Source organism: Euphorbia lathyris, chromosome 5 (genome assembly GCF_963576675.1).
Source record: "Euphorbia lathyris chromosome 5, ddEupLath1.1, whole genome shotgun sequence".
Lineage (NCBI taxonomy): Eukaryota > Viridiplantae > Streptophyta > Magnoliopsida > Malpighiales > Euphorbiaceae > Euphorbia > Euphorbia lathyris.
In genome coordinates, this window is record NC_088914.1 from 25,187,277 (window position 1) to 25,259,365 (window position 72,089).

The following is a 72,089-nucleotide window of genomic DNA, read 5'->3' on the forward strand; positions in this document are numbered from 1 at the left end:
ATCGTGGAGCACGAGGGAGGGTTGTGATGCCGACGGCGTAGGGATGTTGTCCTGGAACGAGGGGAGCAGAACAGAACAGGGGTCCTGCCTCCATGGCTTTTCCGTAAATATATATCAATCTTTTTTGGAAACATAGAAAAGTAAAAACAGAAACCCCAAAAGTCCATTTTTAGCCCCTATGACTATCTTTCTTTTCTTAAAAAAAATGATAAATTTTTATTTTTGATTTGAATTGAGCCAGTTCTTATAGGATTTTGCCCCACTTTGGGGCTTATAACTAAATTTTTATTCTATTAGGAGCCCAGTTAAACATTTTACCCACTGTAGGATTGGTTTAACTGGGTTCGAAATCGGAAGGCTGGCTTTCAGTTTCATTTTGTAAAGAAACCGGAAGCCAGCCTTCCGGTTTCCCAATTTTATTTTTTTTAAATACAAAAAAGTAGAAAACTGAAGGCTAGCTTACGGTTTGTATTAATATATATATATATATTTTTTAAACTTTCAAATCCATCTCCGCTGTTTAAAATTTTTTAAAGTTAAATTTCAAAAAAGTCCTCTATTCTTTTTAAACTTTTAATTTAAATTCAATTTTTAATTATTTATTTTTAAATTTATTAATTAAACATTTCCTTACCAAATTAGTTAGTAGTAAACATCTAATTCGGTTAAAAATGTTTTATTCTTTTAAATATGAGTTTGAAATTATAAATTTGACAGTTTAAATTACGCTTTTTACAATTTCTTTATAGTTACATTACAGTTTGAAATATGGTTTTTCACTTTGAACATTTAACTATCACTTCGAACATTTAACTGTCACTTTGAACAGTTTAAATTACAGTTTGAAATGACAGTTACGGTTCGAAGTGACAGTTAAATAACAGTTAAACCATTTCAAACTGTAATTTAAACTGTTCAAAGTGATAGTTAAATGTTCGAAGTCATAGTTAAATATTCAAAGTGAAAACCCATATTTCAAACTGTAATGTGACTATAAAGAAACTGTAAAAACCGTAATTTAAATCAAAATTATAATTTCAAACTCATATTTAAAAGAATAAAACATTTTTAACCGAATTAGATGTTTATTAGTAACTAATTTGGTAAGGAAATGTTTAATTAATGAATTTAAAATAAATAGTTAAAATTTGAAGTTAAATTAAAAAGTTAAAAAATATATAGAGACTTTTTTAAAATTTTACGTTAAAAAATTTTAAAAAGCAGAAACCACCGCTTTAAAGGTAAAAAAATATATTAAATAGAAACCGGAAGATGCACTTCCGATTTCTATTTTTATAATAAAAAAAATAAAAATTGGGAAACCTCCGGTTTCCTTGCAAATTGAAACCGGAAGCTAGCCTTCCGGTTTCGAGCCTAGTTAAACAAGCCCCACAGTGGACAAAATGTTTAACCAGGCTCCTAATCAAGAATAATCTTTAATATGAGCTCCATTTTGAAGCAAAATCCGTTCTTATATGTAAGTTTTGATAATTTAATTTCTAGTAAACAAATTTATTACATGTACCTTTTTTTTATTAATTAGCTTGATATTATTCGAGTAAGATACAGTTTTATTAGTTGTAAAAAAAAAGATATAGTTTTATTAGTTTCTGTTGATTTATTAATTAAAGGATAAGATTCTAACATGTCTCAAGTATAAATATATCTCTAATGTAGATATACTAATATTTTATCTATAATGTTTTTAATTTAAAGCTTTTTCTTAATAAATATTTGCATTTTTTTCTTAGCCCATACAAAATAGAATTATTTTTTGTATTATTTTTATGTATTCAAAGGTGAGGATCGAAATCCGACCTTTGGTTAAGGGAGGAGGAGCCTTTACCACTCTATCACAAACCCGTGGATTTATTTTTTGTATTCTAAACCATCGAAAATAAATTTTGCTAATTTTCATATTAGAGGTGTATCTACATTTTTTTTTTTTGAATATTAGGAGTAAATTTGGATGTTAAATATTAAAAGTGATAAATATAGGAAGTAATTAATGAAAAAGAAAAAGGAAAAGTTTACTGGAGTAATAAAAATTGGACAAATACACAAACTTTGGGGAAAAGGAAGAAGAGGTTATGATTAAATAGGAGCGAATCATTGTAAGAGGGTAGTGATAGTCCGTTGATATGGCGACACGTGGGAGACAGTTGATGATGTTTTCATTTTTCTACGCCTTTCTTTCTTTCTTCAACTGTCCCCTTTCCCTTTGCATTTGGTGCTAATATTTTTGCGTGAAAACGACCCATACTCATACCCTTTTCTTTTTCTTTCTATTTTCTTATTGGCCTAATACACAAATAACCCCTGAACTTGTCCAAATATTACAACCGTCTCCCTTAATTTTCAATTGTAACAACTTATCCCTTAAACTTATCCAATTATAAGACATAACCCTAAATGGAGAATTTTTTTTTACCCCATACTTGAAGCAACCGTAAAAACGTTTCCGCAGCTTCGTATCACGTCAAAGATCTGATTATCACACTCCACGAGCGTTACAGATTTTGTATTTCACGTGTTTCTTCAATTGCAGTCTATGTCAGCAATTTGGGGTTATGTTTTACAATTGGACAAATTTAAGGGGTTATGTTTTATAATTGGACAAGTTTGAGGGATAAGTTGTTATAATTGAAAGTTGAAGAGGGCAGTTGCAACATTTGAACAAATTCAAGGGGTTATTTGTGTATTAGACCTTTCTTATTTAACTAGTAACATACAATATATAATATATTCCACTTCACCGATCTACCATGATTATATATATTCTTTTGAAATGTCAAAGAAATTACCATGCTATACATAAAATAAAATAGGTTATATTTAACCAAATGTAATATTCATCCGAAATATTTGATATAGCTCAAAAATAATCTAGGGCAAAATACAAAACAAATGCTCGTGGTTTGTCTTGTTTGCGAATAAAAGTCCGTGGTTTAAAAGTTTGCAAATAAAGGTATGTGGTATGTTTTCTTTTACAAAACAAAGTATTTAAAATTAAATTTGTAAGTAATTGATGATAATAAGAGCATTTTTTTAATTTTTTTCAGTTACATTTATATATATTGACAAAATACAGATACCAATATCAAATTGCAACTGTAAAATGAACTTAAATATCATTTTAGTTAATAAATTGTCAGTTTAGTAAAAAACGTAAAATTCCAACATATTATTGATTTTTTCGATTTAGAAAGTTGTTTTTTTCGGGGGTTGTGTTATGCTGATATGTAAGAATACCTTTTTTAAGATAAAAATGTCTTTGATTGTAATCAGAACTTAACTGTGTAATTGTAATACTTTGTTTTGTAAATAAAACATATCACAGACCTTTATTTATAAACTTCTAAACCACATGCCTCAGTTTGTAAAATGAGCAAACCACAAGCATTTTTTTCGTACTTTCCCCAATAATCTATATATACAGGGAAATGAGTCGGATATAGATTAAATGGGCAACTAGGGTTTAGGTCTAGATAAGGGAAAATTATAAAACTTGGTCAAATGGGAGGCCCATTTACATATTTAACCCATTTACTAATTCTACTACATATCTAGACTGATTTTGTGTGACTTTCCAAAAATATCCTCAATATTTACGCGGAGCTCGCCCCATCCCGTCTGACTTCGCATATTCACCCATATGCGAATCCTGCGAAGTTAATGTTTTGATTTACTTAATGAATTTAGTTCGCATATGCGAAGCCTGCGAAGTTGAAGTTTGTTTTGCTTGATGAATTTAGTTCGCATATGCGAATGCTGGATATGTTTTGAAGCTAATACGCGAAGTGGTATATAACAAAAAATGGCAAACAACAACGGATTCGAACATTAAAATCATAACATTATCAAAATTTACAACAAGATTGCCACAATAACAACATTCAAATCATAACATTATCAAAATTTACAACAAGATTGCCACAATGAACTCTACTAACTAATCATTTCAAAGTGAACGTAACTAATCTGGTACCAATTTTGAATCGGATGAGTAATCTTGGTGTGCACCATGGGACACATCCATCCCAAAAGGTCTGGACTTCCAGACCTTTTGGGATGGACGTGTCGCACGGTGCACACCAAGATTACTCATCCGATTCAAGATTGGCACCAGATTAAGTTAGGTCCACTTTGAAGATTGGCACCATGGGATGGACGTGTCCCATGGTGCACCCCGAGATTGACACAACCTCTCCTAACGAATCATTTCAGGAGTGAATGTGTCAATCTTGGGGAAGTTCATCCCTATACAGGAAGGAAAATCATCTTCCATGCAGTCTAGTACGCCGCCTTCCAGAAAGGGATGTTGCGTATTCAACCATCTACAGAAAAAATTAATCGTGTTAGCAGGGAAAAAAACGTTTTTTGCTTCGCGAAATGAAAATTAGCGAAGCATGCGAATGTAAATGTGCAGGGGAAGAGGTGATTTTACTTCGCATATCGATTTTTTCGCGAAGTCTGCGAGGTCTGAAATGTGACTATCTACATCGTATATCGATGCTTTCGCGAAGTCTGCGAGGTCTGAAACGTGAGGATCTATTCACAGACTTCGCGAACTAATCGATTCGTGAGGTAGATCCATACGTTTCAGACTCTCTCTTCGCAGATCTTCGCGAAATCATCAATTCACGAAGTAGATCATCACTTTCCAGGCTCGTTCTCTTTGCAAAGCTTAGCGAAACCATCGATTGCGAAGTGAATTCATGAAAAAACGCAGGAAAAAAAACAGATACTTACATTTTTCGCCCCTTTCACCCCCAAAAGCGAAAATAACAATATGATAACATGGGAAGAACAAAGGAAATAACGTAGAAAAACCATTTCTTTGATGGTAATAAGAAGAAAGAAACCAAGCAACGAACAGGAAGTTGAAAAACCATGGCTTCGTTTTCTAGGGTTGGGAAGTTGCAGAATCAAGAGATAAAGAGATGAAAAAAAGAAATTCATTGTGATTTTGACTAAATGGTGCAGATTTCGTGCAATTTAAAGGAAGAAAGGAAGATCATGTTGAAACACCTTTCCACATAATTTTGATTTGACAAAATTGTTTAAGTATAATTGAAATACATATTCTAAACACACTAAGTTTAAATGCTTTGATTTATTCTACTAATGTGTTTGTTCAATGTTGAGTTAAAATTGTTTATAAGACACAAGAATTAAAAGGCCCAAGCCCAATACGGAGGTCAAGGCCCAAGTCTAACAACTCAGTACAACTCGGCCCGCGTTTGTTAAAACGTTGTCGCTTTGGACAAAACGCAACTCAGCAAGAGAAGGATCTAGAAGACCTTCGGGAACAACTTCAAGATGAAGTTGCTGAGTAGTCTCGACAAAGCGTACAAGACAGCAGCTGGCTAATAAAAACTTCCAGACAAAGTATTTCTACTTTGGGTAAAGTTCAGACGACACAGTATGCTGTCTAGTTGACTTTACCATAAAAGGAGAGACAGTCTGCTGAGCTGACCGAGGACAGAAGATACACAAATCTGATTGGCCGAGAGCTCTGAGCAAGTCAGGATGACAACGACAGGAAGCCGTTTCCCTCCAACGGTTATTTCGAAATTCGAAATGACCGATGCCCAGACGTCTATATAAATAGGGCCATCAGAAGCTTCATTCCATACAGAACTTGATCAAGCCATTACGCTGACCAAATTTCTACACAAGTTCTGCAAGCAAGAAGCAAAGCAAATCTTACACTACAATTCATACATTTGTGTAAAAGTCTAGAGTGATTATTTCAATCGTCTAAAGTGTCTTAGCAAATCATTGTATAGGACAAAACACTTATCATTTCTAGAGATAGAAAGGAGAGGCTGAGTACTCGGTTATAGTACTCAGCGAGAGATTAGGATTGAGTAGAGGTATAGAGGAAGGTACTCTTGTCATACTCAGTTGCTAAGATTGTAAAAGGTTTGAGGCTCTACCTTTAAAGAGCTCAGTAGAGGATTCGAAATCTCGAAACGTGTTCCGGGGACAGGACGTAGGCTTAGAAGAAGCCGAACCTGGATAAATTTGCTGAGTAAAGTATTTCTTACCTTTAACTCCTTATATATATTGCTTGCTTAAAATAACCAAAAACTGACCAAGTAAAGAGGTCAAGTTGAGTTGTGCGTGTTGAACATCTGAGCTCAGGAATAGACTCTAAGTGCTATCTCCTGACTCAAGCTAAGAAACTGACCTAGTCACCAGTTGACTAAGCCAGTATCTTGCTGTTTACTCAGCGCCGCTGTTAAAACCTTTTTCCTTAGAAAAAGAAGTCTGCCCTAATTGCGAAAAAGTTTAAATAGTTCCTAACCCCCCCATGGAACTATACTTGCAACCCTACAAGGGACCAACAAGTGGTATCAGAGCTTAAAAGCTCACTGTAAAAGGTCTAACAACCTTGAGCTGATCCCTACCATGGGCGAAAACAGCACTCGGTTTCTCCCTGGAAACCAAACAACTCAGATACTGCATGAGGGGCTGTCCATTACTAGGCCTCCCCTATTCTTCGGGTCAAACTATACCTTCTGGAAGAATAGGATGAAAAATTTCATTCAAGCTACAAACATGAGTGCCTGGCTATCTACAGTCCAAGGCCCATTTGTACCTGTCGAAGTTGTGGCTGGCCAAACAGTTGTAAAAGCTGAGGCCAAATGGACAGAGGATGATCTTAAGAAGCTCTAAAATCATGCTTCGACTATCAATATGCTTCACTGTGCGCTCGATGCTGCAGAATATAATAAAATCTCAGGTTGTGAGTCGGTGCAAGAGATCTGGAAAAAGCTGGAAGTCACCTACGAGGGAACCAATAAAGTAAAGGAGTCCAAGGTGAATCAACAAATGAGACTGTACGAGCTGTTCGAGATGAACAATGATGAGGGCATCTCAGACATGAATGCAAGGTTTACCAACATCATTAATGAGCTCAAGAGACTTGGGAAAATCTTCACTGAGGAAGAACAAGTCAAAAAGATACTCAGGAGTCTTCCTAAAGACTGGTAAGCAAAGAAGACAGCTGTTGAGGAAGCTCAGGATTTAACCACCTACAAATATGACGAACTCATCGGCTCGTTGCTGACCTATGAGATATCTATGAAGAACTTCGAAGTGAAGGAAAAATCTGAAGACAAGAAGCAGAAATCCCTTGTCATGAAAGCTGACTCCACTGACGGGAGCTCAACTGATGATGAGGAGATGGCTATGTTCACAAGGAAGATGAAAAGGCTATTCAGGAAAAATGACAAATATTCTAAGAAGCCTTACAGAAAGTTTGATAAGTATAAAGCTGACTCAAGCGACAGCAAATACAAAAAGGACAGCTCAAAGCCCATTACATGCTTTGAGTGCCATCAAACCGGCCATATTAAGTCAAGCTACCCCACACTGAGGAAAGACAAGAAGAACGGCAAAAAGGCAATGGTGGCTATATGGAGCGACAGTGATGAGTCTTCATCTATAGAAACTGAGGCCACCAAGTCAGCGAAGATATGCTTCATGGATGACGAACTTGCTGAGCCGTGCGTCTCTGAGCATGCTGACCTATCCGTTGCATCAGATGACGAAGAGCTATCAAATGAGGTAATTACTCTTCCCCAGCTCAGAAACGATATGGTTAATGCCCTGAGTGATCTCTACACACTTGTCAAGAAGTGTAATAAGAAAGTTAGAGCACTCAGCAGGCGCTGTGACGAAGTGGAAGAGGTCAAACTGAGTGACCTCAGATTCCTTCTTCAGGACAATTCAACTCTGCATGATAACATGAAGATCATACATGAGTCTGTCTCTGAAGTCCATTCAGTTTCAAAGAAACTGAGAAAGGATGTCACAACTATCCAGAACCAACTAAAGGTTCCAAATAAAATAAACTTTCCTCTGAGAACTCAGTACCAAGGTACTCAGCAGAGATGGAATCCCCAGCGAAAAGTCCAGTGTGACTTTTGTGGGAAGAAAGGACACACCACTAAGGTGTGCTAGCACGCTCAGCACTGGGGTGCTGACAAGTCAGTGAAACATCCTAAACAGAAGATCAGTTGTAACTTCTGTGGAAAGAATGGCCATACTGTCCATGTATGACGCCATAAAATAAAATATGATGCTTTACCTGTTGCACCTAACAAGCAAGGACCCAAAAAGAATTGGGTACCTAAAAGTAACTAGTTACAATGCAGGTAAGCCTGAGATGTGCTGAGAAGTCAAAGATGTGGTATGTTGACAGCGCATGCTCAAGGCATATGATGGGTGATGAAACTCAGTTCATCACGTTTGAGCATAAACGAGGAGGGAGCGTAAGTTTTGGAGACAACAAGAAGGGTAAGATAGTAGGGTCAGGAACCATCGGAGATAATCCTACTATTGAATCTGTCTCCCTAGTCAGCGGACTCAAATATAACTTACTCAGCGTAGCTCAGCTATGTGACAATGGGAGAAAAGTTATATTTGATGCTACTGGATGTAAAATATACGAGGGTAAAACAAATGAGTTAATCTTAACTGCCCCTCGCATAGATAATGTCTTTATGCTAGACTTAGAGAAAAAGTTTTCAAAAATTGTGTGCTTAGTATCAAAGGAAGAGAATTCCTGGCTATGGCACAGGAGACTTGGTCATGTAAGCATGGACCTCCTGGCCAAACTAGCAAGAAAGCAATTGGTTGAGGGACTTCCTGAACTTAAATTTGAAAAAGATCAATTATGCCACGCTTGCCAAGCTGGAAAACAAACCAAACAATCTTTTCACAGCAAAAATATTGTCTCAACTAAGCGTCCGTTAGAGTTACTACACTTGGATCTCTTCGGTCCAGTCCAGCCGCTGAGTCTGGGTGGAAGAAGATTTTCCTTGGTCATTGTAGATGACTTCTCTCGGTACACGTGGGTCATCTTGCTGACCAGCAAGGATGAGACCTTTGAGACATTTTCAAATTTGGTTAGAAAAATTGAAAATGATAAAGACCTAAAATTAGCTCACATCCGTAGCGATAATGGTGGAGAATTCAAAAACCAAAAGTTTGTTGAATTCTGTGAAGCCAGCGGCATTGACCACAATTTTTCTGCTCCTAGAACACCTCAACAAAATGGGGTTGTTGAAAGGAAGAACAGAACTCTGGTTGAAATAGCCAGGACAATGCTGGATGAGCATAGGCTTCCAAAGTATTTTTAGGGAGAGGCTGTTAACACAGCGTGCTATATTCTTAATAGGGCTCTAGTTAGACCTATACTCAAGAAAACCCCTATGAACTTTGGAAAGGACGAAAGCCCAATATTGGATACTTTCGTGCCTTTGGCTGTAAATGTTTTATTTTAAATACCAAAGATAGCTTAGCAAAGTTTGACTCAAAAGCTGATGAGGCTATCTTTTTGGGCTACTCAACAAACAGCAAAGCATACAGAGTTTTTAATAAGCGAACTCAAGTTTTAGAAGAGTGAGTACATGTAGAGTTCGACGAAACTAACCCTGCAGGTAGATATCAGCCTCTGACCGAAGATGATCCACACTCAGTAACCACCGCTGACCAAGAACCAGCTACTGAGTCATTCACTAAAAGGCTGACCAAGAGTAAGAGTGAACCTAAGATTACTTTTACTGACCCATCTACTTATGCAGAGATTGTTGAAACACAGACAGCACAAGACATGAATCTACCTAAAGAGATAAGGATCCCAAGAGGGCACTCAGAAAGTGCGATCCTTGATTCTGCTGGGAATCCGCTGATGACGAGGAATCAACTCAGGAAGTACCTCAGCAATGTTGCTTTCGTCTCAGTTCAAGAACCGAAGAATTTCGCTGAAGCTGAGTACGATGAATTCTGGATGAACGCAATGCAAGAGGAGCTCGATCAATTCAGAAGAAACGATGTATGGGAGCTAGTGCCTCATCCAAAGAGTCAAAAGACCATTGGAACAAGATGGGTCTTCAGGAACAAGATGGATGAACAAGGGAATGTAGTCAGGAACAAAGCAAGGCTTGTAGCTCAGGGCTACAGTCAGCAAGAAGGTATTGACTACGGTGAGACCTTTGCCCCAGTGGCAAGGCTAGAGGCAATTAGAATTCTATGTGCATATGCATCTTACATGAACTTTAAATTATTCCAAATGGATGTCAAAAGTGCATTTCTTAATGGAGTTATAAACGAGGAGGTTTATGTTAATCAACCTCCAGGTTTTGAGGACCATAAATCCCTAACCACGTTTATAAACTCAAAAAGGCTCTGTACGGCCTCAAGCAAGCACCACGTGCTTGGTATGAGAGGCTGACCAGTTTCCTGCTGACTAGAAATTACGTCAGGGGTAAAGCTGATACAACCTTATTCATTAAGAGAAAGGGTAAAGATACCCTGTTGGCCCAAATTTATGTTGATGATATAATATTTGGTGCAACTAACGAATCAATGTGCAAGGAGTTTAGCAAACAAATGCAGACTGAGTTTGAAATGTCCATGATGAGAGAACTCAACTTCTTCCTCGGTCTTCAAATTAAACAAGAAAAGAATGGCATCTTCATCAGTCAAGCCAAATATGCCAAGGAGATATTAAAGAAATATGACTTGGAGAATTGCAAGCCAATATCCACTCCTATGGGCACTGACACTGTCCTCTGCACTAACGAGAATGGTAAGTCAGTAGACAGCAAATTATATCGAGGTATGATAGGCTCTCTACTTTACTTAACAGCTAGTAGACCGGACATTCAGTTTTCAGTATGCTACTGTGCTAGATATCAATCTAACCCTAAGGAATCTCATTACATTGCTGTAAAAAGAATCCTTAGATATTTGCAAAGCTCAGTGAACGCATGTTTATGGTATCCCAATACTCATGATTTCACACTCATTGGATACACTAACGCTGACTATGTACGGGATAAGGTGGAACGTAAAAGCACCTCTGGAGGATATCACTTCTTAGGAAGCTGTCTTGTATCCTGGTTCAGCAAAAAGCAGGCGTCAGTAGCCTTGTCTACCACTGAAGCTGAGTACATTACTGCTGGTCATTGTGTTGCTCAAGTCCTATGGATTAAGCAACAGCTTGAAGACTATGGTGTTCAAACGAAGACAATTGAAGTCAAATGTGACAACAAAAGTGCAATTGATCTTTCAAAGAACCCAATTCAACACAGCAGAATGAAGCATGTCAGCATCAGACATCACTTCATTAGAGACCATGTACTCAAAGGTGAGATCAAGCTGACCTTTGTCCCAACGGACGAACAGCTTGCGGATATCTTCACGAAGCCACTGGCTCGTGAGCAGTTCAGCATACTGAGAGAAGCTATTGGTATGTTTAATCCTCTTCAGTAAATTCCTAAACTAAATGAATATGCATGCTGAGTGAATTACCATGCTGAATGATTGTTTTTGCTGTGTACTCATTGAAATTAATTAAACAGCAAATACTGAGTAAACTTGCACACTGAGTAAGTTAGTTTAAACTTAAACTTAGAAATCATCCCATTATGCAATACTGACCACTCAGAATATCAAACGATTAGTATTCTAAACGCTGAGTGTTATATCCGTTAGAATAATTGCAAAAGCATGCGTATAGCCACCTAGGATGACGTACGCGCCGAATGTGTCATAAATGCCAGGATTATTGTCGGTTCACAATCCCAAGGCAAAATTGACACATGGATTCGATAAGATCCATTTCTCACCTCTATAAATAATGGGTAATTCCCTATTTTTATTCTTTACGCTTATCGAACTCTCTGGCAAAGAAATTCTTTCTCTCTAAAAACCCCTCTAAGCTCTCAAATCTTCAACAATGACTAGGATTTCTCTCAACATCTCCAGCGCTGGTCACTCTAAACCTAGCTCCGATGAACCTACAAAAAATCCTCCAACACCCAGCAAAGGAAAAGCTGGTCAGGGAAAGCCTGAAAAAGTTAGGACCTATACCAAGGTTTTCAAAAACGTCCGCGAATGGAAAGTTGAGCCCTCAAGATGGGTATCTGAAACCTTCGTACAAAACGAACAACCCTTCTGCGAGTGGATTTCACAAAATGGCTGGACGGAGCTGTTTTCGATTAGGGATGACACCTATCATGACCTGGTAAGGGAGTTTTACCACAACCTCCGCGTTGCAAATGACAACACTGACTATCTGTGTACAATGGTGAAAGAGAAAACCATCTTCATCAACCCTCTCTACTTAGGAAAGCTGCTCAAATTAAAAACTGAGGGAGCAAGGCTGAGAAGATCTAGAGATCAGGATGGTACTGGGTACGAGGTCAACTTCTGCAAACCTGAGGGTCATTCACGAGAAGTCTCAGCTTCATCTATGGGTCAGCACCAGAAGATGGCTCATTATCTGCTGACCTATTTCATCTACCCAAAGATCAACTGTACTACCTCAGCAACGAACTTCGAACAATGCTTCATCTGGCATATGCTGACGTATAAACCAATCAATATGCCAGTTTTTCTTATCGATGGCTTCCTACGTAGCTCTGGTACGCTGAGGCTAGGATCGATCATCACCAGAATCCTAATTGACCACAAAGTTGATCTTGAAGGTGAGGAGAAGACTCGAGGATCTGAGATCACAACGGCTTCGCTGAGAGCATTAAAATTCGGACAGCCTTTGAAGAAAGGTAAAGCTGCTGCTGCTGAACAGCAAGCTGAGGGAACTGCTGTGCCAAAGAAAGGGAAAAGGATTAAGGCCCCAGCTTCCCGAAAATGAAAAACTGCTGAGAATCCTTCCAAAAATGTTGAGTCTCCAGCTAAAAGGCAGAAGTCAGCTGGTAAGTCAGCTAAGAAACGAAGCAGGCAAGGTGAGCCTGGAACTGAGGAAACTACTGAGCAACCTCAGAAGAAGCAGAAGCCTTCTACACTGACTCCCCTCAACGCCATACCTACAGACTTTGTTGTACTTGGTGACTCTCACTTCACCCAGTGTCAAGGTACAGTAGCTGAGCATGACGAACATGAGGTACAACTGGATGATCATTTCATCTCACAAGTTGAGGAAGAACTTGATGGTGACAGTACAGAAGAAGAAGAAGAAGAGGCCAGCGGTCAGGATGACGCTGAGGACTCTGAGGAGACAGCCAACGAACATGAGACTGAGCATGCTGCTGAAGAAGAGCAAGTACTTGACCAACACAATGTTGATCAAGTCCAAGTGCAAGCTGACCAGCCTAATGATGAGCAACACGAATCTTCTCCTTCCCACTCAGGAGATGCTATTCATGGTAACACTCCACCACGAAGAAGAAGAAGAAAATTGGTTAAGGCCAGTGAGAAGACTGTCAGTGAACCTCCTGTGCCACCACCAACTCTTCCTGAATTTGTTATTTCAAAGCCAACTAAGGACCCCTCTACTGTTAAGCTAAAATTTTTCAAACGACAACAAACCTCTACTGCTTCAGCGTCCTTAGAAAAGCAAGCCTCTGTTTCTTCTCAATAGGAACATGCCGACCAAAATGCTTCTGCCACCTCAACCAGTCAGGTTGAGCCGATTACTGTGAATGCTATTTCTTCAAGCATGGTGCTGACTCCACACACTTCTGCCCCCGTCAGCACAGACAGTATTCGTATTACTACTTCTCCAACTCATCTATCTGCCGATCAATCAACTATACCTGAAACTCAAGTGCAGATTGAAAACACTATTCCAATCACTGACCAGGTCACTCCTTTCACTCCTCTTCCTTCCGGTCACACTGATGTCCCTGAAGGATCTCAAAGCTATCTGAATGCCACTGAGTCCAGCAAAAAGCTCATTGACTCAGTACAAACGTTGATCAGAGACCTTTAACATTCCACTCCTCCTGCTGCTGGGTCCTTATCTATTGAGACTACTCAGCTCTCCCTGGTCACTCAGCTTCTCAACGAAGTTAAGGGACTCAAGGACTTGCTGAACGTCATCATTTCTTTTCAAGCATAGCAAGCTAAGCAGGATTCAATCGCCAAGCTGGCTGAGATCCAGCTGACAACTGTGCAACACTTGAACTCTTTACAACAACAAGTTCAGAAATTGTCAGCTGTAAACACCGACTATGCCACTTCATCTGAAATCAAAATGCTCTTTGCTCAACTTCACACCGAGCAACTCAAGATAAATGAGCAAATGGTTTCTTACAATCAGTGCTCAGTGGAGCAAATTGGTGAGGCTATTCGCTTGCTAAATCTGAATAAGCAAGAGATGGATACTGACGCAATGAAACAGAATGAGATGCTGTCTATCACACGCCAAACCTTCAACCACATTCGTCATACCAATATTCAACGTCAGTATTACGACACCGCCCTTTTAAAGACCTTTCACCAAGTCTTTGCTGGTCTTACTGAAGCACTCATCTGGCAAGGCAAAGCTCAGGCGTTTAACGTCAACATGATCAGTGCTGCTGAACTCAACATACCCGAAGAGGTATCCACTGATGGAGTTGCAATTTTTGACGGCGTCAATGAAAGCGCTGAGAAACTCAAGGCGCTGTCTCAAGAACTGACTCGAGCTGTCTTAACTGATGCCTTCAGACTTCCTCCTCCTGATGCTGACAAAACGGGGGAGAAAGAACAAGCAGCTAGAGCTCAGCATGAGCGAAGTCAGTCTCAACACAAGAAAAAGAAATAGATAGGCTAGCTCAGTATAGACTAAGTCAGATGTAATCTATATGCTTATCTATAAGTTTTGCTGTGTAAAGACTGACTACTATCAATATATCATATCTGCATCTTTAATTCTATTCTTGAGTTATGATATATGTTATACTGTGTACTGAGTCATTATGTATCTTCAATTAAATCAGCTATGTTTAATACTTTATTGACTGAATCAAATGCTGATAACATGTTTGACATTGACCTATATGTTTATAAAACATTGTCTTATAAAACTCATTGAACCAACAAATTACTCAGCGCACTCTAAATGATTAAACCTTCCGCTTAATACTGAGTAAATAGAATATGTTGAATAAGCTGACCTATATCTGAAAACTGACCTTAGACTTACTCGATCAAACCGTTAAATGTTTAGAGTAAAACTAAGTCAGTAGCTCAACCCTTACGGGGGAGTTTGCTAAGTTATACTAGGTCAACTATCATGGGGGAGCTCAATACTGAGTTCCTCGCTGAATAGTTTTGCAACATCAAAATGGGGGAGTTTGTTGAAACACCTTTCCACATAATTTTGATTTGACAAAATTGTTTAAGTATAATTGAAATACATATTCTAAACACACTAAGTTTAAATGCTTTGATTTATTCTACTAATATGTTTGTTCAATGTTGAGTTAAAATTGTTTATAAGACACAAGAATTAAAAGGCCCAAGCCCAATACGGAAGTCAAGGCCCAAGTCAAACAACTCAGTACAACTCGGCCCACGTTTGTTAAAACGTTGTCGCTTTGGACAAAACGCAACTCAGCAAGAGAAGGATCTAGAAGACCTTCGGGAACAACTTCAAGATGAAGCTGCTGAGTAGTCTCGACAAAGCGTACAAGACAGCAGCTGGCTAATGAAAACTTCCAGACAAAGTATTTCTACTTTGGGTAAAGTTCAGACGACACAGTATGCTGTCTAGTTGACTTTACCATAAAAGGAGAGACAGTCTGCTGAGCTGACCGAGGACAGAAGATACACAAATCTGATTAGCCGAGAGCTCTGAGCAAGTCAGGATGACAACGACAGGAAGCCGTTTCCCTCCAACGGTTATTTCGAAATTCGAAATGACCGATGCCCAGACGTCTCTATAAATAGGGCCATCAGAAGCTTCATTCCATACAGAACTTGATCAAGCCATTACGCTGACCAAATTTCTACACAAGTTCTGCAAGCAAGAAGCAAAGCAAATCTTACACTACAATTCATACATTTGTGTAAAAGTCTAGAGTGATTATTTCAATCATCTAAAGTGTCTTAGCAAATCATTGTATAGGACAAAACACTTATCATTTCTAGAGATAGAAAGGAGAGGCTGAGTACTCGGTTATAGTACTCAGCGAGAGATTAGGATTGAGTAGAGGTATAGAGGAAGGTACTCTTGTCATACTCAGTTGCTAAGATTGTAAAAGGTTTGAGGCTCTACCTTTAAAGAGCTCAGTAGAGGATTCGAAATCTCGGAACGTGTTCCGGGGACAGGACGTATGCTTAGAAGAAGCCGAACCTGGATAAATCTGCTGAGTAAAGTATTTCTTACCTTTAACTCCTTATATATATTGCTTGCTTAAAATAACCAAAAACCGACCAAGTAAAGAGGTCAAGTTGAGTTGTGCGTGTTGAACATCTGAGCTCAGGAATAGACTCTAAGTGCTATCTCCTGACTCAAGCTAAGAAACTGACCTAGTCACCAGTTGACTAAGCCAGTATCTTGCTGTTTACTCAGCGCCGCTGTTAAAACCTTTTTCCTTAGAAAAAGAAGTCTGCCCTAATTGCGAAAAAGTTTAAATAGTTCCTAACCCCCCCTTGGAACTATACTTGCAACCCTACAAGGGACCAACAGATCAAAAGTCTTGAAATCATTAATGCAGGAGCAACTTTTCGCATAACCAAGGAGATGGGGGGAGCGGCGATTCGCGAGAGGTGGAAGTGGGAAGGTTAGGGGTATTTTTGGAAAGTCACACAAAATCAGTCTAGATATGTAGTAGAATTAGTAAATGGGTTAAATATGTAAATGGGCCTCCCATTTGACCCAGTTTTGTAATTTTCCCAATAGATAATCATACCTCATTAACCTAACCCTATGTATAAGTTAAGAGAGAGCTAGGTGGCCTCCATTTCCCCTCACATCTTGAAGTTCTATGTTTCGCGAATCCGGATAATTGTGCGTCTGTGCACGTTTGTGAAAAAAGATAAAATGTTGAGATGATAATGGTTATAGTGGATGTGATATAAAGTTTAGGATAAAGCATAATTTTTTTCTTAATTACACATTTAATCCGAGAGATTGTATATCTCAGTGAGTATACAATGTTTAAGTTCTCGATTGTATATCGGTCGCACAAACTATTTGAGAGTATGAACGAGACGAAGTAATTAAGTATGCTTCTGTTACATGCGAGTGGGGATATAGGAATTAATGGAGTAAATGGGCCTTTGCCCATTTATTGATTCATTTAGGTCTGCCCGTATCCTTATGAGTTAGGGTTTAGGTTTAGCTTTGCTATAAATAAGGATTAATCTAATACAAAGAATACACTATACTGCAAAAGACAATTCTTCTCTTCCTACTATCCTTAGTCCCCTCCCCCTCATCTTGTTGTGCGTTCTTAGTTTGTGGAACAACGGTGATTGCTCCTTTGGTGTAACTTTCATCTAGATCAGACACGATTTGTTTCTTCCGCTGCTTATTGACGGATCTGCGTGACAAAAAGTAAACTTAAATCTGGTGTTTGTTAATTGATAGATCCGAGTTCATTTCCCGTCCCTTTGAGGTTAGAGATAAAATCCATCAGTTTTCATTCTGTTTTCAACAATATTTTAAAAACCGGACCGAAAATCGAACCAAATTGACAGTTGGATTATGGGTCAATGAGTTCAACTGCTATATATATCCTACTACTGCAGAGGCAATAGCAATTAAAAAGGCTCTATCCTGGACCAAAGATAATGGCTATAAGGATATTGAGATTCGATCCGATTGTCTTTCAGTAGCCCAAGCTGTTAACGGTCGCCATCAAGCTCTCTCATACCTTTTCGATGTCATTAGTGACTGCATTCTTTTATTTCAAGAGTTAGATAATTCTTCGATCTCTTTTGTCAAGCGGTCAGTGAATTGTGCAGCTCATAACTTAGCTAGAGCAGTCAGTTCCTTGTCTGTCCGTCAAGAGTGGCACTATGCCCCTCCTTTTTTGTCTTCTATTCTTTTAGCTAATAACAACCAATAAAGTATTCTTTGATTTCAAATATATATATATATATATATATATATATATATATATATATATAAAAGTTCCATCAATTAAACATAAAAAAATATATATGTAAATATATATAATACAATGCATATTTTTTAATTTAGTTTAAATTATAAAATCTAATAATCCTTTAAATTTTATTGTGTATTAAATTTAAATATTAAGTAATTTTTTAATTATATTGGTAAATACAACAAAAACAACAACAACAAAGCCTTAGTCCCGAAATGATTCGGGGTCGGCTAACATGAACCATCATATAAAACCGTGAAAATCAAGTCGTGTCAGCGACACAGATTCGCTCCCTCCACTCCGTCCTATCCACTACCATATTTTCCTCAATTCCCAATAAACTTATATCACTCTCGATCACCCTCCTCCAAGTTTGCTTAGGTCTTCCCCTACCCCTCACCACTATATCCCTTTGCCACTCTTCGGTTCTCCTAACCGGCGCATCAAGCGCTCTACGTCTCACATGGCCAAACCACCTTAGTCGGTTTTCTCTCATTTTATTCTCAATAGATGTGACCCCTACTTTTGTCCTAATTATTTCATTACGCACCCGGTCCTTTCTCGTGTGACCACACATCCATCTCAACATACGCATCTCCGCCACCGACATCTTATGGATGTGGCAGTGTTTCACTGCCCAACACTCCGTACCATATAACAATGCTGGTCTAATTGCCGTCCGGTAGAATTTTCCCTTCAATCTATTAGGCATGTCGGGATCACAAAGGAAACCCGTAGCACTCTTCCACTTCGACCAACCAGCTTTAATCCTATGAGCAACATCTCCATCTACTTCTCCATCCGTTTGGATAATAGATCCTAAATACCGGAAGCAATCCGAGGCCTGAACAACTCTCTCATCTAGGGTGATTGTCCCTGCCTCCCTACTCCTACGACCGCTAAACTTACACTCCAAATATTCTGTCTTACTTCGACTCAACTTAAAGCCTCTAGATTCTAGAGTTTGCCTCCATAGTTCCAACTTCATCTCCACTCCTTCTTTCGTCTCATCAACCAACACAATATCATCTGCAAACAGCATGCACCATGGTATACCATCTTGAAGTGAACTTGTTAGTTCATCCATAACGATGGCAAAAAGAAATGGGCTTAGTGCGGAAACTTGATGCACTCCAATCGTAATAGGAAACTCTTCAGTCTTCCCAACACTAGTACGTACACTCGTGCATACTCCCTCATACATGTCCTTTATGATGTCAATATATTTCCGCGAAATGCCTTTCCTTATCAAGGCCCACCAAAGTACTTCCCTTGGTACCTTATCATATGCTTTCTCCAAGTCAATGAAAACCATATGCAAGTCTTTCTTCTTATTTCGATAGTGCTCCATTAATTGTCTCATTAGATGGATGGCTTTCATAGTTAATCTTCCCGGCATAAAGCCAAACTGGTTTTCCGAGATCTTCACCGTCCTCCTTAGCCTTTGTTCAATCACTCGCTCCCAAAGTTTCATAGTGTGACTCATTAATTTGATTCCCCGATAGTTGGCACAATCTTGGACATCGCCTTTGTTCTTATACAAAGGGATTAAGGTACTTTTCCTCCATTCTGATGGCATCTTATTGTTTCTCCAAATTTTGTTGAAGAACGTCGTCAACCATTCGATTCCTCTTTCTCCCAAACATCTCCAAATCTCAATAGGGATGCCATCAGGTCCTACTGCTTTCTTCAACTTCATCTTACTTAATGCCATTTTGACTTCACCCTTTTGAATTCTCCGCAGGCATTCATGATTTATCATATCGTGATGGATACTTATATCTCCAACATCTTGTTGGTGATCTCCATTAAATAAGTCATCAAAATAGGACCTCCATCGTTCCTTGATATCCTTATTTCCAACTAGGACTTTCTGGTCCACATCCTTCACACATTTAACTTTTTCGAGATCTCGCGTCTTCCTATCTCTCATCCGAGCAATTCTATATATGTCTCTTTCCCCTTCTTTCGTATCCAATCTTGTATACAGATCCCGATTCACCTTTGCTCTAGCATCTCGTATGACCTTCTTTACTTCCCTTTTAGCCTCTTTGTATTTTTCGTAGTTCTCGTCACTCCTACATTTCCCCAATAGTTTATAGGATTCTCTCTTACTCTTTACTGCTTGTCGTACTTCTTCTGTCCACCAAGATGTGTCATTACCCGGTGGCATGCTACCTTTAGATTCCTCTAGAACTTCCTTTGCTACTTCCCTTATACTATGCTCCATCTTATTCCATATCGAATCTATATCTGAATCCATATTGCAAGTCCAAATATCTTTTTTGGTCATCTCATCCACAAATTTTTGTTGATTCTCCCCTTGCAATTTCCACCACTTAATCTTAGTCTCTACTTGAGGTGTTTGTTTTCTTATACATTTCCTACTTCGAAAATCTAGCACCACTACTCTATGTTGGGTTGTCGTACTCTCACCAGGGATCACCTTACAATCAATATAACTCTTTCTCCAAGCACTCCTTACTAAGAAGAAGTCAATTTGGCTCGCATTACCGCCACTCCGATAAGTCACTAAGTGGGATGTTCTCTTCATAAACCATGTGTTCATGATACTCAAGTCATAGACTGATGCGAATTCCAAAATATCATTTCCTGCTTCATTCTTATCTCCAAAACCATACCCTCCATGAACACTCTCAAACCCATCTCGCCTAGAACCCACGTGTCCATTGAGATCACCCCCTAGTACCATTTTTTCATCCCTAGGAACCTGTTGCACCACTTCCTCTAAGTCATCCCAAAAAGCTTGTCTTATAGACACATCTAATCCTATTTGTGGCGCATATGCACTAATGACATTCACAACCTCATCCCCTATCACTAGCTTAACACTCATAATTCTATCGCTCTTCCTAGACACCGCTACTACCTCATCAATATACTCCCTATCAATATACTCCCTATCAATAAGAATACCTACTCCATTTCTACCCTTATCCTTTCCTGAGTACCAAAGCTTATAACCCCAAGGAGCTATCTCTCTAGCCTTGGCTCCAACCCACTTGGTTTCTTGTAGGCATAATATATTTATTCTCCTCCTCTTCATAACATCTACAATTTCAGCTAATCTTCCTGTCAAAGAACCTATGTTCCATGTCCCAAAGCGTAACCTACTACCCTTACCCCTACCCCTACCATTACCGTGGACTAGCTTATTTACCCGCAACCCTTGCATATTTGACACCACCCCCGGGTCCTGGGGTGGCGCGCCGCTTCGGGGCGACGACCTAGCAACCCTTGCACATTTATCACTACACCCGGGTCTAGGAAGTGCAGCGCGTCGCTGAGTAGGGAACGCCCCAACGGTATTTATATTATGGTTCATTACATAAAATGTGGCTAAGTTTTACGCTGGCCGCCACAAACCTACCGCAACCCTCCTCCTTTGTCCGGGCTTGGGACTGGCTGTAAAGGCCACCAAGTGACCCTCACAGGCGGAGTTATATTGGTAAATACTTTTAAATAATATTTATCGAAATATATATAAAAAATAATAAATAATATTTTAAATTTTTAATGTTTAAGTATTATATAATATATAAATGTGGAGACGGTCAACCCTTTGTTTGATTCCAAAGATGATCATCAGGTTTATTCTCAGGTTCACCGATCACCAATTTCTGAAAAGAATAAAGAGGTTAGTCCTTCTAAACTTAACATTGAGAATAGAAATCGAAAACCCATGGGGTTAATAAGATGAAAATGAAAAAACTAAAGGGTAGTCAAAAGAATTCCCAAAATTCCTTTAATACCTTGGAGAAAAGGGGGGCGGCAGGAACATCCACTAGGCTCATAGGAGCCCCGAATAAATACCTGGCTTAGGTAGGCGGGGCTGGGTCGTTTGTCCTCTCCTGATGGATCTGTTTGTTTGGAATATGAGAGGAGCGGCTAACAAGGCGACCCGCATCCATGTTAAGGATTTAATTAAACAGTTTAACCTTACTTGTTTTGCGTTATCAGAAACCAAAGTTAGTGGAGATAAAGCTGATGAGGTAGTTAGGTTATTTAAAAGTTGGAAGTGTGTCAGGTCTGAGGCCACAGGTCGGGCTGGTGGGATTTGGCTTTTCTGGAAGGCGGATCTCGTTCAGTTTGATATCGTGTTGGCGGATAAGTAATTTATTCACAGTAAAGTTACTTATCCTGGTAATAAACCCTTATTTATCACCGTGGTGTATGCTGATCCTATCCTTGCTAATCGTAATCGTCTGTGGGAGGCTTTGCACTCTTTAAGCACGGGTATGACCGATGCCTGGTTTATTGCTGGAGATTTTAATGATATTGCCCTTATGAGTGATCAAAGAGGGGGAGAGAATCATTATATTAATCGCTGCCTCAATCATAAACAGAATATGGATCTTTGTGGTCTGTCGGATCTCGGTGCGGCTGATCACAAGTTTACTTGGAAACGTAATAGTACCTTTGTTCGCTTGGACAAAGTTTATGCTAACATTGTGGCCTAGAGTAGGTTTCCTGAGGCTTTTGTGTTGAATCTTCCTTTCCGTCATTCTGACCATTGTCCTATTTTAGTCAAGCTGATAAAAGCTCCTCGTTCTAAAGGGATAAGACCCTTTAGGTATCTGGTGGCTTGGGAATCTCATCCCGAGTTCAAGAATTTCATTCATAATAATTGGAAACCCCAGTCCAATGTGTTTATGGCTATGGAGGGTTTTAGAAGGAATGTGGTGGATTGGAATAGAAACATTTTTGGCCACATTATTAGAAGGATACAGAAAATTCTGAGCAGGATGGAAGGCATTCAGCGTATCTTGGAGAACAGATTTGATCATAGTTTGAGTTGTCTCCTTAGGTCTCTCCAGAATGAGTTGGAAGCGGTGCTGAGGCAAAAGGAGTTGCTTTGGTTTCAGAAATCGAGGAAAGCTTGGATCAAGGATGGTGATCGGAATACGAGGTATTTCCACCTTTCCACTGTTATTAGGAGACAGAGGAATCAGATTGAGGCTATCAAGGACCCTAATGGGAATTGGGTTTATGAGGAGGATGAAATCCGCCTTTTGGCGATCAATTTCTATAAAGCTTTATTTAAAGAGGAGCCGGTGGAGTTGGATAAAGCTCGTACGAGGTCTACGTTTCCGATGGTTGATGAGGATAAGATGATTGATGTTTTTCACCCTATTGATCAAAAAGACATTAGTCAGGCGGTGTTCAACATTGGAGCTACTAAAGCTCCGGGGATTGATGGGTTTCCAGCCGGCTTTTACCATAGACACTGGGATACTGTTAAAGATGGTGTTTATGAGTTCGTCAAAGCTGTTTTTGATGGATCGAAAGATGTTGGGATGGTTAATAATACACTTTTGGTCCTGATTCCTAAAGTGGATAAACTGTATTCCTTCCTACAAATGAGGCCTATTAGTCTGTGTAATGTTCTTTACAAGGTAATTACCAAAATTGTGGCTAATAGGATCCATGGTATCCTTCCTGTTATAATTAGCCAAAATTAAGGAAGCTTCGTCCTAGAGAGACAAATGATGGACAATATTGTTATAGCTCAAGAGTTGGTCCATTCAATGAAGATCAAAAAGGGAAGCATAGCATTGTGGCCCTTAAACTGAATCTAGAGAAAGCTTATGATCGGCTCAACTTGAGATTTCTTCTGGATAGTTTGGAGAAAGCTGGGATCCCGGAGTCCTGGAGGAGGTTGATTGAGGTTTGCATTTCTTCCCCTGTCTTCCAAGTTTTAATTAATGGGAATTTGTCTGAGGAGTTTTCTCCTTCATGGGGCATCCATCAAGGAGACCCTATGAGCCCGTTCTTATTTGTTATCGCTATGGAGAGGTTATCTCATCTCATCCAAGATGCTGTGAACACTAGAAGGCTCCGTCCGGTTACTATTAATAGATTATGTCCCCTGATCACCCATTTATTCTTTGCCGATGATGTTATGATCTTTGTTGAAGGGAATGAGGATCAAATTGGTGTGATAATGGACATCCTGACCAACTTTTGTTCTACCTCAGGCCAGAAGATTAATATCCAAAAATCTAGAATGTTATGCTCTAAGAATATGAACCCAAGGGTTGGCAGGAAGTTGAGTGAGATTTCAGGTATTCCTCTAACCAATTCTCTCGGTAACTACTTGGGGGTCCCTCTCCATAGTGATAGAGTTTCAAAAGCCTCCTTTAAGGATATCCTCGATAGGACGAATAAAAACTATGGTAATTGGAAAGCTAAGACCCTCTCCCTTGCGGGTCGTCTTACTTTGATCCAGTCTGTGAATGGTGCTGCCCCGAATCATTTAATGCAAGCTTGCAGGTTGCCTGAGCCGGTTCTGAATGGCCTTGATAAGATCAATCGTCGGTTCCTTTAGGGGGATTCGGAAGAAGGGAAAAATATTCATTTGGTTCCATGGAAAGAGGTTTGCCAACCTAAGAATAAGGGTGGGTTAGGAATCAGACAAGCCAAAGATAATAATAAAGTGCTTTTAATGAAGCTTCTTTGGAGGATGTGGTAGAATCCGGACGCTCTTTGGGTTCGGTTATTGTGCGGTAAGTACAGGAAGGATAAAATTTTCGGGGGCCCGAAAGAGAGAGCTCATAATTGTTCCTTCTTATGGAAAGAGGTTAACGCTGTTTTTACTGAATTCTGCTCTGGGATTGGTTGGTCGGTGGGTAATGGCAGATATATTAATTTCTGGAATGATGCTTGGCTTGATAAGACTCCCTTATCGAAAGTGTGTATTTCTCCTTTGCCTCTGGAAATCCGAAATTCGAAAATCGCTGATGTAGTGAACTCGGAGGGCGATTGGGTTTGGTCGAGATTTGATTCTTACCTTAATCTCGAAATGCTCCTAAAAATTCATGGAGTTAAAGTTAGTTGTAAAGAGGAGGATGGGGATTTGGTCCCTTGACTAACAGTGGTACTTATTCCTACAAATCGGCTTTTGAAGCTTTCAGTCCTAACTTGGATATCCCTCTTTCTGTTTCCTGGGAAAATATTTGGGCCTTAAAAGTTCCTTATCGCATTAGGAGCTTCTTGTGGCTTAGCGCCAAGAATAGGTTGCTAACTAATGTGGAAAGGAAGAGGCGCCATCTTGTTGAGGCTGATACTTGTTGTAGGTGCAAAGTGCAGGCAGAGACCATCTGTCATGTTCTAAGGGATTGTGCGAGGAGTAAACTTGTGTGGGAGAAAGTGATTCCGAGGGAGTTGCTTCTTAACTTCTTTACCCACTCTGACAACAATTGGTTTGTTAATGGTATAAATGGCTTGTTATTGCCTTATTTGGAGCATGGGGCTATCCTCTTTGCCGTTGTCTGCCACCATCTATGGAAGTGGAGGAATACTGAGGTGTTTGATGGTAAAGCTATTGTGATTCCTAATCTGGCCGGTTTTTTCTCCAAAAGAGTTAACACTATTATCAATAGCTACAAAGAGGACTATTTAGCCAGCACTAGCCAGAGATCTGTGGAGCATCTTTTAGGCTGGTCTAAACCGGGGGAAGGGTTGGTGAAATTAAATATCGATGGCTCGTGCCTTGTGGACGGCAGAATTGCTGCTGGAGGGGTTTTGAGAGATGCTGGGGGCAATTGGGTGGCTGGTTTTTCTCAGAATCTGGGGATGCGCTCTTCCTTTTCTGCTGAGCTTTGGGGTATCTTCTCTGATCTCAAATTGGCTATTGACTTGGGGCTTAAAAGACTGCTTGTGGACTCTGATAACCTTGAAGCAGTTAACATGATTGCTAATAACAAAGCTAAGTGCTGGAGTAGCCGTAACCTTATTAAGGAGATCAGAAGTTTGTGTTCTTCTTTCGAGTCCATCTCCTTTTGTCATGTATATAGGGAACATAATAGGGTGGCTGACCACCTTGCGGCTGAAGGCCATGGAAGGATGCCGGGAATTTCAACCTTCTCTTCTCCTCCGAACTTCCTTTGTGCGATTCTGTTGGATGATCGGGTGGGGGTTAGCTTCCCCAAGCTAATCACGGGTTAGGTTTTGGTTTTTTGTTGTTTTTCTTTCCCTTTCCTACCAAAAAAAATATAATATATAAATTTGTATAATTCGTTAGAGTATCTCCAAGAGACTATTAGCATATTCTCTAAAAATAATATAAACAATTGACTCTTGATGATTTGAGGAGTGACTAATACATATAGTCTCCAATAATGCTCCTCATATTCACTCATTATTTATTATTTTATCATTACAATTATTAAGTATTGTTATATTTACCAATAGTGAGAAGAGAGAGACTCATCAATAATAGAAAGAATATGGAGATTGTAGTTGATTCTGGACTCGCGATTTTATGGTGCCTTGGACCCTCCGTGTTGATTGGATGAATTGTCTTGCAATTATGGAATCAATTACCATGGTTTGCACACACATTTACAGAGAAGGGAGTCAGGTTGCCGATTCTCTTGCATCTTATGGCAGGACCTGTTCTGATCTTCAATGGTGGGATCTGCCTCCAAGCTTCTGCGGTCTTCTTATTAAGGATAACGCCATAGGGCGTGATTTGTATAGATTCTCATAATTCATTGGTTTATTCTGTATTCTCATTTTTATTTTTATTTTTTAAATACTCGGACCCGGGGTTGTTTTCAGGGGTGCCAGCATAGCTGGGATGTCTGACAAACCTCCCCCATTCCCAACCTTTCAATAAAAAAAACTCTCTCTCAAATTTTAACTTAAGAGCTCAACTAAAAAGTTTTTGGAGATGCTCTATAGTTGTAAGTTGAAAGTTAGCTTAATGCTAATAGTCACTTGGTAGCACAAATTTGAACTTTTACCCCCTCTCTCCATATATATGTATGAGTGAAACATTAACTGAATTGGTTCATAATCGGTCCAGTCCGATTTTCACAACAGTGGTTTTCAACTAATTTAAAGTATTAATTAAGATTAGATTAGTAATTTAACTTTAAATTAATTGTGTTTTTTTAATTTGTGTAATGACTTATAAAAAGAACTTATGTAGTTTTTATTAGCATTTTGTGTGGATTATATTTGTATTTTGTGTGAAATTATAGCCATGGTAAATAGTAGTTAGTTATTAGCTAATTAACTTTTTAATTAGCTGATTTGACTAATTGATTGTGTAAACTTATTTGGTAAAACTTAGCTGATTACTAATAGTAGTTGTTTGTGTAAAATGACAAATAAGGACATGGTAAAACTTTTATTTGGAGATTAAATGGTAGTAATTAAAGGTAAAAATGTTATTCAAAAGAGATGAAACAATAGACTAATTGAAAAAAGCTTATAAAACTAGTTTTTTCAAAATTAGTTTTGTTGAACTCAATAAGCTCTTTCAAATATCTTTCCAACAAACACCACTATACTAGTTAAAATTCCTAAATTGATTTAAACTTCTAATTTTATCCCAATAAACTCTTTACCAAATAAGCTGTTTACCAAATAAGACCTATATTTGTATTAGTAAAATGAAGAGAGTAGTTAGGGTAAAAATTTATGTTGAAATCCTACTACCTATCCATCATGATAAAAAAAAAGGAAAAGTAAAAAAAAAAAAAAAGAAAAAAGAACAAGTAGATGAGTAACATATGTAGCCAAAATGGTATACAAATAATAAATGCTATATTTAATTTCATAACAACTGTCCCTCAACATGACTTAGAAAGTTGAAAACAAGCACTTAAATTCCTATAAGAAATAATTAAACATAATAAAATGGGGACTTGGCTTTGCCTACCTTTATTCTGTATGGAAGATGTTGACATTACATCCATATTCTGCATTCCAAATGCCAATACCACAAATAAACACACACATTGCACTGCCAAAAAGGAATTGTCCCACAACACCCTTCCTTTTTCTTCTAATGTTTTTGAGCCACCTCTGGAACTCTTGCTTGTACAATTTGGGGATTATGTCTATATTTGACGCTGACGTTTCTTGACAAGTGTAATCAGTACCCTGTGAATGATAAGTGAATAAAAATGTAAATTTCCCACAAATGCATGGACACCCCTGTACTAGGCAAATTATTAGAAACACTCGGTTCTCCATGTCAAATGGAAGACCTTCCATACATATTTTGACACCTGTAATATAGACTCACGCATATTATAAGAGGACCCACTATTTTCATTTTATAAGTTTTATTACTTGACCGAAAATTGTTTACTTTGTTATTTGTACCCAAAATTGTTGGATAAATTATACCATATGGTCATACAATTTTGCTTCTAGTATTATTAAAGTAGTAAAAAACGTTAGATGCTAGTCGGACGGACAAAGCTTTTGAGAATTAATCGGGAATTAATCGGATTTGTATTTGTATTTTTTTATTTATTAATCAACAAATTGTTATATAAATTCAATTAAAATATGTATTATATACTATCTAAAAATAATAATATAAAATTATTTAATATAGAAAAATACGTGTATTTGTGATATATATCTTTAAAAATTAGCAAATATCAACATTTCAACAACAATGTCATTGAAACAACTCAAAAGTGAATTATAATAAAGAAAAAAATATATTCATAATAAAAAATACTTTTGTTGATCATCACTTAGACGGTGCTTGGACGGCGTTGAAGCGGCCTAGACAGAGCCCAAGCGGTTAAAAATCGCTTAGGGACCACTAAAACACTTAGAGAAACTAATCGGAGAAAACCACGACGGATTCTCGATTTTGAACGTCTAAGCGGGACCTAGATGGTCTAGGCAGCATTGGTTTTGAACGGTGAACAACTATGATCACACCACTTCAAAACTAACATAAAAATCTTTGTCGTATTATGGTCCCTCATGAAAGTAAACAGTCTCAAAATGACGATTCACCATATGAATTAAAATTCTTTAGAAAACTTTCTCTAAACGATCATTTTGTTTCTCCTAACTAAACACCTAAATAATCTCAAAGCCTAAAAATTTGTGAATTAAAATTGTTTAGGATGTCATTTTCACCACTTCTACAGTGGAGAGTTAAAATTGAATGATTTTTATGTCAATAAAAAGCAAAATTGAACGACTTCTACATTAAATTTTAAAATTGAGTAATCATGATGTTAATAAGATCAAAATTGAGTGATCACAAGTATAATTCACCACAAAATGCTCTAAGTTGATAACGTTAGAAATAATATTTTTTTACTATCTTTTTTACTTATATTTAAACTTGCTCAAAAATATTAAGGTAGATTTGAACCTTATCCTTACAATTTATGGGGTGCACCAAATGGCAAACCCTTATCGTTTACTTCCAAAAAACAAGTGTTTTCTTGTGGAACCAAATGGTCACAGTAAACACTCTCCCAAGTGTTTTCTTATTCATTAATTCATGGGGGAAACCCAAACTGGAATGGGCCGAAATATGTATACAACTATATGCCTAAAAGAACCTCTTGATAAAGTTTAACAATTATCAAGAGAACATAAAATCTAATTTGACTTCATCCTAAAGCAAGAAGAAAAACCTTGCATGAAACAGATAAAAACTCAATAAGCAGTTCCATATGTTATACAGTATGCAGATTATTGTTTGCTCTCTGGATTCTGGCGTTCCCGTGGGCATGTGGTGCAGGACTTACAATCTGGAGGTGAGATGTTGTCGGAAAGACTAATGCGTAGAGTTTGTTGCTTCTCTTCCTTACCCGGAACATGAAGGAGAGCTTCCATAATTAGTATTTCCCAATCACGAGGAAGAAAAAATGAAAACCAGTTGTCCTCTGTCCGGAAAAACGACATTCAACAATTAGTCTTGAGAGCATTAGCATCAGGTATATCATCAAACTAAAAAACATAACTGGAAGACATTTATGGTGCAAGCTTATGGGTAGAGGTGGCAAGAAGATAGCAAAACATGTTGAGATCAGATTGTTTTGCCAGGTTTACAGAAGGATGTACCTTGAGGATTTAAAGTATTTTTGGATTTCTTGTAGTTCTCATTTATGTTATTGTTGAAAAGTATTTAATTTGAAATTACATTATGTAAACTTTGACCAAACTGAAGTCAGAATCCAACAAGCCCCAAAATTATTTTGGTAATGTTAGTCTAGATCAGATTAAGGTTGGATTTCTGACCTCATATTTATGGTCATTTAGGGGTTGAAGAAACGGAATTTTCTTCATGTATGTGTGTGTGCACAAAGGAGGAGGGTTGCGGTAGGTTTGTGGCGGTCAGCGTAAAACTTAGCCACATCTTATGACATGAACCAAAATATATGGTTCATGTTAGCTGACCCCGAATCATTTCGGGACTAAGGCTTTGTTGTTGTTGTTGTTTTTATGTGTGTGTGCACAAGAGAGAGAGGATTCTAAGAAAGGCTAACAATTTGTTCATCTAGCATATATTTCAATCTCAAACAAGAATTGAGCACAACCATACGCAAGGACAGTAAAACACAAACCTCCGTTACGAACTGCCTTCAATTGTACGACTCCATTGCCATTTGGACCCAACACAGGAAATGTGCAAGATACAGAATGCCTTTTGCGAGCTACTGCAAGAGATGCATTGTACCATGGACCTTTAACAATTGGTTCGCCTATAGCATCTTTGATGGCTTGATTATTACTAGCTTTCTCCATGGCCATGCTGAAAATATTTAGGGTAGGAATACTCAGACCATATGAAAGAAAAAGTGACATAAGACATGAATTAACCAAGCATTCTTCTGCTATTCATTTAATTTCACAAAACCATGGATCTGCCATACACCCAAACAACTATCTACAGAAATTCCAGCCTCTTTTTGCTTTCTTTTCATTAAAAAAAATCGACAGTATTAGTACAAAATGTGCCATGCCCAACAAATCTCACTTTCTAAACGTAAACAGTTGATAGATGCACAACCCATCAGGTAAACAGCTCAAGGACGACAAAATTATGGTTATAACTTGTTCAGTCAACCACAAGATACTAGTCTCAGTATCAACAACACAGTGCATGGGACTAAGAAATAAGACTGACTTTATTCCCCGAGTAATAAAAGGGCTTAAGTTGAGGTTGACCTTGAGTTAGTATAAAACTTTGTTGGTTCTCAGTGATAAACAACAACAACAAAGCCTTAGTCCCGAAATGATTTGGGGTTGGCTAACATGAACCATCATACAAAACCGTGAAATCAAGTCGTGTTAGCGACATAAATTCTCTCCCTCCACTCCGTCCTATCCACTACATATTTCCTCAATCCCCAATAAACTCATATCACTCTCGATCACCCTCTTCCAAGTTTGCTTAGGTCTTCCCCTACGCCTCACCATTACATCCCTTGGTTCTCACAGTGACATTAATAAAATAACAGGAAGAAGAAAGACTAGTTGCAGTCAGCATGTCACATTGTTTTTCTCTTTTTGCCACTCTCTACAATGTTACCTAGAACCCTAGGACAAACACCTCTAATCAAGGAACTAAAGAATTGTAAATAGTAATCTAAATCGTTATAAATATATTACATGAACAGTAAAGTAATCGGGAAAAGCCCACCCCCGTATTTTTCTTGAACCTCGTATTTTGAGTAAATATATTTGGGGGTTTTATTGTTCTTTGAGTAAATATATTTTGGGGTTTTAGATAATTTAATGTTAAAAAAAGAATGTTTTGACTTTATCCTGAGTATTTCAGCATTTCTAGTTCTAGTATTTCTATGATTTTCCATTTATTATAATTAAACAAGTTATTTACAAATTTTAAACAAAATTAGCATATCAGTCCCTGCTGTAGTATAATGCGTTGAACTTTTGTTGTTTGGCAGGAAACAGAATCCAGGATATGAATATTAAATCTACAATCTTCAATTATTTCAAACTTGGAATTCTCAAATTAACTTCTGGTTTCTCTCTCATTTTCTAAGCGACTAAACAAAACTTCTGTGCTTTTTTGCTTTCAACTGCTCTTTTTATTAGGAAATTTGAGTTGTTACAGTGATGTGATCTGGTTATTGCGTTATACAGTTTCATATTCTTATTTCTAGAGAAATATGGTGTGAGGAAATTGGAAGCGGTTTTCACTGTTTTGATTGCAGTAATGGCATTATCATTTGCATGGATGTTTGGTGATACAAAACCTGATGGCATGGAACTTCTTCTAGGGTAAACATATTTTGCCTCAAGGGAAATATCAATTTAATTTCCTCTGCCTATGTGTATATTTATGTGGGGAAAACGTTTTCTGCTTTGCAGGTATTGTAGTTCTGAAGCTTAGCTCAAGAACGATAAAACAGGCAGTTGGAGTTGTAGGTTGCATCATCATGCCTCACAATGTATACTTGCACTCTGCTCTTGTGCAGTCAAGGGAAATTGATCACAACAAGAAAGGCCAAGTTAAAGAAACTTTCCGATACTATTCCACAGAATCTATGGTTGCGCTTGTAGTTTCATTCATCATCAATTTATTTGTGCCTACTGTGTTCGCAAAAGGTTTTTACGGCACAGAACTAGCTAAAGGTGTTGATCTTGTTAATGCTGTGCACTACCTTCAAGACAAATACGGGGGTGGGCTTTTCCTGATTTTATACATAAGGGCAATCTAAAGCTTAAGCTGATAGGTTCCAAGATATTTATATTACCTCTGACATGAACTACATGTTATGTATTCAATTAATTAGACATGCAAATGCATGTACAGAACTAGCGAGACAATTCTACAATTTTGATTCCCCAGTTTCATATTAGGGAAGTTTTTTAACAAAAAGAGAAAAACCCTAGGGACTGAAGAAGAAGAAACGCATATTTTAGCATAGGGGCGGTAGTTGCCAGAATCATCACTTGGTAGTCCTATTCAGACATGCTTATAACTGAATCATCACAATAAGCATGTTGTTTACCCAAAACTTTCATCCATTTAGAATATTACTTGCCTCATTTTCATATATCCATGCAGGCCAGGGCTAATGCTAAAACATCCAACATAAACACTCATGTGTACCAGTTCATTTCAGCATGATTGGCACCAAAAAGAATAGGAAAAATTCTTCAATCTATCGAAACTACAAAAGCAACCTTTTCAGTACAGTTTCAGGTAAAATTATAATTTCTTAGACTTAATAACAGCACTCGCACAGAAGGATCAGACACCATACCTGCTGCAACCTCGATAAATGGCGAGGTCATCGAGAGCACTCAAAGCAACACCACCAGTAAAAGTGATCAGTAAAAAAGAAACAGCTTTACGGCCAAAGGCTTTACTCTTTTCTTCATCCACAGGCTTCAAGTTACTGAGCAAAATCATTTACAAGATAAAAGTAAAGAACTAGAACTCGCATTGCCAGAAACTTATACGAATTGTTTGAATCCATGATTTTCCTAACAAAAACCTCCTCTTACTAAATTAAAAAGATTACCTGGAAAGCTGTGATGCCGGAGAGCTCCTGAAAAGGGAAACTAACCTTTTCCCTAACATCTCTCCGATTGGTTGCGCCGCTTTGTTAAAATTTGGAGCGGAATGGAGCTCCGGAGGAAATCGCGCGTCTATCTCCGCTCCGTCGTCGAATTTTCCTGCAGCCGACTTTGATTGGGTCTGGGTTTCTATAAAGGCTACGGCCCTTAAATTAACACAAGCTAAAACACTTTTGCAATTAATTAAGCTAAAATGTACTTATATTTTCATTTCTCGTAAAAAAAAAAAAATCATAAAATCATCTTTTGCATTTAAAAATATCTTCCATATTACTTCTTCATTTCAAAATAATGTTCACATTTGATTAAATATTTTTTTATTTGATATTTGATAATTTTATATTATTTTTCATGTTTAGTTTTCAAGTTTTTCCTATTTTACCCTTACTAATGAGATTGATATTAGCTGCACTTTTTGTCATTTTAAGTTTTTAATATACGGAAGCTCTTAGCCTATTAGTTGAGAGCTTACCTATAACTGTGGAGGTCGTGAGTTTGAATCATATGAAGTGGAGTGAGTTAAAAGTTTTTCTTTGTCTTTAATATAATATAAGTGCATACGCACAACTTTTTTTTTTTTAAAAAAGCTTTTAATATATAGAAAATGATTCAATTTAATGAGTAACAAAAAAAAAAATAAGAATTATTAATAGAGAGAGATAAGTTGTATTTTAGTCTATGTTCTATAAATTTATACAAATCAATACTTTCTTTAATACATGTGATTTGGATTTGGTTAAATGTGATAATTATTTTGAAATAGTAGTATTAAATTTAATGCTTTATTTTTATCATTTATTAAACAATTCTATTATTAAACAATTTCAACATTTATTTTAGTAAATATTTTTCAGTTAGAGCATCTCCATTATATGGTGTTTGAAAGAGTGTTTGCTGATGTGTCAATGACTTTTACAACACAACTTTTTAAGTTGCTTACCATTGAAGTGTTTTTTAACAAAAGTTGTCAAAAGTGATATGGATGAGTTAGAAAATAAAATATTACTCTTTTTTCTATAATATTTGTCTTTCAAGGTTAAGACACAAAAATTAAGAAATATAATTAATATTAACTAAAAGACTTTGTTACCCTTGTATTAATTGCATCAATTAATAATTTGATGGACATTCATTTAATACGATAGACACCTATTAATAATTATTAACCTAAAGTTAATTATTTCTAACAGAATTATATATAAATTGGAACTTCCAATTTCCCTCCAAGCATCCAATGTATCCAACGTAGGATCTGTATGAAGTCAGCAGATACAAGACACCAATATACGAAGTAACCTTGGGCTGTTTTCACAAATAAAGTTCCTTCTTCCTTTCGTTTCACTCTAGTTCCTTCTTGTTCCTCTCGTTTCACTCAAGCATCTTAAAACCTTTCGGTGAACTCAAGCTACAAAGCTAGTTCAAACCTTCCCAGGCTCAAAGCTTTCAAGCTATGTATGCTTACCGGATAGTCCTTTTTTAAAAGAAGAATTGGATTCTGTTATGATCTTCCCCTGCTACGCGGTCGGGTCATGGATCTTGCACTTCACTTGAATAATGCTTTAGAATTCGTAATTACTTATTCCCTAACGCCTAGGCCGTTTCATGAATTCATTACCGGTCAACGGGAGCATATACTAGATAGCTAGTTACTTATTTCAAACTGTAGGCATCTCTTGCGTGTCCGTAGGGGGATAGTTGGCAAGAAGTCACTTTTACGACCTGCCATTAGATACTTACCGTCGTAAACATATTTATAGAAGTGCCCGATAGAACTAGAGAAAACAAGGCTCATTTCTGAGAAAGCAGAAGTCTTACTCCACGTGACGGATAGCTGTCAATCTTTATTATTTAAACTTATATTTACACTGAAGGAATCTGTATGAAGTCAAAAAATACACAGAGAATTTGTAAGAAGTGAGAATAGCAGAGAAAGGCCAACAGCACAGAGAACGGCACAGCAGCGAATGGCGAACAGCATGGCCGGTGGATGGCTCCGCAGTCGGTGAAGAGAATAGGGTGGGAGAAGTGAAGAAGAAAGTGTCTTTAGCCAGTGGAAAATGTAGAACGTTGATTTAACTAAAATTTTCAATTAACTTATTTTCTTAAGCATCGGAACCGAAAATGAGAAAAATATTTTCCTATACAATATTTTCCTGCAAAAAAAAAAAAAAACGAGGCCTAAGTATCTCAGGCTAAAGAAGCTAAGAAATAAATTATCTTATGCTTTATTTTATTTCTTTTTAGAATAAAGATGAATCATCACAATAAGCATGTTCTTTACCCAAAACTTTCATCAAATCATCCAATATTACTCGCCTCATTTTCTTATATCCATGAAAGCCAGGGCTAATGCTAAAATATCCAACATAAACCCTCATGTATATGTACCAGTTCATTTCAGCATGATTGGCACCAAATAGAGCAAGAAAAAATCTTCAATCTATCAAAACTACAAAAGCAACATTTTCAGTAGTTTCAGGTAAAATTTTAAGTTCTTAGGCTCAATAACAGCACTCCCACAGAAGGATCAGACAACATACCTGCTGCAGCCTTGATAAACGGCGAGGTCATGGAGAGCACTCAAAGCAACACCATCAGTAACAGTGATCAGCAAAAAAGAAACAGCTTTACTGTCAAATGCTTTACTCTTTTCTTCATCCACAGGCTTCAAGTTACTAAGCAAAATCATTTACAAAATAAAAGGAACTAGAACTCGCATTGCCAAAAACTCATACAATTTGTTTGAATCCATGATTTTACCAATAAAAACCTCCTCTTACTGCGTTATAACTTAAACGTCTTACAATCGAAAATTTCTAAAATGATAGGGAACCACGCTGGTTATAGACCATTCAGATGGTGACACATCAGCACCATTACTGATGTGTCCTCTTCCGATTGATGCATCCCTTTTTCTCTTCTTTCTATACAAGAATGAAGCATATACATAGATATAGTACAAATAATTTGATTGAATCTCTAGCCTTTAACAGAAGAATAAAATATATCCTTGAGCCGAGTTTGCGAGGAGATCTCAGGTTCGATTCTCTGGAGCGAGAACTCTTAAGTGTGACTCAACCTCGATCAGATAAAAATACGTGTGGTTTAGAACAAAAGCCTACCCTCTTTCATCTCCCACCCAATTATTCTTCTCCTTTGGTCCAGTAGGACCTTCTTCCCCATAAAGCTCAATAGGAAGTTTATAAACTATGTTCTCCACTGAATTCCTAGCTCTCAATGGCAATCTATTTACTATCTTATCCACCTCATTCCTTGAATTGTACACAATTTTTGGACCCCATACTCTCATAAACTGCAACCAATTTGGCTCTATAATATCAATGTTCCCTCCTAAATACTCTGCTGCAACTATTTCATACTGCCTGCTTGAATCAACCAACAACTTGCTACGACACGCATCGTTCCTTATCCCGATCCCAACTTTTGCAGACCCCTGAAGGTACATCCCTGCATGAGGATAGCTAGCATGTCCGCTTTTCGATGAATACACTATCGGTTTGTTTCCCTCTATGTACTCCAAATCATAAGCATCAACCCACTTCCCACCACTATGCTGAGAGAAATACAAACTCCATAGCTCACCGGTGAAGTTGCATATCCGAAGAGTGAAATGCTCCCAGTCACCTATATGCTGCCCTATCTTGCCAAGGGCGAGATTTACAGGTCCTAGTTTAATCCTTGCAGGCCCGTTGAATGGACAGAACACCCACATTACAATATCAGTGAAACTTCCACCTTCTGCGGGCTTCACATGAATGTAAAGCTTTGCACTTTCCAAGTTTCCGCCTTTGACAGTATCTCTCCTGTCATCACTAGGTAAATCTATCCAGAATTGGCCATCGCTTCTCCCACCAGCTGGAAGATTCGAGCCGTTACCATCAATAGGTTCCCCTTTTGAGTCACCAGCTTTGTATAAGAGTGCTCCGTTTTTAAAGAACCAGGAAACAGAAGACGGTAAGTATGTCTCATCAGGATGAAAGAAAACTGTTGGACCGTAGTGTTCAATGAGTTTGTGAATCTGCTCAAGATTTGGCATGCCGTGTAGTTGAGGATTGGAGTTCTTCAAGCACACAATACCGAGTCCCTCTCCAGATGTCCAGTAGCTGCTGCAAAAAAATGTGCCAACTGAAACACCTCTCCCTAACATTCCTCGATTAATCGGCCTTATGCTCCAAACTTGAAATGGAAAAATTTCAGAATGCAGATGCAGTATTCGTCGATAAGCTTGACATTCTTCTGTCAAGTCTGCTCGAACGCATCTTACTTCATCCAAATCTGGCTTGTGTGGGGAGTTTGTGACGAAATAGCCCAACGACTTGTAACCTTCCGGAGGCTTAGGTAGCCAGAAGTAGCCACATTTAGCGCAGTCATCCTCGAATCCATCATATGAACTCCATATTAATGTATAATCGATAGGCTTTTGAAGAGCAGGCAAACTAGCAGCTTCTGTTGTCGACAAAGTGACCTCCCTAGCCGCAAGAAGAAAACCTCTAAACGGCTGGTTGTTAATTTGGCAATAGTGACCGAAGCTATAACACCCTTCAGGCAGGGAAAGAGGTCTGTAGAACGAAACGCTTTTCTTTATGTCCTGTGAAAGATCAAGTGTCCAAATCAATTCAAACCTGGAAATTTTAACAACTTCAATTTCTCCTAGATTTATCGTTCCAGAAGCAAATCCTTGGCCTGTAGATGAACATATAATTCAAACTTTTAATATTAGGAAAATAAAATTCAAACAAGTAAAGTCTCAACTGAACTATAATTGTAGCATAAAGCAACTTCTATTTCTCTTATATTTCACCATTTCTTAGTTATCAATCTGTTAACCATATTGAAGTGGCTAGAATTAGGGTTCAATGATGACTAATTGAGTTCACATAGTGATCGGTATAACAACCTTTCTAAGATGGAAAGCATATACAACAACACATAACAGGAGAATTAGTAAGTTCTCGGAAACTTAGCTACGATGAGTTAAAGGAACTGCCAAGACATTGTTAAAGTGTCATAAATCTAACAAATGCAGTAATTACTTCTATGCTGCACGGAAACTGAAATGGAATCGAAACTGAAACGCTGAGTTTCCGTGCAACATAGCTAAGAAGCAATTCACATATTTTGAGGCTACAAGAATTTCTTGTATTAAACAACTGTACGGGGAGAATGCAAAACCAGATGACATGAATCCATCAATCATATTATCTGTAAAACAAGTATTCAATGGAAAGAATACAAGATTTGGGCGAAAATGTAAATTGTCTCGAACTTTGAAATCGATTGTTGATAACTGTTGTTAAATTCCGATTTGATATCCGTTTAGAAAAAGAGATGTAAACAGAAAGGCATGATAGAAAATGAAAGATTGATCTGTAAATGCAGAAAGAAGCTATAAACATAGAAAATGGAAAAAGTACCTGGAGGCCAAGGAGGAAGAGGAGAGGGAAGAGAGAAGATATCTGGTTCAGATGGCAACAAATTGGGGGTTGTATTCCAGACAAAACACTCGCACCCAAACATCTCTGAACCCGAGCCTCTTTTTCTGCTTCTATTTCAATTTCAATTTAACAGATTTAGAAAACAATAAAATAGCGCGGGTTCTTAACTGGCAAGCATATTTTGCAAGCTTACCGTACATTTGTCTGTGGGTCCGTCTTGGGTTTAATAATTTTCAGGTTGCTTCAAGACAATGTTTGTAACCACAATTATTATTATTTCGAGACTCGTTTTCTTTTTCCAAATTAAAAGATAAGATAAAGATGCACATTTTGATTGATTGATTAACATATAGTTTGCTGTCTGTGCTATCATATCATATCATCTAACCTCTTTACATATTCAATCATTCTCAACATTGTAGGTTGATTCTACCGACACATTATGTCGGCTATAAAAATTAATTTATGTGAATTATGTGAGAAAATATTAGTATATAAAGCCAAACGAACAGTATAAAATTATTATTAAATTGAAATTATGTAATAGAAACGAAATTATAATAAAAAACTTGAACTTACAAATTGAAAATCAAAAGGAATAGTGAGATATGTATTAATAATTTTTTTAAGACAGATTTAGTGTTACTAGGTATTAGTTGGTTACTTGTTTGTTGTTTTTGTTTGTTGGTTATGGTTTGCTATTTGCTTTTGAAAAATGTTAGGAGGTGTTTTTTTTTTATCTTAATGGATGGGACGAAATCCGGTCAAAAAAAAGAGGTGTCTAATTAAACACATAAAACTTTGTTTTTTTAAAATGAAAAAGCAAACAGGATATGAAAATTAAGTAACCAAACACTTCCTAAACTATGTGTAGAAGTTATCGACTAAATATGACTACGGATCGAACGAAAAACAACAACGAAAGTTGCATGGACCGTATTGAAATTAAACTCTAAAAAAACTTAAGGAATTAATATTATTCTTTATATGGTTAATTACAAAAATGGGTCAAATGGGAAGCTCATTTACATATTTACCCCATTTACTCAACCTACTATATATCTAGACTGATTTTGTGTGACTTTTCCATAATACCCTCAATATTTACGCGCGTCTCGCCCCCTCCCGTCTGACTTCGCAGATTCCATATTATGTGAAGCTAATGTTTGGATTTACTTGATGAATTTAATTAGCATATGCGAAGCCTGCGAAGCTAATGTTTGGTTTACTTGATGAATTTCATTAGCATATGTGAAGTCTGCGAAGCTAAAGTTTGGTTTATTTGATGAATTTAATTCGCATATGCGAAGCCTGGATGTGTTTTGAAGCTGATTCGCGAAGTGGTATATAACAAAAAATGACAAACAACAACGAATTCTAACATTAAAATCATAACATTATCAAAATTTACAACAAGATTGCCACAATAAACTCCTAACAAAGCACTTCAAAGTGAACCTAACTAATCTGGTACCAATTTTGAAACGGATGAGTAAAGAAGTCCAGACCTTTTGGGATGAGAAATGGAAGTCCAGGCCTTTTGGGATGGATGTGTCCCATGGTGCACACCAAGATTGGCACAATCTCTCCTAACCAACCATTTTAGGAGTGAATGTGCCAATCTTGAGGGAAATTTCTCCATGTACAGGAAGGAAAGTCATCTCCCCTGCAACCCAATACGCCGCCTTCTAGAAAGGGATGTTATGTAATCAACCATCTTCAGAAAAAATTAATCGTATTAGGTAGGGAGAAATACGATTTTGGCTTCGCGAAATAAGGATTAGCGAAGCATGCGAATGTAAATGTGCAGGGAAAGAGGTGATTTTACTTCGCTAATCGATGTTTTCGTGAGGTATGCGAGGTCTGAAACGTGACGATCTACGTCGCATATCGATGCTTTCGCGAAGTCTGCAAGTCAAATCATGAACTTTTCTACTTGCAGACTTCGCGAACTAATCGATTCGCGAAGTAGATCCACACGTTTCAGGCTCTTTCTCTTCGCAGATCTTCGCGAAATCATCGATTCACGAAGTAGATCGTCACGTTTCAGGCTCTTTCTCTTCGCAAATCTTCGCGAAATCATCGACTACGCGAAGTGTATTCATGAAAAAAACGCAGAAAAAACAACAGATACTTATATTTTTCGCGTCTTTCACTCTTAAAAGCGACAATAACAATATGATAAACTGGGGAAAATGAAGGAAATAACGTAGAATAACCATTTCTTTGATGGTAACAAGAAGAAAGAAACCAAGTAACGAGCAGGAACAGGAAGATAAAGAACCATTAATGGAGAAGCCAACTTTTTATGTAACCAAGGAGATGGGTGGGGAGGGGGGGGGGGGGAGCGGCCGTTCGCGTTGTGGGAAGTGGGAAGGTCAGGAGTATTATGGGAAAATCAGACAAAATTAGTCTAGAGATGTAGTAGGTTGAGTAAATGAGTTAAATATGTAAATGGACCTCACATTTGACCTAGTTTTGTAATTTTCCCTTCTTTATATCTAGTTTTCTCCTGTTTTTATTTTTGTTGTGCTGTAGAAAAAACACATATAAACGACAATATTCAGAGGTTGCAATGTTTAATTAAACGGTACAAACGGTTTTTATGCCTATGCAAACATTTACTAAAAACTGTTTTTTTTTCATTTCAAATTAAAAAATAAATAAATTTTATTCAAACTATTTTATCCAACAAATTAAATATTATATATTTTTACAACAACTCATCAATATTTTTCCAGAAACCTAGAAATCTCGTGTTAAATCGCTAAAAATATGATTTATAATTACAAGCAAACGAAAATATTAAGAGTTTTTTTTTATAAAAAATCTTTAGTATTAATTTTTTTTTGTATCTTTAGTATTAAATTAAAATCTTTATTTTTTTGAGGAAAAATTAAAATCTTTATTAAAATTAAAAATGACAACTTTCTATATTTTCATTCTATTGTTGTTCCTTTCTATATAGGAATAACCTCTATTTTGTTATAAAAAAACTCGGTCCCAACTTGGGCCAGTCATAAATAGGAATAACCTCTCAAACGTTATTTGTTATATACTTTTCAAGTCCCACTTTTAGAAACTATGCCTCTATATAGTAATAATTATATATATATATATATATATATTAAGAATTCAAACTAAATTATAAAATATTTAAAAAAACTATTGAAATTATCTAGGAGTTGGAAACACAAACTACAACTTGAAATTATAAATATTTAGTATTCTTATTAATGTTTACATTTTTCCCATAAAACTCTTTCAATTATCTATATATTGCAAACCTAAACTCTAAATTGAAATTCTAAATATTTAATTTGTTCCATTAATATCTATTGTTATACATTATATATAAACCATACATGCCTATGATAAAAATTTAAAATTTTATGTGTTGAGAAATTTTATTATACAAAACTCTATTTAGTAATAACATTCCAATTGTTATACAAATAGTCCGGTCCCAAGTGTATTCCTATATAGAGGTTTACTGTACAAACATTGAGTTATTTCTCTCTCCGGCTTCCTCTATCTCATTTTTTCTCTTATTTACTTTTTTTTTTTGAAAGCCAATTGAATTAATGAGCCACAAGAGGGCAGAAATTCAACAAAGAATCGTTTATAAAACTCGGAATTACATCAAAGAAAGAGGGAATAGCATAAGAACGGGAAGACCTAGCAAAGCTATGAGCCAAACCGTTAGCTAATCGCCGAATATAACGGACCAAGAAACCGCTGTTTTGAGTGAGAATCCTTTGGCATTGACAGATTATATCTCCAAACTCACTATTATCAGGTTCAGAAGACGACAATGCTTTGCAAACATTCAATGCATCAGACTCAATTACCACATTATCAAATCCATAACTCACTAGCCATTGTAAAGCTTGAAGAACAGCCGACGCTTCACCTTCCTGAACCGATAAAACTCCAGATTCCGAACAAATTCGGGCTTGCATAAAACCCCCATCAGCAGACCGCAACACTGCTGCCACACCCGTTCTCAGTTCAGCAGCAAAAAAAACAGCATCCACACAGCAACTAAGTTGCCCCTCCATCGGCCGGTGCCATTTCGAACAGTTTCTAGGAGAAGGAAGGTTCGGGAGCTGCTCCTTCTTCAACTTACGAGCCACTAACCAGTCACATAACACACCCAGCCCTTGAATCAACACCTGATTCGCCGGAGTCACAACATTATTCCAAACCCTGTCATTTCTTGCACCCCACCAACGCCAAAGCAACATTAAAATTTTTTCAGCAACCTCCTTTGAAGAAGCAGTTAGGATTGAGAAGAAAAGAGAGACTAAGCTTTCAGCATCACTCGCAACATCCTCAATCAAATTTAAAAGCCCAGAAATCTGCCACAATTCACGTACCTTAGGACAGGAAACGAAAAGATGCCACGAGTCTTCATAGTCCGTACCACAAACAGCACAGTGCGACGGAACAAGAATCCCCTTTTCTAACAATCGAGCTCTAGTGGGAAGACAAGACCGAGCTAACCTCCACCCAAAATACCGAACCTTCGCCGGAACCTCCAATCTCCACAATTTACGCCAATTACCTTCCACCCACAAATGATCATTATGTTCAATCCTAGTAGTGGCAAGAGAATACGCAGACTTAACCGTATATACACCATTCTTTGACTCATTCCAGATAATGGAATCCGGAGCAATATTCCTACGCATAGGAATTTTCAGAATAGCTTGAATATCTCTAGGCAAAAATAACTCAGTCAACAACTCCACATCCCACTCAACCGAATTCGGAATAAACAAATCACAAACTTTGAGATTTACTAAATCCAGTGACGGTTGAGTATGTAAATGCCTATCTCCTTCCTCACGCAGCCAAGGGTCCGACCAGACTCTAATAGACTTACCATCTCCAACTTTCCAACGATATCCTGCCTGAATAACAAGTTGGGAACTCCAAATACTCCTCCAAACATAACTGGGTGAGCTGCCAAGACGAGCGCTCAAAAAATCCGCATTTCAGTAATATTTAGCTTTGAAGATTTTGCTGACAAGAGAATTTGGAGAGGTCATCAATTTCCACCCCTGTTTACCCAACATTGCCAAGTTAAAAGCAGTAAAGTCACGAAAGTTTAAGCCACCAAACAGCTTAGGGATGCACAGTTTATCCCACGCGAGCCAATTCAAACCCCGAGCTCCAGATTTTTTATTACCCCACCAGAATGAATTTAGCATTCTTTGCAACTCCTCAGTAGTCGTAACTGGCATAAGAAACACACTAAGGAAGTAAATCGGGATTGCTTGCCCCGCCGCCCGAATCAACATAGCTCTGCCCGCTTTAGATAACGGTTTACCTCTCCATTTCTGAAGCCGATGCCACAACTTCTCTTTAAAATGAGCAAAGATAGCTTTCTTTTTACGGCCAACTAACGACGGAAGCCCAAGATAACGCCCAGTATCAATTGTTCCAAAAATTCCAGTGATATGAGAAACAGCCGAAGAAAGATCCAATGCCACATTATTACTACACATAATACCAGATTTTGCAAGATTCACCGCTTGACCCGAAGCCCGCTCATACACCGCCAATATCCTTTGCACCTCCCTAATCTCAGCAATAGTTGCCCTGAAAAATAGGAAAGCATCATCTGCAAACAATAAATGAGTAACCGCAGGCGCTCCCTGACAAACCCGCGCCCCATGGATTCGGCCTCCCCTCTCCGCATCTACTAGCAAAGCCGAAAGACCCTCAACACAAAGTAAGAATAAGTAAGGCGATAGCGGATCTCCTTGGCGAAGACCCCGATGAGGAACAAAAGGGCCAACTAACTGATCATTTACCTTCACCGAATACCGTACCGAAGAGACACATAGCATAATCAATTTGACCCACCGCTCAGAGAACCCCAATTTCAACATCAAAGCCGACAAAAAATTCCAATCAACACGATCATAAGCCTTGCTAATATCAATTTTCAAAGCAACATCCCCAAATTTCTTATTCACATTGCATCTCATACTATGAATAGTCTCAAAAGCAATGAAAACATTATCATGTATAGAGCGCCCTTTAAGAAAAGCAGATTGATTCTCAGCAATAACATTAGGGAGGACCAATTTTAACCTATTAGCAAGCACTTTAGACACAATTTTATAAAGAACATTACAGAGTGCAATAGGGCGGAGATCACGCATAGATATTGGGTCATCACATTTAGGCACTAAAACAATAATAGAATCATTAAGAGTTGGAGGGAAGGAACCTCATTCAAGCCATTGGCATCCCGCTTCAAATATATCCGGACCCAGAGTACTCCAAATTTTTTGATAGAAGCTCGGGTTAAAACCATCCGGGCCATGAGCTTTATCAGGGTGCATATCAAAGATAGCAACACGAAACTCTTCCAACGTAAACGGGGCAGCCAACAAAACGTTATGCTCTTCAGTCACCTTTTGAGTAATCACATCCTCCACCTCAGAAAAATTAGAGTTACTAGAAGAAAACAACTTGTCAAAATAACTCTGCGCCTCCAAACACATATCCGCCGAATCAGTAGCCCAGGACCCGTCATCTCTTTGCAACTTAGTAATAAGATTCTTCCTCCTACGGCCATTAGCAAAGGAATGAATTTTTTTTGTGTTATTTGTCACCTTCCTGAAGCCATTGAACCTTAGCTCTTTGTCTCCAATGATCTTCCTCTTTTAGTAATAAAGTCACCATATTTTCCTGAATTTTCTCATATTCCTCCGCCGCTTCCGCCGAGCCCCCACTCCGAAGCCTTTCAAGCTTTAAAGCACAAGCTGAAATCTCTTTTCTAAAGTTAACCCTAATCTATCTGCCCCACAACATCAAACTCCCAGGCATAGAATTAAGCCGCTCAGACACCCTTAAATGACCGTCATGTTCCCACTTTTGCTTTACAAAATCCACAAGATCTGGTTCTCTAAGCCACTTATTTTCAAACTGAAAACGTTTAGCCGGCCGTGAAGAGATAGCATCTTCGGTTTGAAGGATAATTGGTGAGTGGTCAAACGAGGGCGCAACTGTATTAAAGGAAACTCCATTCGGAAATTTCATTTGCCAATCCCTGTTAACAAAAGCTCGATCCAACTTCTCTTGGACTTCATTAGATTTACCATGAAACCTAATCCAAGTAAAAGGGTACCCCTCTAACGGAAGTGCATACAGACCACACTCTGAAATAGTTTCACGGAACCCCCGAAAACACCACTCCGGATGAACATTAAAACCCTTTTTATCCTCATGAGAAAGAAGATCATTAAAATCGCCAAGAATTGCCCATGGTAGCATTGAAGCCGAAGCAATAGAATGTAAGATCTGCCACGACTCCCTCCGACGGGATCGTTCCGGACACCCATAAAATCCAGTCAACCTCCAATTACCATTAATCGAATCCTTAATTTCAAGATCAATGTGGTTAAGAGAGAATGAAAGTAAAGAACACCAACTAGAGCATCTCCATAAGACACAAATCCCCCCACTACGACCAACACAATCCACAGTATAACATGCTTCAAAACCAAGTTTAATCCGAATGAATTCAATACGAGATTTACTTACAAGAGTCTCAAATAAAAACAAAACATCAGGGCGATGAGCTCTATCAAGCTCACACAAAATAGGAACTGCCTTGGCGCTCCCCAAACCGCGACAGTTCCAACTCAAGATTTTCATGATGCTTGGCAGGCCCCTTTTGTAGAGGCTGCCAGATTCCCGTTTTTTGAACCAGACACCTTTGTTGCTATTTCTTTCTTACTGATTTGAGTTAAAACAGAGTCAGGTATAACTGTCTGAATTATCGGATCCACTTCCATATGTTTTGAATTGGTATCACTTCTCCTCCTCTTTCGTTCAACCTCAATACCTTCCCCTAATTTTTCCGTATCAGTCATTAGACTCCTCTCAACAGCCTTCGAACCCAAATTAGAATCCAGAAACTCTAAATTTTTTGGAATATATTTCACCAGCGAACTCTGAGATGAAACACTCCCTCCCTGTTCCCCATTTCCCTCCTGATTCAGATCCACCAACCATCTTTCTCCCAACAAAGTATTTGATCGTCTGTTAGGGGCCCTAATTGCAGACGTCCAAAGGTGCACAATCTTCTTAGGATCATCCGAGTCAAGGAATAAAGAGCAGTGTCGATCGATATGCCTAATAATACCACATATGAAGCATAGGGCAGGAAGTTTTTCATATTTAAATTCGCATATGATCCACTCTCCTCCCTTCTTTCTTAATTTGTAATCTTGTTTCAGCGGTTCACGAATGTCAACGCATACCCTAATTCTCATATATGGTCTCTCAAAGGATTTTTTATTCTTTAGGTCATAGGAAATAAACGAACCAATAGCATTTCCCAATGCCTCTCCAACTTTTTCTACAAAAAAATTTGCCGGCAAATTGTGTACCTGGATCCAGAAGTTTATACGATGGAGTACCACATCAGAAGGATCCTCTCCAGCTTTTATTGCTTGTAGCGACAGAAGACTATTATCGAACGACCAATGAGAGTTTTCAACCACCCATCTAAGATCATAGGGATGATAAAATCTGAATAGAATCAGACCCCCCTCAAGTTCCGTCGCCGTCATCTTTCTTCCCGGTCTCCAGATGCTGGCCATTCTATTCTTCAAGATTCCGAAATTGTAAGCTCTATTAGTGATTAGGGTTCCCACAAGGCAACACTCATTCTCATCAATCAATCGAGGGATCTCTCTCTCATCAAATTCCAAGCCCCCCTACAATCTGTAGATTTTCAAGATTTTGTTCCATAACAGGTTGCAAACAGAATCAATTTAGGGAAAGAAAACAAAAAGAATTGCGAACAGAACCAATTTTAGGAAAGAATCGAAAAAACCCTCAACAAGGAGAGAGAGCTCTCAAAAGGAGCAGGAAAGAATCTGGGTATTATTTTATTTTTTTTAAAATGTTGAGAGTTATTTTTGGTTTAATATCCTCTTATTTACTTGTTGGCAGAGTTTAAAGGAGTTTTTTTTTTTAAAATCTTAGCCTCTGAGAAGCCTTGGCTTCTTTGATGATGATTTGTGGCAAAAAAGTCGTCAATGATGAAATCTCGACACTTAGTTAATTTCGCACCAAATTGCAAAGCAATAGGCTACAGATAGATTCTTACAAAGAAACCGAACCCGATGGGTTAGTAGATTAGTACAAGGCATGTCTTGTAGCTAAAGACTTTAGACAAAAAGAAAATGTAGATTTCCTTGACACATATTCTCCAGTCACTAGAATTACATCTATTCGTGTTTTGTTTGTTATTGCTGCTTTACACAATCTTGTTGTGCACCAAATGGATATCAAAACTGACTTTTAGAATGTGAATTGGAGGAAGAGGTGTATATGGAACAACTTGAGAGCTTTATAATTCCTGATCAAGCCCATAAGGTGTGCAAATTAGATAAGTCCTTGTATGATTTGAAACAAGCACGTAAGCAATAGCACACAAATTTGACAATCTTGTTATTTCTCATAGCTTCAAGATTAATGAAAGTGATAAATGCATTTACTATAAATATAAAAATTGTTTTTTGCACTATCATATGTTTATACGTTGATGACTTGCTGATTTTTGGATCTAATATGCATATTGTGAATGATGTGAAATATATGCTATGTGAGAATTTTGACATGAAAAATCTAAGAGAACCAAATGTCATATTTGGCATCTAGATAACTAGGTCTGAAATGGAATTGCCTCAGATCAATTTCACTACATTGAGAAGGTTCTAAAGAAATATAATTACTTTGATTGTAAACCGCATGCACACTTATTGAGCCTAGCGTGAAGTTTTTTAAAAACACTAGAGATAGTGTAAGACAACCAAAGTATGCATAATCAACAAACTCCGGTATGCCATTAATTGTACTAGACCCTGCATAGCTTATGTCGTAGGATTACTGTGCAAATTTACTAGTAGAGAGTGCTAAGCATCAGAATGCTATAGAAAGGGCCATGAGATACCTTAAAAGAACCATCAAATTTAGATTGCATTATCAAAGGTTTCCCACCGTCATTGAGGGTTATAGTTGACTGGAACACTTTGTCGGATGATTCGGAGGGAACTATTGGCTATATTTCTACTATAGCTTATGGCGGTGTTTCATGGAAGTCTAAGAAACAAGATATTCTAGCTCAATCAAATATGAAATCCTAATAGCATTAGCCAAGCTAGTGAAGAAGTAGGCTTAGTTGAGAGGTTTATTAGCTGAGATTCCCTTATGGGAAAAACCGATTCCAACTGTATTGATCCACTGAGATAGTACATTTACTATTGCTAAGGTTCAGAATCGTTACTATACTGGTAAGAAATGGCAAATACGTCGTAAGCACAACATTGTTAAAGAGTTTCTTTCTAAAGGCGATGTTAGAATGAATCATGTATGCTTTGAAGAGAATTTAGTTGATCCTTTGAAAAAAGGATTAGCTAGAGAGAAAATCCAAAGTACTTCAAAAAGTATGAGACTTATGCCCCTACATAGATGATTTATACATAATGGTAACCCAACCTATAGACTTGAGATCCCAAGAAATAGGTTAAATGGGCAACCAATGCGTATTTTATGTATATGTGCGTGTAAAGGCAAGTGCGCCTTAATTGTGTATCAAGTAATAAAGTGAAAGTATAGTATCTTTCCCACGAGAATGGTGACCGTAATTACTAATCTTTTTGCTTACTTAATATTATTTAAACAATCAAAAGGTAGAATTTATTGAGTAACCAAATTAAAGCTTACTTGTGATGGAATAAACTAAGGCTTTTAGTTTCACTTAACATATTTGCTTAGTAATAACACCTAACATTTTTCAAGTTGTTTTATCCTCTTTGAGATGATGATTTTTCTTATTAACTAATAGATTCTCAAGTTATTGGTTTTAAACTTTCGATTAATTATTTTATCTTGGTCCGGCTAAAGTAATTAATCCAAAGAAGCATTAAGTTTTACTAAATCTAAACCTTTGTTAACTATTTTACCTTGGTCCGGCTAAAGTAATTACTTAAAATTCAAGAAATCTCTCTCGAATAATTAGTTCTAAACTTTCAATTAATTATTTTACATTGGTCCAGCTAAAGTAACACTAATCCTAAAGAAGCGTTAAGTTTTTTTAGTTTCAATTCTTCGTTTTGTTAATTTACTTTGGTCCGACTAAAGTAATAAATTAAAGATAATATTAAAGTTCATGAAAAATCTTGAAAAACTAATAAACCACATTAAATGGTCATTAGGTCCAATTTATGAATTTTGATTTAATTAATTTAATCATAGTCAATATAAATTATTAATTATATTCGAGTTGCGATTTGGTCCATCTCCAACGAGCATTAAGAATCATAAATTAGTTCTCAAATGGATAAACATATAGCTTGATTAGGTTAAACGTGATGACCACATAATTAAAGTTAAGATCCATTTTAGCCTTAGTTAATAAACTTTTAACCCATGATTAGATTACAACTCACATTAAAAAGATAGATAATAGATTTCATAGCAATAAAAGTAAAGGATTAGAAAAAACCCGTAGTGGCAATTGTCGAATAGAACTTTCTCGGTAAAGTGAAAACTTACTTTTATTGGAATTACTTTGCAACAAACTATAACTATAAACATAAACTGTATAACAACAACAATAACATATATGGCTGATGATTCTTGAAGAAAATAATCAGCAAACTAACATAAAGAGGGGGAAGAGTTAAGCATAAGCTTGGTGATGCGTGAAGGAAAATTAGGCTAAGGTATAGCAGCGGAAATATAAAAATTTTAGCCTACTTCCTTTTAACCATAGGATCCGTTAATCGTTATTTCATATAAAGAGGGATAAGAAGAAATACCTTTTGAAGAACAATCTACCGTTGTTAAAGAAGCGCCCACAATTCTTCTCCGAGTTCCCAAGCACGAAGTATAACACGGTGAGGTTAAGTTAGAATCAACCGTATGAGATGCAACCAAAATAGATTGCCTCTAATTAACCAAGACAAGATCAAAGAAAAGGGAGATAAATGAAATTAATCGATCGATGGAAGCCGTATGAATTCTTGTCCACGAACTAGGGGAGTCGAATTCTCTTTCTCTCTCTTACTTGCAATTTCAAAAATCACAAAGGGGGTAGTATATGGCATGGTCGAAATTCATGCATAGAGGGGGTATATATAATCACTTGTATCTAAACCCTAGTTAGATAGGAATAAGTTACTTAATAGGAATTCAATTCGAAAAAGGATTCCCAATTATTATCTCATTATATATCTAATATATCTAGGATAATAATAAATAACCTAATTGGATAATAATAGGAGTATATTAATCTAATTAAAACTCCTAACTTAATTATCTCTTAATTAATTTAATTCACATTCCTAATCAAATTAGGATTAATGGAATTAAAATAATTCCTTATTATTACATATAAATTTCGGCCCCCTCTAATTAAATGGGCCTTACTGGGCTCAATTGGGCTTCCATCTATTAATGACATCCATCTCTCTTTTGGTTCCAAGTCTTATGTGTGATCCATTAGGTTCTTACTACTTCTGGCCGTATGCAACTATTAAATTAATTTCTTCAAGAATTATATTTAATCTTTGCATAACGGAATGATGTACTGAGTATGTTATTGGCAAGTCTGTAATCATTCCCCCAGAGTCCGTTAAGAAGACAGGTTGATTCTGTCGTTAACCCTTCCGTATTAGTTACAGTATAATTTGATCCTTTATCAACTACATCCTTGAACTGAATCTTATGACTATGGGTGATGTCAAGTCACATATAGCGAGACGTTCATTTTACTTGTATAGGCCGAGTCAACTCAAAATAGATAGGTTAAGTGAAATCTGTATTTCTTACTCTTAAGCTATCACCTTGCAAGGATTTAGAGTCGAGTCTTCCACAAGCGATCCTTGGATGTATCTCCCATTAATCGGGAGTGATAAATGCTCAATCCAATGTATAACTACCCTGACATTACCTCTTGTGACACCCAACCTTTGTCGTTCACACCCCAGAGTCATCTCTGTTAAGGATCGTGGGACAGCAAGATCAAAGTCTCACATTCAGTAATTCAGGATGACCAATTAACATTCCTTTGAGTCTGAGGATTAGTTATACCTATTAATACCAATGAGATGAACAGGTGACAAGGATGAATCTACTCATCCTGTTATCTCAAATCGGATCCCCAATCCTAATGAACGACGTTTCATCGGATCTATGTAACTGTCCAGATATCTATATATATGAAGCTTGTGAGATCAGCTTTCTATCGGACAGAAGACATTGTTACATACAAGTCTCAATAGTGATATATCAATCCTAAACATATCACTTGACTTGGGGTGGTTTTAAGTTTATTAGTTTATTATAAAGTTTTGTCTCACTTCATGCTTGTATGAACACTTTATAATCACTTTAAACAAACTTACGGATTTCCTTTTATTAGACTTTATTTAGTGCTTAAAAGGGATTGCCTTTATATAGTTATAAAACATATATCTCATTAAAACAAATAATATAAAGAACAATTCATTTACATTAAGTTTGTATCCTGCAACAATTGTCTATAGGACACTAAACCCCAACATACTCCCACTTGGACTAAAGCCAATTGTTTCTAAAACTTATCCCAGTAGAAGTTAAATGACGATCATGTACTTTCTGGGTTAAAGGCTTTGTCAACGGATCTGCAACGTTGTCCTTTGTAGATACTCTTTCTATTCTCACATCTCCTCTAGCCACAATCTCTCTTATGATGTGGTATCGCTTTAGGTAGTGCTTGGATGCATTATGAGACCGTGGTTCCTTTGCTTGTGCAATGGCTCCATTGTTATCACAGTACAGAGTAATGGGATTGACAATGTCAGGCACCACACCTAGTTCTGTAATGAACTTTCTAATCCAAACTGCTTCCTTTGCTGCTTCCGCAGCAGCGATGTACTCTGACTCGGTCGTAGAGAAAGCTACGCTTCCCTGCTTGGAACTCTTCCAACTGACCGCGCCCCCATTCAAGATAAACAGGTATCCTGATTGGGATTTAAAATCATTCTCATCTGTGAGATGACTAGCGTCTGAAAATCCTTCAATTTTCAGATCTCCTTCTCCGTACACTAGGAACATATCTTTAGTCCTTCTCAAGTACTTAAGAATGTTCTTGACGGCAATCCAATGCTCGTCTCTCGGATTCCCTTGGTAACGACTCGTTACAGATAACGTGAACGCTACATCAGGTCTAGTGCATATCATATCATACATAATCGAACCGATCGCGCTGGCGTACGGGACTACAACCATACGTCGTTTGTCATCATTAGTTTTAGGACATTGATGATTGTTTAACTTTACTCCATGTAGCATGGGTAAGTTACCTCGTTTCGACTCAAGCATGCTAAACCGATTTAGCACCTTTTCAATGTATGTAGCCTGTGAAAGACCAAGCAGTCTTCTCGATCTATCTCTATAGATCTTTATACCAAGTATATAAGCTGCTTCACCAAGGTCTTTCATTGAGAAGTTACCGGATAACCATACTTTTACCGACTGTAATAGAGCAATGTCATTTCCCATTAACAGTATATCGTCCACATATAGTATGAGAAATGCTATAGAGCTCCCACTTGCTTTCTTGTAAATGCAAGCTTCTTCGCAATTTTGTTCGAAACCAAATTGTTTTATGGTTTCGTCAAAATGCTTATTCCAGCTTCTAGATGCTTGCTTGAGTCCATAAATGGATCTCTGAAGTTTGCAAACTTTATTTGCATCCTTTGATATGAAACCTTCAGGCTGCATCATGTATACATCCTCAAGCAGGTTTCCATTTAGGAAAGCTGTTTTCACATCCATTTGCCAAATCTCATAATCGTAGTGAGCGGCAATAGCAAGTATGATTCTGATTGATTTGGACATAGCAACAGGAGAGAAGGCTTCGTCATAATCAACACCTTGTTTCTGACGATATCCTTTCGCTACCAACCTAGCCTTGTAGGTGCTAACCTTTCCATCCATGTCAGTCTTCTTTTTGAAGATCCAACTGCACCCAATGGGAATTATCCCTTCGGGTGGATCAACCAAAGTCCACACTTGGTTATTATACATGGAATCCATTTCAGAATCCATGGCCTCAAGCCATGCTTTAGAATCTGGACTAGTAAGAGCCTCTTCGTAGTTTTCGGGTTCGTCGTCTAACACGGGAACCTCGTTATCATCTCCCACTAGAAAACCATATCTAACTGGGAGTTCACGAACTCATCGTGATCTACGAATAGGTGCCACTGGAGTCTCATCTAATGGGACTTCTTCGGGTACCTCAACCGCTTCTGTTGTTTCAATCGGTGTTTCTTCCTCTTGAACTTCGTCGAGTTCAATCACGCTTTCCTTTTGTGTTTCTTCGAGAAACTCTTTCTCTAAGAAGGTTGCGTGCTTGGATACTATTACTTTCTGATCATCTGGATGATAGAAGTAATACCCTATGGTTTCCCTGGGATATCCAATGAAGAAACATTTATCAGATTTAGAATCTAATTTGTCGGGCGCAATGCGTTTGACATACGCTGAACAACCCCATACTCTCATAAACGAGAACACGGATTTCCTACCAACGAACAATTCATATGGTGTGAAACTAGCGGATTTTGTTGGTACTCGGTTCAGGGTGAAGAGGGCAGTTTCTAAGGCATAGCCCCAGAACGTCTTTGGAAGTAAGGCCATGCTCATCATGGATCGTACCATATCTAATAGGGTACAGTTCCTACTCTCGGATACACCATTGTGTTGTGGTGTATAGGGAGGTGTCCATTGTGAGCATATCCCACATTCAGTTAGATAATTCAGAAAATCATCTGAAAGATATTCGCCACCTCGATCGGATCGAAGCGTCTTTATTTTCTTTCCTAATTGATTTTCCACTTCATTCTTGAACCATTTGAACTTGTCAAAAGCTTCTGATTTGTGCCTCATCAAGTAGATGTAACCATATCGAGTATGGTCATCTATGAAGCTTATGAAGTATCTGAATCCTCCTCTTGCTTGGACCGACATAGGACCACATACATCTAAATGAATGAGTCCTAGGGTGTCTGATACACGCTCACCTTTATTGCTAAAGGGTGTCTTTGTCATTTTACCTTTTAAACATGATTCGCATGTTTCCAATGATTCGGAATCGATTGGATCTATAAGCTCATCTGAATGTAGCTTTAGCATGCGTCTCTTGTTTATATGGCCTAAACGACAATGCCACAAGTAAGTTGAATTATCTAGCTTATGTCTTTTGGTATCAATTGCAAAAGCAGGAATTTTGTTATCTAACACATAAATCCCATTTTGTGAAATTCCTGAAAAATAAAAGATCGAATCTTTATAAAAATTGCAACTCTTGTCTTTTATTGAAATATGAAAACCGTCGTCAACAAGACGGCTAATAGAAATAATGTTACGAGACATCTCAGGAACGTATAAACAATTCCTTAATTCTATTACAAGCCCAGAGGGCAAAGGTAAAACATAATCTCCAATTGCGAGGGCGGCAACTCTTGCTCCATTTCCTACTCGCAAGTTTATGCTTCCTTTCTTTAGTTCCTTAGTCTGATTTAGCTCCTGCATATTTGTACAAGTATGAGATCCACATCTGGTATCAAGTACCCAAGATTCAGACTGTGAAACTGTATTTATTTCAATATAAAACATACCAGATGTAGAAGCACCGCCATTTCCCTTCTTGAGGGTGGCTAGATACTCCTTGCAGTTTCTCTTCCAATGCCCGTCTTTACCACAGAAGTGGCACTCTCCTTTGGGCTTCCTCACTTCCTTTCCCTTGGACACAGCTTTCTTACCTTTCTTGGGATGTTTAGGATTGGGAAAATTCCCTTTCCTTTTCTTCGATCCCTCAATTACAAGAGCCGGTATGGTCTTGTCTTTCTTCATATTGGGCTCAACTGACTTGAGCATATTTGCAAGCTCTTCAAGAGAGGTTTGCAAGTCATTCATCTGATAGTTCATAATGAACTGTGAATAACTTTCTACTCAACATTGCTAGTCGCGCCCCGCGTGTGACTGTTGGCGCCCCGCGTCCTCGCGTTACTTGATCCTCCTCCCATGACAGTACCTCCCACGCCTAGCGTCCAACTAGGCACGCCCCGCGTGCCCTCTGTTTTGACTTGCTCTTCGCTCTCCTTTGGTGGGTTCTCTCGAGTAGCTTCTCGTTGTTCCGGGCTCGGGTCTACGGATAAGATGCCCTCATCATTCTCCCCTTCTTTGAAAGAGTCGGACTCCGTCTCGGGTACCTTAGCTAGCAACGATCTCTCCGGCTTTCACAAGCGCAAATCCTGCACGTTAAAAGAAGAAGACATTTTCCCAAGTCAATTGGGAAGGGTTAGTTGGTAAGCGTTGGCACTGATTTTCTTTGTGATCCGGTAGCGGCCATACTTCCTCGGCCTCAATTTGCTACTCAGGGTATGGCTAAGTCATTCCTTTCCCAAGTACACCATCACCTCATCCCCAACCTCAAACTGCACATCTCTTCGGTGTTCGTCGACTTTGGCCTTGTTCTTACTATTTTTCTCCTCGATGCTATGCCGAACCTCTTGGTGCATTTGGTGGTAGTCATGGGCCAAGTTCTGAGCCGCAACACTCTTCTTGTCTCCCTTCGGAACCTCCCCCAAATCAAGCGAATGGTTCGGGGCTTTGGTGTACACGACTTCAAAAGGTAATTTACCGGTGGTTGAACTCACGGCGGAGTTGTAGGCGAACTCGGCTTGGGCAAGCACATAATCCCACATCTTGGGTTTGTCCCGACACTTGCTCCTCAATAAGTTACCCAAGGTCCGGTTGACCGCTTTAGTTTGCCCATCCGTTTGAGGGTGAGCTGTGGTACTAAACTTCAATGTGGTCCCGAGGATAGCCCAAAGAGTTCGCCAAAAGTGACTAATAAACTTGGTATCCCGATCCGACACTATACTCTTTGGGACCCCATGCAACCTCACCACTTCACGAAAGAACAACTTGGCGATGGCGGTGGCGTCATTAGTCTTCCTACACGGAATGAAATGTGCCATCTTCGAGAACCTATCCACCATCACAAATATGGAGTCCATACCCCGTTGAGTCCTTGGCAGCCCTAATACAAAATCCATGGAGAGGTCTTCCCAAAAGGTTTCCGCAACCGGTAGGTGCATACGTAGTCCGGCATTAGTACTTGGATGTTTGGCACGCCTCACATCGCTCCACGATGTAGACCACGTCCTTCCTCATTTTAGGCCAATAGTAGCGGGAGCTAATCGCTTCAAAGGTTTTGTCTTTCCCAAAGTGTCCACCCGACACCCCTCCGTGTAGCTCTCGGATCACCCTTTCCCGGATGGACGTGTTCGGAAGGCACAATTGGCTACCCCTCATGAGGAACCCATCCACAAGCTGATATCCTCCCTCTTCGGTGCCTCTTCTACATTTCTCCCATTCGAGCCCAAAGTCCGGATCCTCCTCGTATTCTCCCTTAATGTGCTCAAAATCCACTAGCTCTAAGGCCACTGTTTTCAAGAGGGCTACTCTTCGGCTTAAGGCGTCCGCCATTTTATTCTGTTGATCGGCTTTGTGGAGGAGTCGATATGGAAACTTATCCACGAAAGTGGACCACCTAGCATGCATGGAGCTCCGGAGTTGTTTTTGACTCCCCAAGTACTTGAGGGCTTGGTGGTCGGTGTATAACATAAACTCCTTCCCGATGAGGTAGTGTTCCCATGTTTTGAGAGCCCGCACTACCGCATAAAACTCTTTGTCATAAGTGGCCCACTTCTGTCTTGAATCACATAACTTCTCACTGAAGTATGCTATGGGCCTCTTCTCTTGCATTAATACTCCCCTAACTCCGACTCCGCTCGCATCACACTCAACCTCGAAGAGCTTCTCAAAATCAGGAAACGCTAAAACCGGAGCGGTACTTAGCTTTTCCTTAATCAAGGCGAAACTGCTCTCTTGCTCATCCCCCCACTTGAAGCCTCTGCCTTTCTTCAAACATTCGGTCATAGGAGCCACGATTGCGTTGAAATTTCGGATGAACCGCCTATAAAATGTAGCCAACCCGTGGAAACTCCTAATATCCCCAACTATCTTCGGAGTCGGCCACTCCCGGATAGCTCTTACCTTCTCTTCATCCACTCGGATACCACTCCCACTGACCACGTACCTAAGAAACACTAAACTCTCCATCACAAAGTCACATTTTTTTGTGTTGGCAAAGAGTTGATTTTCCCGGAGCAAAACTAATACGGCCCTCAAGTGCTCCACATGCTCCTCCAACGTCTTACTATGGATGAGAATATCATCAAAGTAGACCACCACAAACTTCCCAATCACCGGACGTAATACTTAGTTCATCAACCTCATGAAGGTGCTCGGTGCATTGGTCATCCCGAATGGCATCACTAACCACTCATATAGTCTGTCACGCGTCTTAAACGTCGTCTTCCACTCATCTCCCGCCTTGATCCGGATTTGGTGGTACCCACTCCTCAAATCGATCTTCGAAAAGACATTGGAGCCACCCAATTGATCAAGCATATCATCAAGTCGAGGAATCAGAAACTTGTACCGAATGGTAATCTTGTTGATGGCTCGGCTTTCCACACACATCCTCCATGACCTATCCTTCTTGGGTGTCAACAAGGCCGGTATAGCACACGGACTCATGCTCTCCCTAATGTAGCCCATTCTTATCAGCTCGTCCACCTTCTCCTTCATCACTTCACTCTCCTTAGGGCTCATCCGGTAGTGGGGAAGACTAGGTAAGCTAGCTCCCGACACTAAATCAATATGGTGTTGGATGTCCCGTAGGGGTGGTAACCCATATGGCAACTCGTCCGAAAAGACATCACGGAACTCATTGAGCAATCTTCCCACATCTTCCGGAACTTCTTCAGCTTCGCTTCCTACCCCACCTGTCGGTGTGCTCGACTTTACCATCACTACATAGACCGTTTGGCTTTCCTCACACTCGTTAATAAATGCCTTGTGAGTTGGACAAACGATCAATGTAGACTTCCCTTTGTCTTTGGTCTCTCCCAATAGGGGTGTTAGTACATACCGAATGCCGTCCTTCGTAAATTGATAAGTGTTCTTCCTTCCGGCATGGGTAGCATCCCTATCAAACTGCCACGGGCGTCCCAACAGTAGGTGGCAAGCATCCATTTCCACAACGTCACAATAAACTTCATCCCGGTACTCCCCTATCTCAAGAGGAACCCTACACCTTTGAGTGACCTTCAGCTCTCCGACGTTCTTGATCCACCCCACACTATACGGACTAGGGTGCGCTTAAATATCTAACCCAAACCTCTTGGCTGTGGTATCACTGATAATATTCTCTTGGCTCCCACTATCAATGATCACATTGCACTTCACCCCTTGCACAAGACATCGGGTTCGGAACAATTGATGTCGTTGATCAGGTTCCACTTTATTTGAAACCAATAGTCTCCTCACAACATGGATGGCTTGCCCACCATCATACTCTCCCTCATACTCATCATCAACGGGGTCACAACAAACATCCCCTTTGTCATCATACTCATAATCGTCTTCGTACCTCTCAACCATGTTGGCACTCCTCTGCTTGGGGCACTCATTGGAACAGTGACCCGACTCATTGCATCGGAAACATTTGAATGGAGCCGGTCTAGCATAGGGGTTGCTGCCCCTAGGGGGTTGTGTCGCCTTAAAAGGCCTCACATCTCCACTAGGTGGCTTTACCGCACTTGGTGCCTTGGGGTCGCTTGAACTTGCGATTCCCTTGCCCTTGTCACTTCCCTTGGGAGCTCCTCTCCCTCCATAAGTATTCTCGACCCCGGCTCTTCTATAGCCTTCACGTCCCCTCAAGCTCAACTGTGCCTTAGCTTTCAATGCTAAATTATGGGCATCTTACACCCGAATCACCATTTGCGTGCCAATTCGGTCTTGGATGTTGTATCTCAGCCCTTCAAGATACCTTGAGGTCTTTTGGCTTTCGGTTTCCGACAAGTTAGCCCTTGCCGAAAGCCGTAAGAACTCCGAGGTGTACTCGTGCACGCTCCTAGCTCCTTGGGAACAATTCCGATAGGAACTATAAATATACTGCTCATAGTCGGGCGGTAGAAACCTCTCCCGCAACATCGATTTCATCCTTAGCCAAGATCTAATCGGTTCCCTTCCTCCTCTTCTTCTCCCTTCCTTCATGTTATCCCACCAAACTGAAGCTCCCCCTTTCAACCGGTAAGCTACTAGCCGAACTTTCCGATCTTTCGGTATTCCCGCATAATCAAAGAATCGCTCTACCTCAAGCAACCAATCGAGGAAACCCTCTATATCGAGTTCTCCTCCGAATGACAGTAGGTCCACTTTCAGTTTGAAGGCATCATCTCTATCAAAATTTCCTCCATACCCCATTCTCATATTCGGCTCGCCTCTATATTCGCCCCTCTCATTACCCCGGCCCCCATACGGGTCATTCAAACCAACTTCCCTCCTTTCATAACCACCTACAACATCATTATGCACAATATCCATATTCCCGGCACGCACATGCGCGGGACCAACAACATCATTTGCATACACATCATGCCTAGGTCTATCATTCATGGCATTATCATCCATCCTAATTCCCATATTCCTAGCAATCCTAGGCATATCATAATCATCAAATAATTTCCCATCACTATCACTATCCACATTTCTAATGATTACGGGATTAGTCCGCCTTACCTCTTGAACCCGAGGGTCCATTGCTTGGGGTGCATAAGCTATCCGTGGAGGTGGTGTCGGTTGTCGTTCTAGTAGGTGGCGAGTTTGTTCCTTTTGCTTCCGGTGAGGTTCTCCGGCTAGAAAGTTGTTGTTTTGGCGGGTTGCTATTGTAAGTTCTTCAAGGAGGCGGTGCAAATCTCGGGTACTCGTCTCGTGTTTCTCATCTATCGATCTTAGAGATTCCGTGATATGCTTCACGTTGCCTTCTAGTGCTTCAATCCGTTGATCCATGGATCCGGTGGCTTCAGTGGTGACACGGGGTTGAACCATTTCCGAGAAGAAGTCTCTGGTCAAGGAAAACGACTCGGCTCTGATACCAACTGATATAGATTAAAATAGACTGAAGGTTTTAATCGTAAACCAATAAAGAATCCGATCTTCTTAAGCTAAACTTGAAGGTTGAGTTAACCCAAAGGATATGAAATCCCAAGCTCTCAATGGAGGCTATAGTTTTAATTCATCAAAAGTTCGAGAACATTACAAAGAGAAGGGTTTAAATACCTTCCAACAAAACAAGGGTAAAGACCAAAACCCCATGAATAGGGTTTTGGGGAAAGCATGTGCATGAGGGTAAAGTGGGGAAAGGGAGAGTTCATGGCAAACTAGTAATAAGAGAGTAATGGCAAAACAGTAAATAAAGAGTAACAGAATTTGGTCCCCTCAAGGTGAGAACTTGGAGGAGAAGTATTCTCCTGGACAAACACGCCCCGCGTCCAAGGGATACGCCCCGCGTAAATGTGCTCCTGAACTTGGGGGTGCTGGCTCGCAGTCGTTACGCGCGGCGTCATGAGGGGTACGCCCCGCGTCATTGGGTTCCTGAGCTTGATGGTCTTGTGGACGGAAATCTACGCGTGGCGCCCAAGGTGCACGCCCCGCGTGTTTGATCTTCTGGGAAGCTTCCTGCTCAACATTGCTATTCGCGCCCCGCGTGTGACTGTTGGCGCCCCGCGTCCTCGCGTTACTTGATCCTCATCCCATGACGGTACCTCCCACGCCTGGCGTCCAACTAGGCACGCCCCACGTGCCCTCTGTTTTGACTTGCTCTTCGATCTCCTTTGGTGGGTTCTCTCGAGTAGCTTCTCGTTGTTCCGGGCTCGGGTCTAGGGGTAAGATGCCCTCATCACTACTGATCTGCTTATATCTACTAGTAGTACTACCATGGACATCCTAAAAAGATACGATCTCGTTCGTGACTCATCTCATATTCTAATTATTTGGTAACTTTGTTCTTTCTAAGTTTGTACAACAACTATAGAAATTGTAAAAAATTACAGTGCAACCTTCATAAATTAATACTCGATAAATTAATAATCTCTTTAAAATAATAATTTCTTCTGATCCCGACTTAGATCAATTCAAAAAATGATCAATTTTAATAAATTAATAAGATAATAATTTTTTGAAATAACCATTTATAAATACATTATTTTATTATCTCTATAAATTAATAATTTCTCAAATACATATGCCAAGTATATATAAATATATACTTAGGATAATGCAGCAAAATATGACTCTATAGTACTTTATTTTTTCTTGAAATTTAAATCTAATTGAATTTCATTCAAAAGTTCTGGTGTGCCCTTGTCAAATTGTAACAAAAATTTGTAAAGAGTGGTTAATTTTATAATTGTTTATTTCTTGTGACTGGTTCCAAATATACTGAATCAGTTTTTTTTTTGGTTCGTAAGTGTATCCACCACCGACAGCAGTGACTATTCACTTTCGCAGATGGTTTGCACCTCTATGGGTGGGACTGTTGGCCATGAAAATTCATCAGTTTCATCCTCAGGTTCATCACTCTATAAATTAATAATTATTAATTTATTGATTAATTAATTAATATCTTTATAAATTAATAAAATTTCATTGTCCCAATATTATTAATTTATAGAGGTTTTAATGTATTACGTTAATACGAAATGAGTAGCACTGTATGACAAAAAGAACAGTAATTACAAGTTTATTGGGTTAGGATAAAAGATAAAAAACTAAATTGTTAAATTACATAATGTCCGCTAAAATTTACTCATTTTCATAGTATGACTATTAAATTTCAAAATTTACTATAAAAATCACTCAATTTTATACTTTATAATATTATAACCACTAAACTTCAATTAGTTAATAACCTCAAAATAAAATAAAAAAAATTCAAGAATGGATTATATTCTAAACAATTTTAATTCTTCAATTTTTTTTTACTTTGAGATCATTTGAGTGTTATTTAGTTAGGAGAGAAAAAACTATAAAAAAATAGTGATCCTGGAAGAAGAAAAAATGCAATTCGAAATGTAGTTTTAAACAACTTTAATTATTGAACACACTATTTTAAAATCGTCAATGGTTCTTTTGAGACGTTATTTAAAATTTAATTGTCATAATATTAAAAAAATTATAAAATTGAAAGATTTTTATATTATGTTTTGAAGTTTAAAGGTAATGATGTGAAAATGAGTAAATTACAGTGGCCATGTTTGAATTTTACCCAAAACTGAATACTTCAAAATTGGAAAGCAGGATCTGTCTCCAAGGCCAGAAGCCATGTGACAGCTTTTCCACTACACACCAAAACAACGAGATTCCCCTTCATAGATATTTATTTTTGTCTTCTCCTCTCCACCGTCCAAAACCCAAAATCAAACCCCTCCTTCTCCCCTTCATAGATTCTATCTTCAACTTGTGGCGGCTTCATTTTCTTCTAATTGCGTTCTTCCCAGGTAAGGAATTCTATCTCTTCTTTCTCGTTTTTTCCTTATGATAATCGTATCTTTATGTGTTTCTTCCATCAATCCTTCACAGAATTTCACTTCAACAACCTAAATTCATAAGCAATGCTGCTAAGGAGCTCTTCCACTCCAATTCTTGGATCCCTAATCTCATCTGTATCAGACACTCCTAATAATTTCCACAGATCTCCATCTCCCTATCATCAAATTGGGTCTTTCAATTTCACCTCTATCTCTTGTAATTCGTCGCCAATTTCTCCTTCCGTCTCTGATTTAGGTCTCCGCCGAGCTCAGTCTGGTAGTAATCTTGAAGGATCCGCCTCGGCTTATGATGATTACCAAAATCTAGCCAATCCTAAGAAGATTCCGGGTAGACAAAAGTGTTCGATGTTGGAGACTATACCTTCCTTCTCACTTGATAATTCAAGAGGTCGATTTGAAGAAGAAGATGAAGAAGATGGTGATTATTGGAGTGAGATTGGGGATGAGGAAGGTGGATTTGAAGCAGAAGCAAATGGTAATTTAAGTAATAGAGCAGAAACAGTAGGATTACTTGATAGAAGTTGGAATGCTGGTATTGAAGGGGAAAGAGGGTTCATTAATGAAGAAATGTATCTAGCAAGAGGGCTTGGAATTGACAATAACGGCAACGGCAGTGGTGGCCGTGGCGGAGGCGGTGGTGGTGGATTACATTGGACAGGTGGAGGAGATGGTGGGGATAGGAAAGGAACAGAGGAGTACTATAAAATGATGGTGCAGCAAAACCCCGGCAACCCTTTGTTGTTGAGAAACTATGCTCAATTTTTGTATCAGGTGAGTTACATGTTGTTTAAGTTAGGTATAAAACATAAGTTTATGGTGGGTGCATAAATTATTTACAAATTTAGAGCTAGTTGAAAAAATTGTTGAATTTGCATCCACATAAAATTGTGCAGACAAAGAGGGATCTTTTAGAAGCACAAGAGTATTACTCGAGAGCTATCTTAGCAGATCCTAAAGATGGTGAAATTCTGTCACAATATGCTACATTAATATGGGAATTGAATGGAAATGAAGAAAAAACTTCAAGCTACCACGAAAGAGCAGTGCAAGCTTCACCTGAAGACAGGTAAATATGCTTTTGCAAAGTAGATGATGAATGATTTAATGCTTTAAAACTTGTTTGGTATTGAGATTCGAATTGGTATTTTGCAGCCATGTGCATGCAGCATATGCAAGTTTTCTGTGGGAAATTGAGGACGATGAAGACGAGTTTCATTCAGCCACAGGTGTTTGAGTTTAATCCTCTCTAACACGAGTTCCCCATTAGCTGATGATTTAGTTACTGGCAAATTTGGCAGTCTACATTGACTCCACAATGCTCTTCTCTTGGAAAATAATAATAATACAATGTTGATGCTAATAAATATGGGGATTTCATCTAAATAGGAATAAATTCTTGGTTTGCCAAACATGAAAACTAAACTTTCTTTCTTAAAGTACAGGGAAACAAGTGCTCCAACCTCTTTGATTAGAAACTATTCAGTGTGGCATTTCTAAAACTTGATTGCAACTATTTTGCAACATTAACATTAAGTTTTACGCGAGTATCAAGTTTCACATTTTGTGAAACCCAAATGAAACTGAATGGAATTATTAAAGATTTCACTTGAATTTTAACAGATTATCAATAAAGTTTCATTTAGTTTCAACTTTTGTGGAATCTTATGAAACTGTGAAAACTATCATGTAACATATTTAGATTAATTTTGTTTTTTCGTTTAATTCTCAGTCTTAACATAAACGATTCAATGGCAAAAAATGTGTTTAAAAAAATTGCAGAAAAGGGAAGAAAAACGAATAAAAACACGTAATTTGAAGAGGAATATATATATATATATATATACAGCACCACATTTGATGTTAGTAAGTGGAATAAAGTTGTAAAACATGTCATAAATTCGCCTGTATCATTTTACTTCTAACAAGGTCCTTGCACAAAATTCATCATGATATGAACGCTCGAGTAAAATGAAATCAGTTGAACTTGAGAGGTACCAGAAAGGCCTAAGTTTGTCATCAAAGGCCAATGAAATTTCGAGTTGCCAGGTTTGCAGCAAAAGGAAATTAAAACAGGAAACTAATATTCTCAAATCAGGAGCCTTTGTGTATAAATATACCGACTACTCATAATATTAGGGCCAACATAAAATTACCCAAAATCACCCACTTGAAATGCAAAATAAAAAAACCATTCAAGGGGAGCAAAATCGCAACTATACCATTTGAGTTAGGTAACATTAAGAAAAGACATCTAAATATGAAATGACACACCTCCACCAAAGTACACACTAAATAGAAATTGTTCCATCAGGAAGGAATCTCAATCGCTCTAAAACCACCTTGCATTCTCTTTCACTAAGAAAAAACCTGAGGTTCTTCCTGTCTCTGCAAACCTTTTCATCTCTCACTCGTATCGGCCACCCCGCTGATAGAAACCATTGCCTCTTGCTCTGCCGTAATCACTGCTATCATAATTCATTCCTCTTCCCGAACCACGTGAACCAAAACGTCCCCTTGGTGCATCTGTCTGATAACCACCTCTGCCTCTTCCCCTTCCTCCTGCTCAAAGAAATTCAAACAGCAGCTCAGTGCCAATGCAGCAGAAAAACACACAATGGCTGCTTAGAGCATTCTATGCTATAAGCCAGATGTGCAATGAAGTTAACTGAAAATTACATCCGCAAGTAACATGCAAACTGGTAAAAGCAAAACAATAGTTTGACCATAATTGAAAGATAACTCAGATAACATCATTGCCACAACTAACATATAATTCGACCATCGGAATGCACTCTACCAACAAGCTATTACTAATATCAGAGCAACTGGCATTGTGTTCTCCATTGCCTTCAAGTTTTACTCACGGTCATTTGAGGCCCAATTATAGGGCAGAAACTAAAAACAAGTGATCGAACTGTAAGAAAGACGCTGGATTTTCTTAAGATGCTATTTCTATATAAAAAGTACACAGAATTTATCTAGCTATATAAATATCAGTACTTGGTACACATGCTTAACAAAAATTTCCACAGGTGAAAAAAACAAATGGTCATAATGGACATGACTTAGTATGAACTTAATAAATGCATTAGTATCAAAACATGAGCAAATGAACAGACATGTTATGTGGAACTTATGTCCCATATAAAACTTTTGAAACATCATTTATAAGAATAATAAATTTGTTAGAATTTTCGAAGTGCATCGCTTGGACAGCTGTATATAAGCAATGAACACAGCAAACAATTTGTGAAAAACTATATCCCAAGAAGGAAAAAGATTTTACAAATAATTAAGGAAAATGCATTTATGAACATACTTCCACCTCGTGAAGCAATTCCACTGTTTGGTCTTCGCTCCTCGATGTATACTTGCCGTCCAGCCAACTGTATTGGAGATGCCTAAAGAGAAAAATAACGGATAAATATAGTGGGAGGACATATTTAAGAGGAAAAGAAAAAAGAATTGAACTGGGAATAGAAATAAAACCTGGATTGCATTTTGAACACTAACGAGGTCTTCAAACTCGACAAAGGCGTAGCAAACGCCAACAACATCCTGGATAAATAAATAAATAAATATTTCAGGATTGTTTTTTTGGCAAGCAAAAACTTGCAAAGAAGTGAATAAGGATTCACCTTTCGGTTTCTGATGAACACACCATCAGGCTTGATTCTGCCAAAGCTCTTAAACTCCTGCTCAATTTCCTCAGCAGTAACATCGGAGGGCAAGTTTCTCACATACACAGATTTTGGTTCACCTGAAAGAGAAGTATGATTAAGAATCAATACGATGTTTGCAAGCATCATCAATTTCATATTTCAATCATATCACTAGCTTAGAACAGATAGACAAGTTTCTAAAATGGAGGATATATTTTGTGACAACAATCAGATAGCAAGTGTCTAAAATAGAAAATATATACTGTGACAACGTTTCAAAGATGCATTCGTTGTGGTGATCAAGGCTCTTGCTCATGTAACCTTGGTCATTGACTGGTTCCAAACATCAGCCAAACTTTGGGAACCATTCGTTAAACATACACCTAATGCAAGAGTGCTTAAAACAACCAGTAATAAACATCAGTATAGGAGAAAATAAATCAAGATTCTGACCTTCATCTAGCCCCAAAACTTCCTCTGTTGCTTCAAGTCCAGAATCAGGAACAGAAGTAAATACAGACTCCGGTTGTTGAGCTGCAGGTGGTGGTACGTAATTCCAATCAGAGGTAGTTGGAGCACTCTTTTTCACAGATGGCAAAGTAGAAACTGATGACTGCCCCTTAGAAACTCTTAGCTGATAAATCAAACATATGAACAATGGAAATAAAATTAGTTTTCATCCAACTACCTTAACACAATTTAAACACAACATAGAAATATACAATAACAAAAACTCCTTTCTTGCACTCTCTGTCCCTCGAATACTTTCTATCAGAAACTCATAGCTCAGTTCTGTTCTAATACTGCATTTACAGTTCTAATTCTCAAGTTACTTTTCTCTCTATATGCACACATGGAGTGGAGAGTCGACTGGCAGCATAATAATGGACAAGCAAACAAGAGGTACATATAATAACAAATGAAAGCACACACATAATCAAGGGATTTAGTACATACAATAGAAGCATAAGTTTTCTTTTGAGGTTCTTCTGCAGATTCATCTAGTGCAGTAACCGGGGAATCTTGCACAACATTCACAGTGCCATGATATGAAGCAGGTGCCTCCTCAACTGGAGCTCCTTCAACAACAATTTCAGTCTCATAGTCTGGCTGCTGATGTTGCTCTGGGAGACTGTACTTGTCTATTGGATCATCTTCTATATGGACTGCGTTCACATATTCTCTAGCTTCTTCCTCCAAAACATACTCAGAAACTACAAACTCGAAGATTTGACCATAATCAGCAGGAAATATTCGATCTTCATATGATCTAATAAAATTGGAATGATTGTAAAAATCTAAGCCTCAGGGACAAAGACAGGATTCAGGCAGTAAATTTTAAAATTATTCTCTCTTTTTCCTTAGGTACCCAATAAACAACCCCATAAAAAGAAGGGGACATGCAAGCACCCAAGTACGAACCCAAGAAGATTTAACTTCATCAAGTAATACAATATCTTGATGACTATGCAACTTTGTCATTACAAGATATTTATGATAACTGTCTAGAAGAACAAGCTAACGAGCCTATAACAAAATATTATGCATAAGAACAGAGCAATTAACATGTTTATTTATGTTTATAGACTGAACAGAAATTGTTGCGGGCAACCTCCACACGCTAACTACTTAGTGAAACATTCATCATTCTGTATGAACTATATAAGGAATGCAATATAAGTCTCATATAAAATTAACTAATTCCATATATCTCTGAATCCAAATTAGCAATTCCTTATGCATATAGATATCATATTACCTGGTGGCTCTGGAATAGGGCTTGTACCATTCAGGTGTGTATCCCTGAAGTCCTCAGATGATAGTGGATTTGAATGGTGCTGGTATATAATTTCTGATGATACGGGAATTGGATGTGGCTGGTAAATCATTTCTTCATCAAAAAACTGGAAAATATCATTAAGAACGTAATAACCCTTCTCTTGTGGAGCCAGGAAAAAGGACTGCACAAATTTTCTCTTCAAATTGAATTCCTTAGTTTTAACAGAACCAGAGACCATCACCATAACACCTCCATGTAATGACTCAAGGGCATTGATGGTCTTGATCTCAATTGCAGTAAAGTTTAGAGACATGGCAAGAGTATGGATTTGCTGAGGACCACAGACAGAAACATAAAATCATAAATTAGTGGTAAGAAGAAATTTGCATCGCTTGAATATAGATTACCCCAAAATTATGGTCTAGAATCACATATATAGTCATCTTATACTACATAATCGGTTCAAGTGCGAGAACTTATGAAGCATAAAACAGTATGTCAAACCCACTATAGTAAAGCATACTAAATAGTAATATGTGCAACGAATAAGAAACACCAGAAAGGTCATACAGTTAAAGCCCACAGTACTCTTACCATATACAAAACAAAACTTAAAACGACACAATCAACAAAATGCCCGGCCTGATTACAACAAGGGATTCAAGCGATATAAATAAAAATTAAAGGAGAAAGTACCAGCATTGTGGAAGCAGACTCGGATGAATCGCCATCAACACGAATCATGGTGCTATCCTCAGTGTAGAATTGATGAACAAGGTCAGGTTGTTGTTGAAGCACATGGTAGTACTGTCCTACGAAGAACGAACCCACCTACAATACAAATAAATTACGGATAAAAATCGCTTACTTTCAACTTAGCCTTTTTCTACTTCAACAAAATCCCGAATGCAAATAACCATATATCACCTACAAATCGAGATTGAGTTACCTGAAAAGCACTAACAGGCGCCTGGTATGGACTAGCCATCATTGCGAATTTAGAAGCTACCCAAAAAATTGCTTTTGCACGAACAAAAGCGCTCAAAGAATGAAGATCAAAATTGATATAGTAAGGGTAGCAGGACAGATCCAAAACTAAAAAAAAAACAAAGTCGTTTCTCAAAACCCCAGGAATTAGGGTTTATAGGGTTTTTGAGAATAGATTCTTCGGATATTTCAGAAATCAATACAAAAAGCTAATTTGGGGAGAGAACAGATAAGCAGAGGTAGAAGAGAGAAGAAGAGTAGAGAGAGAATCAAGGTAGGGAATATATATAGAGAGAGAGAGAGATCTATGGATGGAAGGGGAAGGAAGGAAGGAAGGAGAGTGAAGAAGAGAAAGAGTGATCTGATAAGCCAATAGAAAAGAATAATACTAGGGATGGAAACACTAAATCATAGCTGTACATATGGCAAAGTTGGAGTCAAATCACAACCGTCCATTAGATCTTCTGATGATGGCTTCGCTTTAGGTTAATATCAGGTCAGTACAAAAAAGAAGAAAAAAAATCTTTAGGTAAGATTGAATAAATAACACAAATTGTGAGTGAGATTCAAATATTTTTACCAGATTGGGGAAGTGAACTATGTTTAGTTTACCTGCTTCACAGAATGTAATGACAAGATAACTTACTTTTACTGCTTGATTTTGTCCTGATTTACCACAGCAAATTTTTTTTTATCAGCATTAGGCTCTGTTTTTATCGTTGAAAAATAATACTAAACCGAATGCTGCTGAATGTTATTGAACTTAACTGAATGTTATTGAACTTAACAATAATAATAATATTAATTTTAATGATAATATTAGACATTAATAAGCTTATAATAATAATGATTCTAATAATAATAACAACAATAATAAATAAATATATTATTAAAGATAAAACTCAATTGAATATCAAATAAAAGTTCGGCTCGATAAAAGCTTATGAAATTAAATAAAACTGAGTCTAATTTTAACTAAAAATATAAATTACATATAAACACAAATTTACATACAATTTAAAGCCTATGAAATTAAACACAAATACAAATTTCTATATGAATATAAATTTTCATTCAATCACGTCTAACGGAGAATGAAGATGACGATGATGATGAAGTTAACGAAGATGATTAAAAACAATTAACATGTAGTTAGGACATTTAATAAAATATATATAAATCATTATATATATAATAAATAATAAATTATATATATTATAAACAGTAATAATAAATTATATATATTATATACAATAATAATAATTATTATAATAAATAATGATAAATTACTGAATCATAAATTGAATTAAACTAATCTAAACTGATTGCTACTAAATTGAACTAATTATTATTGAAATTAAGTAATAAAGAACAGATTCTTAAAATTACAACTGAACCTTAAATAGATTGGTTACTTTTAAAAGAAAAGGAAAAACACTTAAATTATATTCGCCCACATTGGTTTGGATTATCAAAATAATTTAGTATAGATATCATAGTCAGTTATAAATACGTGATTTGGTAGATTATAATTGCATCTTATCTATATTCAGAGTTGTGGTTTTACAAATACAGTTAATTTTAAATATTAAATTTAGTTAAAATGCACAAGTCATCTTATCTATATTTAGAGTTGTGGTTTTACAAATTTAGTCATCAGATATTTTTTTAAATTGTTTTTAAACCATTAAAAATGAAATTTTAAATGAAAATAAAATAAATTAGTCGAAATCCCATGCAATATGATATTTTGTTAAATATTCAACTTCAAACATATTTATGAAATTAAAAATATCTTTTCAATAATACATAGAAAAAATTCAAATTTAAGACACTGAACATAATAATTAAAAAAATGAAAATTTTACTGTTGGTCTGAACAAACTAAATTGTAAAAAGCAAGCATAATTAAAAATCAAAGTTGTTATATTGGTGAAATCAAATATTTTTTATAACCAAAACTGAGAAAAAAAATCTAAGAAAAGAAATAGAAAAACAGAACTTAAAAGAAAATAATAATAACGTATTAATAATAAAGCAAAAAGCATCGTTGGACTCTTAATCTTTTTTGGTTCACTTAACCTTTGATCTTTTATTTGTTTGAATATAGTAAGCCTCATATCATTCATTTTTGTCCCATTAAACCTTTGCTTACCAAATTAATAAGTTGTGAACATTTAATTCTGTTAAAAAGACGCTATTACTTTTATCTGCATTTGAAATTATAAAAAAAGAACATTTTTTACCGTTTGAATTAAGGTTTTTACAGTTTTCATATAGCCACATTACACATTCAATACTGCTTTCAAACAGTAAAAAATTACTAATTTCAAATACAGGTGAAATGAATAATACTATTAACCGAGTTGTATGTTCAAAATTGATTTTTTGGATCGTTAAGAGCTTAATTTAACCAAAAATAAATGATCAGAGACTTAGGT

General features: G+C 37.8%; 4 protein-coding genes across 5 annotated transcripts; 1 reads left to right on the plus strand and 3 right to left on the minus strand.

The window, feature by feature from the left end:
* Nucleotides 1–29,014: 29,014 nt before the first annotated feature.
* Nucleotides 29,015–33,344, minus strand: LOC136231344 (uncharacterized). Its single transcript, XM_066020694.1, has 4 exons — nt 33,161–33,344; nt 32,900–33,034; nt 30,227–30,414; nt 29,015–29,545 (listed from the first exon to the last, which is right to left on the minus strand). The coding sequence occupies exons 1-4, from the start codon at nt 33,217–33,219 to the stop codon at nt 29,352–29,354; spliced, it is 576 nt and encodes a 191-aa protein (XP_065876766.1). The 5' UTR covers nt 33,220–33,344; the 3' UTR covers nt 29,015–29,351.
* A 2,589-nt stretch (nt 33,345–35,933) lies between these two features.
* Nucleotides 35,934–38,824, minus strand: LOC136230346 (hypothetical protein At1g04090-like). Its single transcript, XM_066019399.1, has 2 exons — nt 38,651–38,824; nt 35,934–37,919 (listed from the first exon to the last, which is right to left on the minus strand). The coding sequence occupies exons 1-2, from the start codon at nt 38,751–38,753 to the stop codon at nt 36,334–36,336; spliced, it is 1,689 nt and encodes a 562-aa protein (XP_065875471.1). The 5' UTR covers nt 38,754–38,824; the 3' UTR covers nt 35,934–36,333.
* A 24,173-nt stretch (nt 38,825–62,997) lies between these two features.
* Nucleotides 62,998–64,836, plus strand: LOC136231290 (uncharacterized). Its single transcript, XM_066020626.1, has 4 exons — nt 62,998–63,168; nt 63,251–63,990; nt 64,113–64,285; nt 64,372–64,836. The coding sequence occupies exons 2-4, from the start codon at nt 63,283–63,285 to the stop codon at nt 64,451–64,453; spliced, it is 963 nt and encodes a 320-aa protein (XP_065876698.1). The 5' UTR covers nt 62,998–63,168; nt 63,251–63,282; the 3' UTR covers nt 64,454–64,836.
* A 550-nt stretch (nt 64,837–65,386) lies between these two features.
* On the minus strand, nt 65,387–70,014 carry LOC136229522 (nuclear transport factor 2). 2 transcript variants are annotated; one of them, XM_066018376.1, is made up of 9 exons: nt 69,611–70,014; nt 69,358–69,492; nt 68,641–68,992; nt 67,839–68,095; nt 67,335–67,515; nt 66,858–66,979; nt 66,709–66,777; nt 66,545–66,620; nt 65,387–65,778 (listed from the first exon to the last, which is right to left on the minus strand). In XM_066018376.1, the coding sequence occupies exons 1-9, from the start codon at nt 69,650–69,652 to the stop codon at nt 65,624–65,626; spliced, it is 1,389 nt and encodes a 462-aa protein (XP_065874448.1). In that variant the 5' UTR covers nt 69,653–70,014; the 3' UTR covers nt 65,387–65,623. The 2 variants fall into 2 exon arrangements, with proteins under 2 accessions (XP_065874448.1, XP_065874447.1); XM_066018375.1 differs by having other exon boundaries at nt 66,539–66,620; nt 69,611–70,013.
* Between the last annotated feature and the right edge of the window lie 2,075 nt (nt 70,015–72,089).

Bases quoted from the DNA above. Each gene is read 5' to 3' on its own strand.
- LOC136231344 (XM_066020694.1), bottom strand. From the start codon at position 33,219: ATGTTAGGGAAAAGGTTAGTTTCCCTTTTCAGGAGCTCTCCGGCATCA. The intron at 30,415-32,899 runs GTATGGTGTCTG...AAATATTTTCAG, and splicing joins ATTTATCGAGGTTGCAGCAG to CATGGCCATGGAGAAAGCTA. The intron at 29,546-30,226 runs GTTTGTGTTTTA...TTTTCCGGACAG, and splicing joins GAAGGCAGTTCGTAACGGAG to AGGACAACTGGTTTTCATTT.
- LOC136230346 (XM_066019399.1), bottom strand. From the start codon at position 38,753: ATGTTTGGGTGCGAGTGTTTTGTCTGGAATACAACCCCCAATTTGTTG. The intron at 37,920-38,650 runs GTACTTTTTCCA...GTTCATCTACAG, and splicing joins TCTTCCTCCTTGGCCTCCAG to GCCAAGGATTTGCTTCTGGA.
- LOC136231290 (XM_066020626.1), top strand. From the start codon at position 63,283: ATGCTGCTAAGGAGCTCTTCCACTCCAATTCTTGGATCCCTAATCTCA. The intron at 63,991-64,112 runs GTGAGTTACATG...AAAATTGTGCAG, and splicing joins ATGCTCAATTTTTGTATCAG to ACAAAGAGGGATCTTTTAGA. The intron at 64,286-64,371 runs GTAAATATGCTT...GGTATTTTGCAG, and splicing joins CAAGCTTCACCTGAAGACAG to CCATGTGCATGCAGCATATG.
- LOC136229522 (XM_066018375.1), bottom strand. From the start codon at position 69,652: ATGATGGCTAGTCCATACCAGGCGCCTGTTAGTGCTTTTCAG. The intron at 66,778-66,857 runs GTGAATCCTTAT...TTATTTATCCAG, and splicing joins TGTTCATCAGAAACCGAAAG to GATGTTGTTGGCGTTTGCTA. The intron at 65,779-66,538 runs GTATGTTCATAA...TTCTTTGAGCAG, and splicing joins AATTGCTTCACGAGGTGGAA to GAGGAAGGGGAAGAGGCAGA.